This window comes from Silene latifolia, chromosome Y, assembly GCF_048544455.1.
Source record: "Silene latifolia isolate original U9 population chromosome Y, ASM4854445v1, whole genome shotgun sequence".
Classification (NCBI taxonomy): domain Eukaryota; kingdom Viridiplantae; phylum Streptophyta; class Magnoliopsida; order Caryophyllales; family Caryophyllaceae; genus Silene; species Silene latifolia.
The window spans coordinates 433,412,967-433,485,055 of record NC_133538.1 but is presented as its reverse complement, the minus strand read 5'-3'; the positions used below and the strand labels follow the sequence as shown (position 1 = coordinate 433,485,055).

Here is a 72,089-nt window from a genome sequence, read left to right as displayed (position 1 = left end):
ATTCCGATACTTTTATTTTTCACCGTTCTCTTTCAGTGTTAATGTCTACTACGTGCCCTACAATTCTTTGGATTCTATTCACAACTGGTTGCAAGTGCGGCCTTGGTGCACCTAGAGGTAACCATACTATTTTTTGCCACTGAACTAGGTTTAGAAAACGATTGGGATACACTGTTGCTTGGTACCGGTTGAGTCAGACTAAAATGCGCTCGTTTTTCTTGCTCGGGCTATAATAATCTGTTTGCGTTGCTATACTTTCAGGTGTCCTTTGTTGTGGTGGTTTCACACGCATACGCGGTACCAATGCTGGCCTGTGGTTAGACAGTAAGCTTACACAAATGCCCAATTCCAGCTTACTCTAACTCGTTTGCTCACGTTACCCTTATGTTCAGTTGTCTTTGATTCCGTATACAGCTGATGAACATTACCATTCCGGCGCTGCAAGGGAGGATGTCTATTTTTAAGTAGCAACACGTTCAGGGGTGATAATCAGTTCGGTGGTGCCAGCACTTAGGTGACAACTTTGCTTAGTGGGTATATGCTGATCCTGGCCATGTTAAATTTGACTGACTTTAGTTGCTCCATGTCAGGGTATTTCTTTTGCTGCGGTCGTGCCCCTTGCATGAATGGTTGTTGCCGGTAAGAGGCCTTCTCCAGTAGGTGATGATGAGAGTAGGTTTGTGGGATCATTTAACTTAGATATCTTATTGTTATTGTTGGTGATGATGATGATGATGAGAGTAGTTGAATGCTAAATGGGGATATGATACTCGCTAGATACTTATAACATGTGGACTGTGGGAGTGAGTTACTTTTCTCAATTTCTGTATTCATGTAGTATCATCTGCTTTCTTTGTGAGTTGGAAAGCATTCTTGTCATGGTTCAAGGAGTAGCATCATCGACATCCGATGTTTCAATTGGAGTCGACCACTCATTTTAGGAAGCTCTTGTCTATTGGTATATTTGAGCACACAATTCTTTCGACTCACTTTTGTGGCTTTTGAGTACTTACATTTCTCACAGTTGATTGATTCTGTGCTTAGGACGTTGTCCTACAATTGATGAGGTCTGTAGAATGCTTGGACAGACATGATCTACCACAGCTTCAGGTATGCGATTCCTGTCATGTCAATATGTGATTCTATTGTGGTTTAGATCAGCTACTTATTAGCAGATAATTCATTTCACGATCACTATGCAGCTTGAGGTTGCATGTGCGCTGATCAATGTGGCATCTAGGAGTTTAGAGCACACAAGGGTAGTGATTGACCATGGTACTGTCCCACTTTCCTCTATGAGGTGATTCGTGGCAGTGAACCTCAATGTTCAAAGTTCACATGGCGAATGACCTCAAACTTGGAGGCACATTGTAAATGTGTGGCCATGTGTATGTGTTTTCTCGTTGCTTTAATCATATTTTTCTTTTTCCCTTTTCAAAACCCTAATTACTGGTTGTCTTTAATCTTTTAACGTCCTGATTTTATTAGTTAGGCTTCTCGTTTTGCAATCAATTGTTGTGGAGTATTTAACACTCTTCTATTTCGGTCTATTTTGAGAGTTTTATGGTTTTACAATTCGTGGGAGTTGTGATTTGAGGTTACCGCGGTGTTTTGTTCATGAGCTCTTTTATTCTATTTTTTTTCCATTTACTTGCTCAATAGGTTGGATTACTTGTTAGATATGTGTTAGATTCTTAGCAAATATAATGTATACAATAATTTTGGATTATTTCCAGGCTTCAATGCTGATTTGCGAGACTATAAGTAATTTTAACTTTTTCTACCCTGACATCGTATTTTATCGTGGTTTACGGTGGTTTAACTGCTATTTTAGCTGGGTTTTACTAAACTATACATATACAGTTACATGCTCCGCATCAACTTCCTTTAAAACATGATTGAACATGTTGGTTTGGACATAGTGAGAATTATTGTTTAAATTGTAGTTACACAGATGGCGAGTGCAAACCGCTGTCTGGAATCGTGTCCGAACTTAATTAAGGCAGAGGGGAATCGTCTCTAGCTGAAACCTTAGATCCTCTGTAGGTGAGCTTGATTGCTTAAGGTTATTTGCTTGAACAAGTACCAAGAGGACCTCACACTGATGAGTTCATTAGTTTTGTTCATTTTTAGATACAATTGTAGGTTTGGTAATGGTAGGATTCGAGGCAAACCTTGGGCTGCTCTCAGTTAGCACATCCCTTAACCCGTTTAGCTAAACTAATTACGATTCTAAGCTTTATCAAGCCTTGAGCATTATTATTAGATTAGCTAAGACATGCTAGATCATGTCTAGGAAAGCTCAATTAATTATAGAAGCTGATATCTGTGACCGTTGTGAGCATAGTTAATTAAGATTATATACCAGCTGGTTGAGATTTATTTTATCCTTTTCTTCTCTGTGTATATAATCTATTACGTGACAAGATAGTTCATCATCTTCATATGTGATGAGTTACTTGTATAGCACATAACTTACCTGAAAACAAGACGTAACTGATCGTTGGAACGGCCCAAGATGGCGTGCATAAACAAATGGATGAGATAAATTAAGTGATTGAATTACATCCCTTCTCCATACATATTCGTGGTCATTAAGTTATCTTCTAACCGCCTAATAGGCCTCTCACAGAGTCCCATATCAAAGCTATGGTTCATTAAGCTTTTAATGGTTGTTTTATAAAAGGAAAAGGCACTTTTTGTTTGAAAAACTGGCAGCCTGTCACACATATCCTATTCTGTTAATAAGTCAATCAAGTCTCCTTCTCCATATTCCTTTAATTGTTTATGTACTTGTCAAGCATGCTTCCTTTTATTCCTCATTCTCTGTTCACCATCTTCACATGTACATGACAGTTTTTGTGTAATAGGAGTTATTTATTTTTCATTATGTTGTATGACATATCTCGTATATGTACATGTAAATCGTGTGATACTAGCTTATACGTAAGATGAAGCATATGATTGTGGTTCTGTTCAGATAGGGAGGCAAGGGGAGAGGGTGGGAGGAAAAGAATGAGAGGGACTGTTGCTTTTTTATTTTTCCAGGCTGAGAGGGAGGGCGATAGTGGTTTGTTTAGATTGACAGGGAGGGATGGATAGTGGTTTAGTTCAGATTGTAAGGGAAGGAAGGGAAGAGGGGAAAAGGGTGGGAGGTAGGGAATGCATCTGATCTAGGTTTTATTGAGCATAAGGGTACAAGGACATGTATATGCGGCTGAGATTTAGAGATTTAAGAAATGAGAATGCATTGTGATGATCAATTGAGTGATGTCTTTGTTTTTTGGTGAATATTTAGAGATTTTAGGAGGGATAATAACATTAAGGGTTGGTCTTGAAGTGGCTTGTCGAAGGTGGTCTCGGCTCGTAGGGATACCCTCCACTTGGGGGACAGTGATGAAAATGAAGGTAAAGAAGAGAGAAGAGTGGTTGTTGTAGAAGCCAACTTAAGAGCAATTTTATGTGGGAGACTAAGGAATGTGCGATGATGTTTATGAGCAAGTTCATTGGCTAATTCAAGGAATGATTTCGGGCGTACCATTGCAAGCCATGGGTACCTTGCCTTTTTCGTCCCCATGATAACAACAAAACTGACGTGAATTATGTCAATATAGGTTAATTAATACTCCGTATTTTTTTTTATCATGTCTTTGCTGTATTTTGTGATTTTAGGAGTGTTTGATTTTTGTGGTGATCTGAAGTCTTCAGGTATTACAGAAATTTGCCCACATAAATGGTTATGACTTCTTTTTTTGTTTGTTCAAATCCGACCAATTGAGCTTTCTACTCCTTCGTGTTTACGCTTTTAGAGTTTTGGGCTAATGAGTTTGATTGATTGAGAATTGGTATATCTATCTGAGTATTCAATAATTGATTTTGTAACCTTTTATGGATTTGTTTTCTTGCACTGTTCGTTTGTACTGGATGATGGCTGCTATTGTCATGATAAATGATAATAGTTGATCAAAATATCCACACCATCTTTGCACCTGAAACTTTAATGCATTATAACCTTGATGCTCAAGGTGTAAATTTGGTTTGGTATTGTGTCATGAGTATATAGTTTAATTGAAACTGTTTTCGATGACTTGTTGAGGGTGTGTGCTATTTTCTCCTCCCCAGGTACACTATTGTTACACTATTGTTGCATGTCTTAGGATATGGTATTGTCAACAATCCTTGGCTTCTACTTGTATGGTTAGTAATCATTTTTTTGAGAGTTTGTTGTAGATTTGTGGTACTGATGTTCACTGGCATGTGACCTTTTAATGTTTAAATTGTTGTGCTTCTTCATTGATTAAAGGGTGTGTTTTTCCATTTCAGTTTGAAAAAGTAATTTATCTTGGAAAAGGAAAAGGTTCACATCAGTCTTCTTGTTAGCAGGCACAACGGCTCTGGTAAGTTCACCACTAGGTCCACTACTGGTCTTTCAGATTGTTAAGATTGTGAGGAGGAAGGGAAAGGCGACTAAAAAACAAAACCTTATATTTTACTGGCAAACTTTTGTGGTACTGATGCTGATGAGGGATATGACTGACAGTTATCTTTAATGCTTTCAAACTGTAATGAGTAAAATAAATGTTTGATTAAGTGTTTTTATTTTGAAATCTATGGTTGAATTTGTACGAGATTTGGAGATATTTACCAATAATTAATTTATTTCTGTAAATGTTTTGGAAGGAGCGGGGATTAAACGTAGTTCAGTAGTTGGTCGACAATAATAGTGTGGTTGGTGATTTATATATTAGGAATCTCCAGATGTACAGTTTTTAAAAACTTTTAAAGGCTCACCAGATCCGAAAGTCACAATTTTTATCTTTTCGAGTTTCTCTCAAACTATTACCTGTTCCTCTTCGCTGAGATTTTTCGCCCCCGGTTCAATTCTTGGCTCCGACACTAATGGGATGAGTGATCTTTACACACTTATCAAGATAGTTTGGAATTCCTTGTTTTTTTGTTACAGCGCTTATCGTGCAACAATTCACGTCTTATTTATCTAAGTGGCGTAGAAGGTGCGTTTATCTACGATGCTAGATATCTAGACAGAAAAAAAATAGATTACTTACAACATATAGCTTTGGCATGATTGGAATTTTTTGTACCTGGCATAGGATAACTATGAGTGGCGGGGGACGATATATATATTGGATTTTAGCCTAGACAGATGTTCATTCCATCTCATTTTCTATACTGTCCTTGTATCTTTGAGAACACACATTTTTTGCTATTATTTTCCTCAATATAGGGTGCTTGCAGATATTCTAGAGGAATGGAAGGGGTATATTTTAAAGAGTGGAAGGAAGGGGAAGGGATAGAGGAGAGGGAAAGGAGCGGGGGGAGGAGGAAAAGGGAAGGTCTTTTCTTTTATGGAAATTGAAGATGCCTTCAGATGATCAAACGATGATCAGTTTGAGCAGGTGAGAGTGGAAGAGGCTATGAGGGACATGGGTTAAGGAGTGTCGGGACTTCACGGTGGGGTGTTAGGATATTTGGGAAAGGAGAAACAAGGCGATTTTCACTCAAGGCAAGTGGAGGGTTATGGTAATTAGCAGAACCCTGGAGTTATGGGAGATGAGGGACATGGGTCGTGAGCCGAAGGGAGGTACGACTAATGGACATATGGTTTTGAGTATTATGTTTTATTGAGCCGAACCAAACAGTAGGTTTCGTATGTTGTGACTCGTGTGAGTTATGACTTCATGTAAATATTGATCTGAACTCTAAGCAAACAAATAAATCTCTTAGTGATGGAGTTTTGTGCTTTGGGTTTTATTGTGACGACGCAACTACGTCTTGCTTTACCTTTGAACATTGTTCCCTGTTTTGTAAATAGAAACAACTTCTACAGGTACTTCGAGAGCCTTTTAGGTGGTAGCCCGACTTTCTTTTGTTTATTTAATTTTTTTTCCCTCCAGATAATGAGCAGTACATGTTTTTATTATTTGTGTTCCATACATTTTGATCCTGTAACTTTGATATGGTGTGTTTTTCCTTGTGTCAAGGTATGGTTGGATGATTTATTGTTTTGAGGGACTTGGTTTGTGCACACCTTAATCTTATCAATTTTGGGCTAACTAGGGATTTCTGTAAGGTGGTGTTGGATGAGTTATCATTTGAAGAATGTTGAAGTTGTCTTAAGGAATATTTATTATACTTTAGTTTGTTAGTATCTTAGGCATCGCACTGTGTAAGATTCAAAGTATACTGTCGTAGTGTTCTAGCATGTGAAACTCTTTATCTGATGTGTGATTAGGTTTTGTTTTATTAGCATAGAGAGAGGAGCTTGTTTTCAATTACTCAGAAGACTCCTTTCCCAAAGCATAGAAGAAAAAAAGGCGAAGATGAAGGGAAAAACTGTCCTATTGCCCGTGACTTTAAATTTATTTTTAACCTGTGTTGTCCTATAAGTATTTTACAATACTATTTATTTCTTTGTTTGCGCCCATGTCCTGTATGAAGTATAGTACTTATTGTGTTCTATGCAATTTTTTTTGGCAAAATGAAAGGCAATATCCATTTCTATTGTGATGTTTTCTAATGAAGTTACCTACATGATTAGTCAAATTGGGGCACCGCGCCCGGTAGGGCGCGGAGCAACAACTAGTACAGATAAAAAGTGAAAAGAAAAAAAGTGAAAAGAAGTACGTACTACCTCTTTGCATATATATGGTCGTACGTGAAATACCATGGCAAGTAGCTGGATATTATGTGCATTATTATGCATATAATCAAATTTAAAAGAGATAACAAACAATGTAGAAAAAAAATATACAAAACATCCATAATGATATGGAAAGTGCCTTAATTTTGTTTCCGAAGGGGTAAATTTGGTCAAACAGGGTTTACATACGGAGAAGGAAGCGATCTTGATTACATGGTGAAGAATGGTATAAACCATATGGAGTATTTCATACAATTTAGCTTTGGGTTCTAACCATATTTATAATTATATTATAAATCATTTAAATAGATTATTTATCTTAGGTAGTTCGTCAAAGATACTACGTGCATGAATACCAGGGTAACAAAAATGAATTCTGAAAGATTGCGATTTAGAAATAGTTGTAAAGTAAAAACAATATAAAATTGAAAGAATTTAGGAAAAAAACATGCATTGCACCACTATTACTTACCGTATACACAAAGAGCGTGAATAAAATTGACGAGGAATCCTATTATGGGTTTCTTAACAATAAGAGACATCATATACACAAATGGAGGGATGAAAGGCATGATTACAATTACATACGCTGTAATAATTGATAAATCTCGAAGAATAAAAAGTCGAAATAATAACAGTCGATATTAAAACTAAAAATAAATTAAATTAAAATTTCATAAACTAAGCACGAAATCTCTTGTAGCTTACCATTTCAGAGAGTATGAGCAAACCCATAATGAACCGTGATCGTCAATCTTCATATGCTATGCTCCGAGATTATCTTCAAAAACACCTCAGAAAAACAAAATAATTTGACTCATCAAATATGAAGTATGAAAATTTATCAATAAAAATTCTCTAAAGTATAATTTTACGTATTGAACAATCATATGCTTATACAAAAATCCGTAAAAAAGGTAGATTCACAATAAAAAAACTACGAACATGTCCCAAGTAGACTTCTATAACTATTTGGAGAGTATTTTGCATTGAGAATTTAATCTTAAATAAAGTTCAATAACATGTCGAATATGTATAAAAAAAGGAAGGCATTAATGCAAAATTTATTTTTAATTATTATTAAATAAACATCGGCAGACTAAGCATGTTGAATTAAAAATACCAATGTTATAAATTACAAAATCATTAGCCTAATAGAATTGTTAGAATACATCTTATTATCTATGTCAAAATTATTACAATAACTACCAACCAATCTACTACTGATGGGTAGCTTTCAAAAATTATTACAATAACTTATGTCCTAATTAATATTAGTAATAAGATTAGAACCATAAAACTACATAGATGTGCGGAGAAAACCCAAGTTTAAGGAGCGAGCATATGTAGCTTTACCCAATAGTCGTCATAACACCATGATCAGTTGTAGTCATACTGCAAAACAAATGATCAATCAAACAAAACGTTAATAAGAGAGGGAAATTATTGGGAAAGCAAAGACCTTATATGCTAAATAATTAACCAATCAAAATCAAAACTAAATAAAAAAGTTCAGCATATAACAAACGTAAATTAGAAGATAAATGGGAGTCTTAAGTCATGCTATTATAATAATTAAATGAAAAACACGTAAAAAACCTACAAACTAATATATTAGAAATAGCTAAACTAAACGTAATTGATTACCCTAATAAAGATCCACATAGCATGAGGAAGTGATGCCATATTTATTAGAGTTTGCTATGAGACTCCTACATTAATCTAATCTTTTTTCCGTAATCTTTATCGTGTATGGAATAGTAGTGAAATTAGACTTCTATAAAATTTAAGACTCAAATAATATATTTTTTGGTAGTATCTCAACATTGGACTCTCTATAATCGCTCGAAAAAAGCTTCCTTTATTAATATAGATAGATAGATAGATAAATAGATAGATATTAATTGATAGAAAGAGTGACTTGGTGAACAACAAAATATCAAATTAAGATAATGCATAAATTGAGGGGAGAATCAATGTAAACTACATAAATGAACAGAGCACTAAAAAATGGATTACAATTTAAGACTCCCCAAAAAATACCATAATAATGAAGGTCTAAATCATTTTGGTAATTTACTAAAACGTAGTTTCACAATACTTAATGTCATTTATAATAGAGTTTCAGGAAATTAAAATAAGCTTACCAGTGACGGGATTGCAATGTTTATAAGCAATTAAGAACTAACCTTTCTGGCAAACCAAGCGCGGTCATTAGATTGGCTTGTAGACGCGTTAATAGTTAGCTTGTTTTGATTTGACATGAACAATTAACGCCATACAAAATAATATTCGCTCCAATTCATTAGAATGTTACTCTTTGTTTTGGCACGATACTTAAGGAATACTATTAAAAATGAATAAAGGATATTAGTGGGGTTGGTGTTGAGAGAGAGATGAATTATTAGGAGTTAAATAAGGAGTTGCGGGGCCAAAACATTAAAAAAAAAAGTAATAAAATAGGAGTAAATGAGTTATGTGGGGTTTGATGATAGAAGAGATAGATGAATAAAATAAGAGTAAAAGTTACCAAAAAAGGAAAGGGGAACATTACTTGAATAATCCGTTTCGGGAAAGAGGGAACATTATAGCGAATAAGAGGGAGTACATCGCTATTTCTTTTTTTTAAAAAAAAAATACTTTCTTTCCCGTAATTCCATGCTTAACACTCAAAAAATAAATAAATAAACCAATTGATTCAATAACACAAATTCTTTTTTGTGACGGCACATATCCGTCACTCTTGAGTGACGGATACCATTTTACCTCACAAAGTACCCACTTTTTCTCTCTCTGCAACACTATTCATGTGGTCCCCTTTCTCCACTAACCCATTTTGTTACCATTTTAACTCACAAAATATTCGCCACAAATGGTATAACCCGTCACAAGGGAGACCAATTGATTCAATAATATATGTGAGAACTATAACTACAGTAAAAAGTTGTATAGAATGCTTAACACTTTTTACTTTCTCAATTTTCTTTTATGGACTTATTACCCTACTTTATATTTGAGAAATAATATTAAATTAAGTTAACTTAATTTAACTTAATAAAAAGTATTTTCTCTAAGCTAAAAATAAATCTTCTTTCCCATAAAAAATATTTCTATATATACATAAAAAATTAAATATTAAACTTTATATCCCAAATTTACCCAGACATAACATTTAATGTAACACCCCGTATTTTTACTAATTTTTTATTTTTATTTTTTTTTACGTTGTTTTGTGATGAATTTAAAAACTATCATATCCCCTTTCACAGGCTTGACGGATTTTCACTTTTTTTTATAAATCATTCGATTTTAACTATACTCTCTAAAATTTCATTATTATTTGTTGATTTTATTAGCGGTTTCCTCTCACCTTACTCTAGAACAAATCCTGCCATTTCTTGACGCTTTTTAGGGATATTACTGACGCTTAAAAGCGTCGCCAAATTATCTCGACGCTTTGGGAAAGCGTCACCATTTTTGGCGCCAGGAATTTTCGATATTTTTTCTGTCAACCCTGGCGTCGCCTTTAGGTGTCACAAGTAGCGACGCTTTTTAGCGTCGAGCTCTTCTGCACTTTTTTGGGTCGATAATTTAGAAACTTCTCGACGCTTTTTTTCGTCACTAATGGTTTTCAGTGCTATTATTTTTGCTTGTCACTACCAAACGATGATGTCCGCTGCGTGCTATTGTTTTGCTTGTCAGTACTAGACGATGACATCATAAGAAATTTATAGAGAAAACAATAATTTGTCCATAATATATTCAAAACAATAATATTTAATAACATAAAATTGCATAATCAAATTAAATAGATACATTAACCCTTCAAACGAAGTATCGTAAGTAATTCATCCAAACTACAATAGAAAAAAATATCGCAACTAATGTCCACGTAAAAAAAAAAAGAAAGTTCTCAAAAAGATTAAATCCTAGCCAAAAGGTGTGACCATCTTAATCTGCTCCAAAAGTGAATTCGGGAATTGCTCCTTTCATCTAGATGCACGACCAAAAGTAGAGCATCTACCTTATATTCCCTACGTACCCTGAGATCAGACAACAATACATCAATAATTAAAAATACACTATCATAATTCTTAAACACCCAATGTTGCTACTCACAGTTACCAAAGTCTAATTCAAAGTGCGTTTTTCGAAATCGCTAATACTCCATGAACGGAAAGAGTGTTCAAGCAGGAGTTATTCCAACAAAACATGCATGATGAATAATATCACGTATTGTTGTGAGTTATTCATAATTCACAACTCTAGTGCACTATTAGTACTCACTGGTCACTTCTACAAAGCATCAGTGTAACTATTAATTTTAGCTATTTGTTAGTGATTTTTAAGTCGGACAACCCACAACATATAGTAGTATTCAATTGTTACTGTTAAAACATGGAATCTCTGGCATGAAATCGCCATTAATGAAAGCTTTAAGCTCTTGAAAATGAAAGAAAATTGATTAGGATGTATTGTAACTGTATTGAACACAAGAGTAAATAGAATTGTGTATTCTGTATTTGTTAACTTAGAAATGAAATGATACATCCTATTTATATACAAATGATCTACTAGAAGTTTCTAAAAATATCTACTAACAACTTTCCTAACCGATTCCTGAAATCACGGAAGTTCTAACAACCTTCCAACAAACTTATTAACAAACTCCCTTCTTCAATATCAGCTTCATCCTGCGGAATCAGTCATGCTCTGTTTTCGTTGGGCTTTTGCCTTGTGTCTGGGTTTATGCTTTGAGTTCAAGGCCTCTATCTCAGGTGAATCATGAATAGGAGAATCAACCTTCTCATAGCCACCCCTCAAGTTGGCATTGCAGGAAGATGGAAGGAAGTGCAATCCCAACTTGGAAGCAAGGAAAAAATGTTGTTGTTGACCCAACGGTTTAGTCATAAGATCAGCTAATTGCATGCTTGAAGACACATGTGCTGTGGAAATAAAACCTTCCTGAACTTTTTCCCGAACATAATGACAATCCATAGTGAGGTGCTTGGTTCGTTCATGGAAGACAGGATTAGCTGCGATGTGCTTTGCAGCTTTGTTGTCGCAGTTGAGCTGAATGGGGAGAGGAGAATCAACTCGAAAATCATGAAGCAATTAGTGTAACCAGACAAGTTCACTGGCAGTGTATGACATAGATCTATACTCGGATTCAGCAAAAGATTTAGACACCGTCTTTTGTTTCTTGGTTTTCCAAGAAACAAGAGATTGTCCAAGAAAAACGCAATAGCCTGTGAGAGACCTGGCACTGAACTGACAAGTGCCCCAGTCTGCGTCACAGTAAGCTCTCAGACTGAGATCATTATCAACGGGATAGAATAAGGCTGCATCAATTGTTCCTTTGAGATAGCGTACTACATGGAGAGCAGCCTGCAAATGTGGAAGTCTAGGAGCACTGAGAAATTGGCTGAGATGTTGAACACAATAGGATAGATCAGGGCGAGTGAGGTTGAGATATAATAACTTCCCCACCAGACGTCTGTAAATCTCTGGTTCAGTGATTAGCTCACCTTCATCAGTAGAAAGGTGAAGGCCACGAGGGAGAGGGAATGAAGCAGGCTTGCAATTGTCCATACATGTATCTTTAAGAATATCAAGAACATACTTGCGTTGGTTGACAAGCAATCTAGCAGATGATCTGATAATTTCTAATCCCAACAAATAACGAATCAACCCAAGGTCCTTGATTGTAAAGGCTTTATCAAGAGAGTGATTGAGGTCTTGAATAAGGTAAGGATTATTGCCTGTGATCAGAAGATCATCAACATAGGCAAGAACAATGACAAGAGAAGAATCCATTTCCTTGATGAAGAGAGAATAATCATTTTTGGACTGTGTAAAACCCTTGTAAATAAGCAACTTTGTGAGCTCAATGTTCCATTGACGAGAGGCTTGCTTTAAGCCATAGAGAGAACGTTTTAATTTGCAAAACTCGCCAGGATTGCCTTTGTGGTAACCAGCAGGAGGATGCATATATATTTCTTCATCTAGATAACCATGAAGGAACGCATTATTTATATCCAACTGGTGAATGGGCCAATCCCTGGATGCTGCAACAGAAAGAAGTACCCTAACAGTGCTAAACTTAGCAACAGGTGAGAAAGTGGATTTATAATCCTTCCCTTCAACCTGAGTGTAACCCTTGGCAACCAAACGGGCCTTATATCTTTCAACAGAACCATTAGGATTAAATTTAATCTTGAAAATCCATTTTGATCCAATGGGTTTAAAACCAGGTGGTAAGGGAGCCATTTCTCAAGTACCATTTGCTTCTAATGCATGAAGCTCCTTATCCATGGCTGCCACCCATTTTGGATCAGTTTGTGCTTGAGAATAGGAAGTAGGCTCAATAGTACTGAGAACAACATTAAGTGAAGCTTGATAAGAAGAAGGATAGGTATCGATATGGAACACATTGAAGGAGTCAGAATGAGAAACTGACTGGTTAGAATGAGAAGAAATAGTGGGACAAACAAAGTCTTGTAAATGTGAAGGAACTTGTCTGGACCTGGTGGACCTTCGTGCAGGGATGTCTGGAATAGAAGTAGAATCAGGAATTTCAGTAGTTGTATCAGTCATGGGTACTGCAGTTTCTGCAGTAGAACTGGGAATGAGAGAACCTGTGGGTGCTGATATATCTTGACCCACAGTCGCAGGTGAAGACTGAGGCATAAGAGAATCATCAAAAATAGAAGGATGAGGAATAGAAACAAGATGTTGTGGATTATGAGCAGGAACTGTGGTCTTGAATGGAAGATTATTCTCATAAAAGATAACATTTCTGCTGACAAACACCTTGTGTGTGGCTAAATCATAAACTTTATAAGCCTTCTGACCATAAGGATAACCAAGGAAAACGCATTTGATTCCCTTGGCAGCAAACTTATCTTTATGAGGAGTGGGATCCAGTGCATAGCATAAACATCCCAAAACCTTCAATTCATCATAGCTTGGTGGTTTTCCTAATAGAACTTCATAGGGAGTCTTCCAATGTAGAACAACAGAGGGCATTTTAATGATCAAATAAGTAGCTGTTAGAAGGCATTCTCCCCAAAACTTCTTAGGAAACCCAGCATACAACATTAATGCTCGAGCTGTCTCAATCAAATGCCTGTGCTTCCTTTCCACTCGGCCATTCTGCTGAGGGGTGTAAGGGGCACTTCTTTGATGACAGATACCTCGAGCTAAGAATAATTGTGAACAAGTAGCTTGCAAGATCTCTGAACCATTGTCACTGCGGATGGTCTTGACTAATTTGCCAAATTGAGTGTGAATTTGTTGCAAGAAATTTTGAATAACAGTACTAACTTCAGTTTTGAAATTAAGAAGAAAAGTCCATGTAATACGAGAGTAATCATCAACAATGGTGAGGAAATAATGTGCCCCAGTGAGAGAAGGAGTCTTATAATGACCCCATAAATCAATATGAAGGAGAACAAAAGAGTTTGATGCCCTGGAAGTACTGCGAGGAAAAGGAAGAACATGCATTTTGGCTAAATCGCAAACTTCACATTGATAAGATTTCAAACCATTACAACTGAGATCCTTTATATGTTGCATTTTAGCTAAAGAAGTATGTCCAAGACGAGCATGAAACAAATCAAGTTGTGCATAGGACTTATTTGTACAATTATTACATTGAACAGAATTAAAAGAAAGAGACTGCTGATGACTAATCTTCAATTTATAGAGACCAGCTTCCCTTTGACCCACTGCAATCGTTCCCTTAGAAGCAGGGTCCTGAATAATGCAGTGATCAATATAGAAATGAATTAGAATACGAGAAGAAGACAATAATTTCCCCACTGATAGCAAATTATGCCTAAAATCAGGTATGAGCAGCACATCATGAAGAATTAATAAAGGATGCAGTTGAATATCACCAGAATAACGAACTAACTTGGTGGTACCATCCGGTAAACCAACAATAATAGGCTTAGGAAGCAATTTTAGACAAGAAAAATATGACTTGTGTGCTGTCATGTGGTCACTGGCACCAGAATCCACAATCCAATCACTATTATCAATTTTGCAGGCGGTAGTAATAGCGTTAGTGACTAAGGCATTACCTGCAAAATTGACAGAAGCATTGGCATATTCTGCAGGACCAGTGTTTCCACCCTGCTGACACTACTACAGAAATCATGAAGGACATCGGACTTCTAGACACATGGACATCGGATTATAGGCCGATGTAGAGTTCAGTCCCGTCCATATGGGGTGTAATGGACATGGGACTTTAAACCGATGTCCATTAATATATGCACATCGGATTTTTAAATATATCCGATGTCCATATGAGTAATGAACATCAGATTTTAACATTAATCCGATGTCCATATGTGTAATGTACATCAGATTTTTATAGAAAGCCCATGTCCTTTGAAGCTAGAATTACATCGAACTTTCATAAATCCGCTGTCCTTTATATTGTTTTTTTTTTTTGAAAATTTGAAAAGAGCAGGCCAATTCATATTGCATTACACCAATTTGAATGCCAAAACATTAATACAAAACATGCCAACTGCCATTCAACCAAAATGATCGATTTCAATTAATAAAAACCGATCCCAATCAACATACAACGCAACCGTCTCCGTCATCCGAATTCAACAACTAACGAACAACAACAAAGGGCATAACAAATCCCAGCCAACATAACATATGGTCTTGCAGATCATGTAATCAGTTTTTCAAAATGTAACTACCTAATACATTACTACGCTAGCTAGCTATCTACGGCTAGATATTGAGAAAATAGTTCACCCACAAGTCCCGAACCTCATCTAATTCTTCTTGTGAATATGGCGTGGTGTCTTGAAAAACCTGTAATGTATATTAATAACAATGGGGCAGTCAGACATGGCCTCACAAGGGCAGCTTCATATAAGCTAAAAATTAAGGGAAGAGGGTGCAGCAGCTAGCTCATTGAATTGGCAGCAGGTTCGCCCACAATGCGTATAGGCAGCAGGTCAAAGTAGGATAATTACTTGAAAAAATACCGAGTTTTGCTATAATGTCGAAACTGACCTCATTGATAGCTTTTGTTGGATTAGAACGCGTGACGATTTCCACTGTACCTCATGACGTAGTACCCGCATTCTACAACACCTTGTTGACGAGCACACTAAAACAACAACTCGACAAGAATTAAACCAATAACATGACTTTGTCAATTAAAAGTGATTGATGATCAGACATTAAATTTGTCGTCATAATAAGCAACAACTTACATTATGTTGCAGCCATTGCGGTGCTTGAGAACGCATTCTTTCCCCACCATTGTAGCCGTATACTCTTACCGATCTAAATATAAACATGGTTTCAAATAAATGATTGTCAGCCAATAATAGTTGCCATTTTTAATGTTCTAATCAGTTGAACATTTATTATGTGCATATCAATAAATGAACTATTAATATGAACTTACGCATTAATTAAAGATCTCAACTTTGACTCAAGACCGACTTTCTTAGTGAGTCGAACCAATGCACTTGATTATGATCAAGAACGTCGGTCAACGAGCATCCAATGATCACTTTGTAAATAATTTGTAACTTATTTACATGATAATCAATAATAAATGGTGACAGTTTTGTTTATTTAAAAGGCAAGGTTGATCAAAGACTTACTCATCGTAATATGGATAATGGGGAGTTAGCAAGGGCGCTCGTCCTCATTTGAACAATGAAAACCGCGAAAGTTTTAGATAAAAATAAATAAAATCCCTCAACCGAGAACGGCAAGAATACCTTAATAGTGTTATCTATTCCACTAGTAGCTAGAACAGAGTCACATGGATGGGAATGGACACAATGAACCACTGAAAACAAGGCGAACAGAATACCAAAGATGTAAATAAGTAAATCAGATAAGACATCTTAGACTTAATTTTTTTTTGTTACTTTGTGATGGTGTCATCTATTCAATATAACTACAGTAAATAAATAAGAATAAGTTGGCCAGAAAAGGTTTTTGAGAGCCTTACCAGCTTCATCACTCATTGGCATCTTTATCAATCTACCCGTTTTCTTTTTGCCAAATGAACCATCTACCATCATCACTTCCAGTAGCCACATAGTTACTTACAATTCAGAGCAAACAAAATCAAAGCGGCTATCAAGTAAAGTATTGGAACACCGATGTTGAGTTCCACATACGAACAAAATTTAATCAAAGCTTTTAAAATGGCATTGACAGAAAAAAAAATACCAGTCTGGCCTAAAAAGCTAGCTTGTTTTATGTCCGTTCCAATATTACAGTGGCCAATATATCACCGCTTTATATCAATTATCGTTTTCGTCGCAGCAACATAATTCTTTTAATCAAGGATAAGTCGAGATGAATAGACAGGTTATTAAAATGATAACTGAGACATAATCAACCTATCAAGGAGATAAGAATCATAAGATGTGATCAACCTAACAAGACCAAGAGAACAGTATGCTGCACAAGTGCACAGTTTTCAATATTACAGGATTAACAATATTAATAAACTTCTACGAACCTTGTGAAGCATCACTATTTCCTTATGAGCGATAAATTATGTCACTTAATGATATCAATCTGCCAGCTCGTAATTCAAACTTATGCCCCCTATCATTTGGCTTGTTCTTTTCATCTTCAGCTACAAAATTATGGCAAATGCAATCATATCAGACATGATGCAACAGCAGCATCAGGAAGAAGAGTACTTATCCATAAGATTATTTAAGGTCGCCGTCTTTAGATTGTACTGGACTTGTACATATATACATGTTAGATTGGACTGGTATTGTACTAATATACATTCCTCAAATTTGAAAGTCCTACTTTATTGTATTCAAAACTGCAAATTTCATGGAACGACCCATCAAAACGGCAGTAACTAAATTATGAAATAACGATTAACCATGAAATTCGCTAATGGTTTAGCTGAATGAACCTTCATAGAGCTAGAACGAGGGCTGTAAACAACAATACGAGTATAATACGAACTGAAATATAATACACAACCGCAAGAGTTTTATTGTATTCATAAATTGGACCAGTGTTTCCACCCTGCTGATGATGCTGCAACATCTGCATTACTTGCTGAAACACTGCCTGAGCAATATCAGTCTGGCTTATATGATTACCCTGAGGATTGGATTGAGAAGGACCTGCTTGAGATGAACCAGTATCCATCATCTGTGTGTCAGAAAATCCAAGAGGATGATCAACATCTCCTTGCACATTTGCATTACCAGAAAAACGTGCAAGATACTTTGCCTTTAATTCTGGATGCAACACGAAACATGTATCTCTAGTATGTCCTGATTTGGTGCACTGAGGACACCAACGCTTGTCAGTCTTTGGCTTCTTAAAATCCTTTTTCTGACCACCTTGTTGAGGAGCATGTGAATTGGATGCACTACTTTGATTGAATGCAGGAACACCTTGTTTGCCAGAGAACAAGGCACTCATTTCATGAGTAGCATTCATCATACTTGAAATCTTCTTTTGAGATTCAACTTGTTGAACAAGAGAGTAAACTTTGTTGATAGACGGCATAGGCTCCATAGAGAGAATCTGTGACTTTAGGTTATCATAGGAATCACTTAATCCCGTTAAGAAAGTAAGAACTTTCTCAGTGGAAGCTCTTTCGAGCATTTTCTTCAGAAGATTGCAGGTGCACTTGACAAGGACACCACAAGTGCAATCAAGAAAACCTTCAATTTCATCAATCTGATCCCAATTTCTCTTGAGTTTGTTGAAGTACTCAGCAACAGAACTTTTGTCTTGCTCAACATTCCTTAGATCTTTCTTGAGCTGAAACAGCAATGGACAATTCATCTGGCCATATCGCTCAAGAACTTCACCCCATAACTGTTTTGCAGTCTTGCAGGAGACAAAACCTTCTCTGAATTCTGGTTCCATGCCATTAACAAGCCAGCACCTGACCATAGAATCACAGCGCCACCATAGATTGTACTTTGAAGAGGTTATTTCAGGTATAGCAGTAAGACTTGTGAGAAAGCCTTCCTTGTTCTTTGTCGACATAGCAAGGAACATGCTCTTGCTCCAATGGCGATAATTGCGGCCATTGAAGAGAGTATTGACGAAATTCAGGCCAGCATGATCTGAATTCGCCAAAAATAGAGGATCTTCAAAAGGATTATGAACTTCGTTGCTATCAGTAGAAGAAATCGTCATTTTGTTGAGAAATTTTCACAAATTTGAAAGAAAAATGAATATTTTTGTGATTTTGATCTGAAAACAAACAAATGAACAACAAAATTAAGATGTTTAGTTGTGATTATGTGGAAGAGTGATGGATAAACAGAGTCAGGTCGAAAGCCTGCTCTGATACCATGTTAAAACATGGAATCTCTGGCATGAAATCGCCATTAATGGAAGCTTTAAGCTCTTGAAAATGAAAGAAAATTGATTAGGATGTATTGTAACTGTATTGAACACAAGAGTAAATAGAATTGTGTATTCTGTATTTGTTAACTTAGAAATGAAATGATACATCCTATTTATATACAAATGATCTACTAGAAGTTTCTAAAAATATCTACTAACAACTTTCCTAACCGATTCCTGAAATCACGGAAGTTCTAACAACCTTCCAACAAACTTATTAACAAACTCCCTTCTTCAATATCAGCTTCATCCTGCGGAATCAGTCATGCTCTGTTTTCGTTGGGCTTTTGCCTTGTGTCTGGGTTTATGCTTTGAGTTCAAGGCCTCTATCTCAGATGAATCATGAATAGGAGAATCAACCTTCTCATAGTTACGAATAGGCAACTGTGTCAATTTGGTTGTAGAGCAGTACAAGGGAAAGACACCACTACAAAACTCTTTGAAATTTGACTTATTTCTGTCATCGCTTCAAAGGAGTAAGATAGTTAGGGAAGTGTCGAATTTGGCGTAAATAGGCGCGCGCGCGCACACACACATCAATTGAATTTTTTTAGTATCAATTCAAGCAGTACTTGTCAAATTAAGATCAGTGAACTCATAGATTTATCAAAAAAATTAGCTTACATAGTTAATGGTTTTCCTAAAATCCCTACTCGCTTAATTTTATGGTTGTAAGGAACGGAGACACAGAAACAGACGCAAGTCAATACAATCAAAATAACAAAAAAAAATTACGTTTAAAGGTTCAATACCTGTTCTAGATAACGGAAGCCTACGACATATATTTCAACAGCTCCACTTAAATTAACTTACCATTTCCTCGTGGGCAGAATCTACAGTATTATTTTTACACTCCTAATCCTAGAAATAAAAGAACATCCACACAAGTAATATGAATGAATTTCAACATACTAAGCATCTTATTAAAGAGAACATAAAAATAAGAGAACATAAAAATACCTAGGAGTTCAAGGTTGATTTTGCAAGCTGAGCTATCTCGGGCGACGACATTCCAGAACTCATACCTTTCAAGATTTTATACAAGATGATATTGGTCTCATTCAACTTGGTTTGTAGCTCTTTTTTGTCCCTAGTCAAATTTACAATAGCCTTTTCCATATTTTGCATCTTTTCCCTATTTTGCATCTTTTCCATATTCTGCAAAGTTAAAGAACTACTATCTCCCGATTTAAAAGCCTCTTTCCTTAAGATACCGTGGACCCCAAATACATCACCTCCTTTCACACCGAACCCATAGCCTAAAGGGCGTTTAGGAATATCTTCCCCATACATTAGTTTGTTGAATGTTTCATTATGAATTTGTACTTTGGGCTTGGTAGGATTAGTCGCAAGTTTAGATTGAATATAAGTATCAGCATCCAACTGTACACATAAAAAAAATTCTCAGAAAATCATATTATGTGTCAATTTACAATTAAATTTAGAGTACATCAAACTTCTTTTATAAATGTGTACCACAAATTCTTCCATTACTGTATCTATCACATAGGAGCCATCTTTCATCTTATGAGTTTGCTTGAAAACCTCCAATTTAGTTGGTTCTCTTTTATTATTTTCTTCCTGTTAGTCATCACCACACAATTACTTAGCTTCTACCTAAGCTTGTATTTCATTCTAATCCATTAAGAGTAAATGTAAAAATTGTAGTATAATCATCGATAAAACATAGAATTTTTACAAAGTCCCCCGTATATTAGCATAACTTGTTGACCTGGTGTGAGCATGATTTTGTGATGCACGTGCCTCTTTTCCATATTCAGGAAGTTTCTGCATTAAATAAAATAAAACAGACCGGATGCATGAAAGCAGTAAACATATCATGTTCTATAATGGCTAGAGATAGATCTGAGAAAAAAGCCAATACCCACAAAAGTAAGATTAAGGGAGGATTACGAGCATATTCTAGTTCAGATCAGCCAGAGCGAGGGCTTGAGGATCGTTGTTAGCAGGGTAATCAAAAGTCAAAATAGAGGAAATGTGGAGTTAGTGGTTGGTAATGGAAGGGAGTACGGAAGGAAAAGAAGACGATAATTACCACAAACGGTAACACATTACTTCCCCGTATTCCTCCCTTCACCACCATCACTTCCTCATTTTTCATTTATTTTTGTCTTAATCTTGTTAATTACCCTCATGTAATTTAAGTGAGCCCTTAATGGTAAAAACATCAGAAAATGCAAATGTCTATTATCTTGACATATTTGGCAATGATCATACCACTACTGTTACATTCAATATATAAGCATGTTGACATAGCATAAATGAACTGTAGAAAAAGATGAGAGGCGCCTACTTAACTAGTAAGCATAGTTCCAAAAATATAAATGCAAATAGGTGATCAAATCACATGGCTATAAATACCGAAGTGTGGGATGGGTAAAACCTGGTAACAACGATCCTCAAGAAGATGAATGGTGCCTGGGGAATCAGGCTACTAGTCATTTATATGAGGTTTTCTGTCTTAAGGGATCTTGTATCTAGCTTAATTAAAAGAGAAGTAGTCATTGTGAGTAGATGCACTCTATGTCAAAAGGCTGGAGAAACTGGCCAATAGTTGTGGGTCGAGTGCTTTTGTTGGTACTAAGCGGTAAATCTTTTCTTTGAATGCACTTTTGCACGGTGTGTTACGCAAACATATTGAAAGTGGCAATGACATAATGAAAATGAGTGAATATAATGAAAGCAACTATTTAAGATTTGGACAAATACCTTTCCCTTGTCATAATACCAATAATCCACTAAATGAATCCAACTATCAAGAGGGACTCCATCTGGTATAGATTGATAGATTTCTTCTTTAGTTTTTGTCGTGGGTTAAGACTTCTTCAAGTCATGTCTATATTGTCTCACACTCTTGCCTATACGCTTCAGAATACCTTTGTCATAGCCATCGCCCTCAGGAAGAACAAAATGCTCCTCAAAGAAAAAAAAAATGTTAATCTAAACAATAAATCATCATGATACGGTCGTTATGTACCAAAAATAAATACTTAAATATAACTAACAGAAGCTAGCGATAAGTAGGGTCGATCTCCACAGGGAGGCGGTTTACTATCTACTTGTCTACTCGGTCTGTCTAATGTCACAAGTTGGGGGTTTGAAATGTTTTGACTAGACTAAAGAGATTAAAGCAAGAGGGAAATGAATAAGAGGAAATAATGGGGTAAGGCGCTGTTTGGTAAATGACATATTGGCCAATTTTTAGCATATTCAAGGGTTTTAGCATGTTTGACCAATCAATATGCTAATTTTAGTGTTTGGTAAACAGCATATTGAAACAGCATATTTGGGGTCAATATGCTGTTTTACAATATGCTGCTTACCCCAGCATATTGGTTAGCATATTGTAAAATAGGAAAAAAAATTCCATTTTACAAAGAAAACTAACAATCTACTAATCGTAATCTGCCAATTACCAAACACTTAAATTAATTCTGCTAATTATAATATGCTAGTCAAACCTTCTGATAAAATCTGTCATTTATAATCTGCTTTTACAATCTGCTTATGCTGAAATTAATCCGTTGTTTACCAAACAGGGCCTAAATCAGATAAAAGAGAGAGGTATGCTAGGAATCGGTCTACCGTGGCAGCTACACTATCGGGTCAACTGAGTCGATTAAATTATTGATAAGAAGAGCGAGGTCGTCACCTTTCGGTCCTTAAACCTACGATTATACCCTTTCGGTCTCTAATTGCCCTAGGATCTCCCTAACTTAGCTTTCGCCCTAATTAGGTATCACCTATTGTAATTAAGCAAGTCTTCCCTTCCAATCTTTCGATCCAGGTCGGGGGTAACTAAATAAATCGGTCTCTTGCATGCATTCATTCAACCTAATCACAATTATATTTCTTAATACAATTCTTATCGCAAACTAATCTAATCATGTCAATCCTAACATATTGCTACCACGGCTTCCCTAGTCCTAACATACTAGGGGAATTAGCTAAACATAATTAAATAAAGAACATAAATAATAGGGTTAATTCACCACAATAATCCAACCTATTGTTCACCTTCTCATAATAATCCAAACTACGTTTTAATTCACAATAAACCCATATTTAACTATTATCTTCTTAAATTAGACCAGGTGACTGGCTACCTGTTAATAAGGTTAAAACTTTTTTTTTTTTCAATTTCATCATAAGACAAAAGAACAAACTTTTTTAATATTTTTATTTTTAACTATCATCTTAGTAACTGACCTCCTTCAACCACTGCCCTAACCTGACCACCACCACCATTGCCATCCAACTACGCCTCCTCCACCATCGAACCACCGCACTCAGCCCCCTATTTCGCGCTGTCATCATCGAATGACCACGCTCCGCCTGCACACGTGTTACGCGCGTTATTGTCGCCGACGAAGGCGACGAAGAAAGCTGGGTTAAGGATGAAGGAGAGGGAAGTTAGGGTGGTGGGGCAAATATGAGGGAGAGAGTTGGGATGATTATGGCAGGTAATTGCAAGATCTAACGCCACAAGTCGTCACTCTACTTGTACGATTGCAAGATTTGTGGGGGACAAAGGTAGTTGTTTTTCTCAAAACTGAAGATGTAATTGCTAGATCTAACAAAATCCAAGTAAAATTACACAAAAGTAATGGTGTCGGCGTCGTAATCGGGATAAATGTAGCTGTTTCATGGTCTACGTCGGCGTTTAACGACATTATAGGTATCGCCATCGACAGAGGGAAGTTACGACATACAGATTTAGGATGGTTGTTCGCCGGAGTGGTCTGAAATGTCGACGAATGAATGGGTTGAGAGTGGCAGCTCCGACGGGTGTTGGTGGTGGTAGTTGTGTAAATTATGGGAGATGGAAATGAAACACCGGGGGAGGAGTGTGAGCATTGTGGGGGAAGTAGTTTAGGTTATTATTATTATTAATTTATTATTATTATTATTACTGCCACATCACCAACAAGTCATCAATGACCTCCTAGAACAGGTCAACACTAAGCGAGTCTATTTTGAGAGAAGGTATATCGAAGTTGGGTTTATTTTAAGTTAAAATGTAGTTCGAATTATTATGAAAAGGTGAGCAATAGGTTGGATTATTGCTGTGAAATAACCCTAAATAATAAAGAGAGAAGAAGTAAGCATTAAATAAGAGTAAAGGAAAAGATTAAATTACTGAATTAATGATCCGGAAATAAGGAAGAACAAAAGTAACAGTGTATTCGAAATAATCAGAGAGGAGAAGCCCCCTTAAACTGACGTCCTAACTCTCCTATTTATAAGAAAATAGGATTTATTTAACCTAATCGACGGAAATAAACTAAAAAGCCCAGCCCGTAAGAGAATCCACACGATCGAGTGGTTTTAAACCACTCGATCGAGCAAACTAAGGCTCAGACCACTCGATCGACTAAAAGAAGTGCTCGATCGACTAAACACAAATAAGCAACTGGTCGATCGACCATACAAAGTGCTCGATCGACTAAACACTAATACGGAACTAGTCGATCGACCATAAAATCTACTCGATCGACCAGTTAAGTACTCGATTGTGTGAATCTTGACTTCAGCAGCTACAAAATCTCGTTAGTTTGACTTTGACTTGTCCTTTTAGCTCCCGAAATAGCTTCACGCATCCCAAAACAACAATAATTCCGCTCCAAATTCACTCTTCCTCCAAATGCATGCAAAACGGACGATAAATGGCTCGATTTCATTACTTTTGGGTTCATTCCTGCAAATAAGACAAAATAACCCAAAGTAGCAGATTCGGGGCATTTCGTAGCATAAAATAAGATAAAAGCATAGAAATACGTGCATGAAATAGGCTAAAAAGACTATATAAAATGCACGTATCACATCACTTGATCAAGCTATCAAAAGTGTCTACATTAGTTTCAAAAATTCATTTAACTTATCAACAACATACCCGAATACACTTAACGATATCAACTTTGAACTTCTCAGGCACACGGTGCCAATTTGGATCTCTAATTCGACAAAATCTTTCCTTCCGAGCCATATCACCAATGAATCTAACAAGGATGTGTCCTCCCTTCTTGAGTGGCTGATGAAATTCATTAACAGTGACACAATACCTCACTTTAGCACACCATACATCATGTGGTTGAATTAAATCGTTGACCTTTTTGATATTTCCTTCTCCATCTGCGGAAACACATGTAGTTAAGTGAATAATAATAATTAAAAAACAAGCTTCTTTTACGTTGTGCTGAACCATAAAATCAAAAGATACAAAAACAAAGCAATGAAGGCGCGACTTAGCTCAGACCGGGTTTGATACATGGTTTGATAAAGAAAACTCCACTGTAATTGAACGACACACAAAAACTACAAAGACAACATTAAATAAAGAAGCAAGACCCAGTATAAGGATTGTAACTAAGCAAGGTTGATGTGCGAATTTGAACTTACCCAAATAACAAATACTAATTAGTGTCAAATTTGAAACCATGGTTTACAATTACTAAAGGTATCCCAAATATAATGTAAAGGAACCAGACTAGCAAAAATTATTTGTAAATAAAAAACAAGGAATAATTAATAACAATAATCTAAACTATTTGTGATCTTCTTATAATAATCCGAACTACATTTCATTTCGGAATAAACCGTACAATTGATCATCTCTTCCTAAACTAGACTCGTCCAAAATTTAAACCATTATCATAGGTTAAAGATGATGTGGCGTTTAAAGAAGGCGTTTGATGATGTTTAAGATGAAGATGAAGGAAGTATTGAACTGGGTTAATGAGCTATAAAAAAATTAAATTGAAAAAGGTAAGTAAGATGAAGATGTTGTTGGAAACTCAGTTAAGTTAATTTTAAATTAAGTAGGGAAGAAATGGAGTTTAAGGTAGGGGATGAAGACAAAAGAAGTAAGTGATAATGATGGAAAAAAAACTGAAAAAGGCAATGACCTGTTAATCAGGTATCAGGTTACCCAAGTTTATTTTGAGAAGATGGTAGCTAAAGTACGGTATCAAGTCATAAAACATATCAAACATAATAGAAAACTTACCATACTTAGAACCTCCTCACTTTTGTCAAATTCTACATTATTAGGCCAATCAGGTACCACACTACGACGTTTTGGTTTGAAAGTTTTAAAACCAGTTTGATTAGCATCTTGCTGATTCAAAACTTCTTCTTCACGCTCCACGACTCAATAGTATTAGACCCATTATTGGTTATGCCAACAAGTTCAGATGGTAGCAGACGACAAGCAGGTTGAGAAAGTGACAATGCAGGCTTTACACTACTAGTGGATTTCAGAGTAAAAAATCGGGACGAGTTAGTAGGAGGATTTTTCCACAAGACATCAGATGGTCCTTGTTGTGCTTGTTCCCCCAATTTTTGAGATGCATCGGGCTGTTTGGCAGAAACTTGAGGGGCTTTTTCATTAGCAGATTCATGCAAATTTGGGGTGACGTGGGTCTTTGAATGTAAGTGGTTTGTAGTAAAAGACGAGCCAGGTTTCGCAGTAGAAGTTTTCCATAACGAATCGGGTAGTTTAACTCCTCCTACTTGTGCTTCTTGGGCTTTTCTAGCAGCAAACTCATAAGAATTTCCGGGGGCATGGGTCTTTTAAAGTAGTGGGTTTGTAGTAAAAGATTTGTCAGGTTTCTTAGTAAAATTTTTGCACAATATACCAGATGGTTTAAATCCTACTTGTGCTTGTTCCCCCCTTTTTTAGATGCATCGGGCTGTTTGGCAGAAAGTTCTGGGGCTTTTCTAGCAGCAAGGTCATGAGAATTTACAGTGGCGTGGATCTTTGAAAGTAGGGGGTTTGTAGTAAAAGATCGGTCAGGTTTGGTAGTAGAATTTTTCCACAACGTACCAGATGGTTTAACTCCTCCTACTTGTGCTTGCTCCCCTGTTTTTTTAGATGCATCAAGTTGTTTGGCAGAAAAATCTCGGGCTTTTCTAGCAGCAAGATCATGAGAATTTGTGGTGTTGTGGGTCTTTGAAAGTAAGGGGTTTGTAGTAAAAGCTCGGTCAGGTTGATCATATTTGGCATATTTGGGTGAATGTTCTTGAAAAGTGTGAGATATTTGGATTCTAGAACCTAGGCCATTTGGAGGGTTTTTCAAAAGTGGGATTGACATGGGTCTTCGAAAAAGGAGCCTTTGCAACAAAGAGCTCATCAATGTTTGCATCGGGACGACACTCTTTTGGCAATGGTTGTTGTTGTGGTGCCTCAACAACATCAGGTACTTTGGTTTTTTGAGGGCAAAATGGCCCCCATCTGTCATTTGTAGCACCTGATTGCGTAGTAAGAGATGCTGATGTGGTCACATGTGGCACTGGCCCATCAGCTTCCCTCATTTGAGCCATGGTCCTTTTGCTTCGGTAACTCATCCTTGAACGTGATACTCGTTAATAAACCCTAAAATAAACATGAAAGCCATTAGTTTTATATAATAGTAAAGGGAAAGAGCATATAATAATATAGTAAGATTTATTCACAACATTTGCACAACCAAAACCAAAAACATTATTTAGAATAATAATTAAAATCGCCCGATATCAAAAGTATACAAAAACTAAGTTCTACAAAATCTCGCCAGTCTCAATAAGATCCCTAGGTTTGGTATTAATTACATAAGACCATCCTATTTGCACCTCATCTTCGACATGAAAAACTTGTTTTGTTTGACACGAGAAAACAAAAGGATCTTCCGCTAAATTTCGGCTAGTGTGCATTAACTTAGAAAAGTTGGCACACACACTTCCATCTTCAAACTTCTTAACACCTCTGTATATGTCAACCCAAGCACAATTGAACATTACAACTTTGCACTGGCCAAAATAATCTAACTCATAAATATCCTTTAGTTTTCCATAATATGTTTGACCCTCAGCTTCGACCATAACTCCAGAATTTTGAGTTCTTCACTTTTCCTCACGATCAACCATGTCGAATTTATATCCATTGATCATAAATCCTGTCATCCTTTTACCATGCTTATTTAAACCACCTGCTAAAGCTTTCCTAAGTTGTCCTTCTGGGGTACTTGTATCTAGGTTTTTCACCTATGACAAGAGACAATTGTATCAATATGAATCATATTAAACTGAGAAGCCACATTTTGAAGTTTTAAATAAGGGGTGGACCAGTGCTTGCAACCATTTTGCAAATTCTTTGATAATCCACTCATTTTCGTTACTTTGGGTAACACTAAGATGGACCATCTCTCGCCGCTTGTAATTAAGAAATTCACTTTAAAAGATTTGCGAAAAAAAATCATTACCGGATTATATTATGGATGGGTGATAAATGATAAAAATTGACAGTCGTTAATACTTACACAAGAACCTCTTTCATCTCATCAGAATGAAGCTGATACGTGTCGTTTGCGCATACAATTAATTATTTATTCACCTTACCTTTATCACAATTATTCTTTAAATTAATTTATTCTATAACAAGTAAGGGTCGATCCCACAGAGAGATTAGCTATTCAAAGTTAAAGTCAACTATTAGTTAGTAAGAACAATTACATATTTACGCATGTAAGTTAACTGCTAACTTATTTACTGATATGTACGATCAAGGGGGGGTTTGTTTTGAAGTTTTGAACTATTAAACTACTGGGAATTAAACTAATTACTAAGAAGCTAATATTTAGACGTGAACAAATACCACACTCATACTTCCAGTATAGTAATTCTAGTCCTATAAACAATTGATATCGTTTATAATTATGACATAACTAATAGGTTAACTGCGGAATTTAAGATAACAAAAATTCCCTATATTCTCTTAGATTACAACCGACCTGAACTAAGCCTAGACCGATTCTTAAATAACCGACCGATGTAAGTTTGTCACACCCTACTAAAGACCGGATTAGTAGCCTTACTGAACTAAAAATACATCATTAACCCTATTAGTCTCTAAGTGACGTCACCACCCATAAACTAATAGATTCAGTTCTTACTCCTAATCTTACCTAAGACCGTTCGCAGACAATTAAGTAAAATTAGTTGTCACTCGTATTACGTAGATTGAACTACGCCGAACTTACGCAATTAGCATCTGAGACAATCAAAAATCACAATAAGATAACAAATTATGAGTAAAGATTGGACTTTGACATTAAAACGAGTTAAACTGAAATACCAATAATTCAATTCAGACGGATAACAATCAGTTTCAGGTACTAAAATTTTAGAACGAAAATCAACAATAAACTAGGTACAAGATTAGTAAAAAGAGAACTTATTTTGTAGCCCGGAATCCGTCGCACAACCTTCGGATGTTGCACCTCCAATTGAACTAGAATCCGCCCTTACACCGCCGTTTACTAAGACTACGCCGGAGTATTGCCTCCTTTTAGCTCTCGCCTCCTAGTTTAGGTAGAAGACCGTCTCACTATACCGCTCAATTTCTGGGAAATATGTGGGTAATTGTTTCCTTTTAGGGTTAAGGAATCGGGTATTTATACTTGATCAAAGTTGGTCTTCGTGACAGATTTGGGAACAAATTTTTGCAGCAATAGGATAGAGTTTGTGATTGAATTAAGGTAAGAGATAGAGATTGAATTTGAGATGGAGACGGAGTTTCCATGGATAATGTTTCGCTCAGCAGCTTCTGACCTTCGTCTGCTTCTTTCCCAAATTCTACTCTTTAATCTAACATTTGCTGACTTGTTTGATCTTTGACTCCAAGTCCACGTGAAATCTACCTCTTCATTTCATGGGCTGCGAATCGCGTGATTAATTAATAATTACGTACGTGCCTGCTTGCGTGCTTCTTTATTTTCTATGCTTTGCTTTCTATTTTGCTCCTTGGTCCATTTTGCACATCCTCGCGTCATACTTTTGATCCATTAAGCGCGTCATTCGGCCCCTTCTCTTCCGTCTTGTAATCTGCTATACCAAAACACACCAAATAAGCCCATTTGCATTTAAAATAATAAAAACAATAATTAAATCTTGAAATTAACGAATATATAATAATTTAGCTTAAATAATGCGAAAAACGACACTAACAATATACGAATATGGGATAAAAACATATATAATTATGGGCTTATCAAATTCGCCCATACTGGGCTTATTGTCGCCCTCGACAATGGCAAAACATGAGCTAAAAACAAGTATTAACCTCAAAGATTCTAGACATAAGATAGAATAGGGATAAATGGCATGGTATATAACTCATAGCTATCCATACTATTGACTCACTTAAATAGCATTTATGCAACAAATCAACACCAATGCTAAGAAAACAAATTCCAGAGCGGAAAAAAAAAACACGAACTCAGATGCAAACGAATAGGACAATGACACTACTATTGAACCGTCGACCTTGCCAGACTTATACATGCTGGACTCTCGTGGTTCGCTCATCACTCGTTATAAGAATAGGTGAGTATAATGTGAAAGAGAGAGAGAATATAAGTCACTCACCTAACTCAACTTATAAAAACATACATGCAATCTAACATGAAACCAATCTCTACAACCATACATACGCATTCCAACCAAACAAGGACCAAGACACATGCCGAGGACTTACAAGAGGTGTGAGATAAGGTAATTGGGTGAAAAGGGGCAAATATTTTTGGATATGTGGAGGTAAAAGTCAAGCTAGTACCGACCGTAACCAAGATTACATGTATTCCGCTTAGAAACCCAACTTACAAAGTGATAAACGATGCCATACATGACATAAACTCGCGCACAACAAAGATAACTCCTCATATTTAGAATATACTGTCAAGAATAGGAGTTTAATTATAAGAGATGTTTTTTCTTCTGTCAACAATTCTCATTTTCTCCTTTTTTTTTCACATTGATTTTTCTTATTTTTCTTCTTTCACTCTTTTTTTCATTCAGTTTTTTTTTTTTCCTTTTTCTTTTCCCTTCCATTTTTTGTCCAACTCCCTTTTCAATATAATAGCACGATACCAAAAATGACCATAAAGAGCATGCCAAAACATATCAATTAGACTAGCTTGACTAGGGTAGGCTATTTAGGAATGTAGTTGATCGAATGGGTCAAAACAAGTCAATTTGGCTAAGTGAAGTTCAATGGTAAAACAAAAAGGAAAGGTTGCCTCTCCACATGTGTCACCGCCACAAACCAGAATGCATACAGGTAAAGAGACAAATTTCATGCTTATGCAATTTGATGTTACATGCCTCATAAGGAGTACTACTCTCATCCTATAAATGGAAACCGATCATATATGTCATCGGTTTTGAAGGCTCTAAATCTTAGAAATTTTTGTAGTTTGCCAACATTTTAGTCAAGTCTATTCGTTCAGTAGTATCGGTCACACACTCGTAGATATGCAAATGAGTATACAAAAGACAAGTGCTGATAATGCAAGGCTAAGGTGAGAATACAAAAGCATAAAAGCAGTTTTATCATCGTTGTACCACCATTCCGACTCCCTTATCCTAGTTAGTCTTATAAAAGTAGAGGTTATTTTTTAATTCTAAAAATTTTAAACCTGTAAAGGCAACAAAAATTTATATGGCAATCCGCCAGACTCCAATTTCAGCACACAAAACCACAAGTTTCAGCACAATTTACCTCTCCCCCACACTTATACTCGACATCGTCCTCGATGTTCAGCATATATAAATTTAGCACATAATAAAAATAAGAGGGAAGAAGGAACTTAGCGGATTCATGAGAAGCATTCATAGTAAGATGCTCCAGATTTGGTGATGATAATGTTCTGTCCTGGCTAACTAAGCTCTCAGTAGCAGCAGCAGCAGTACAAACTGGTAAGGAAGATGCCTCGTAGTTTGTGTCAGCCTCCAGCCTCCAAGTAGGGCTGATCAACTTCTATCCATGGCGTTTAGCAAGGCAGCAATGCCTGCTTTATCTCATTAACAACTCGCAGCGTCCCAATAGCCATATATGTATCCCGATTCCTGCAAAATAAAGCACTTGACCAAGACAAGTGAAACAGAAAACAAGCAAATTACCCAGAAAATCCAACAGCAGTAATAATATCTCTTTTTGTATTTTTATATTTTCTATTTTTTTTGTTGCTACCGACACTATTAATATCCCCCTACAAAGGTAGCAAAACTCGGGGAAAGCATATAAAATAAACACACATGAAAACAATAAATAAGTAAACTTGGGTTGCCTCCCATGAACTTGGCTCGACATAGTTTGAACTTAGTATTCAGGAACTTCCAGAATAATATCCTTTATGCCCATGAGCTCAACGTTCTCATAAAATGGTTTCAATCTGTGCCATTGACTTTGAAAGCTTTATCAGAATGAAAATCTTTTATTTCTATAGCACCATAAGGAGAAATGTTAGTCACAATAGAAGGACCAAGCCACCTAGTTTGCAGCTTACCTGGAAACAACTTGAAACGAGAATTAAACAACAATACTTTCTGACCAATATGAAAACATTTACATGAACTATGCTTATCATGAAAAGCTTTGGTCTTTTCTTTATATATTCTAGCATTGCCAAAAGATTCCAGTCTGAGTTCCTCTAACTCTAGCAACTCCAATTTACGCTCTGTTCCAGCTTTCTCATAGTCTAAATTACACTGTTTAACAGCCTAAAAAGACTTGTGTTTAATTTCCACAGGTAAGTGACACGCTTTACCAAAAACTAGTCTACAAGGAGACATTCCAATCGGTGTTTTATAAGCAGTTCTATAGGCCCAGACTGCATCATCAATCCTTAAACTCCAGTCTTTCATATCAGGTTTAACCATATTCTCTAATATTGATTTTATCTCGCGATTGGAGACTTCAGCCTGACCATTCGTCTGAGGGTGGTATGCTGTGGCTACCCTATAAATAACATGATACTTGCTTAGTAAAGCACCTAAAGTCTTATTGCAGAAGTGGGTACCACGGTCACTGATCAGAGCCTTAGGCATTCCAAATCGATTAAAGATACGACTCTTAACAAATTCAACAACAATTTTACTATCATCTTTCTTAGTAGCTTTAACCTCAACCCACTTCGAAACATAATCCACCGCAAGTAATATGTACTGATATCCATAAGAAGGTGGAAAAGGACCCATAAAATCAATACCCCAAATGTCAAAAATCTCACAGATCAGAATACTAACCTGAGGCATTTCAGCTCGTTTAGACAAATTACCAGTTTTCTGACACCGCTCACAGGATTTGCAGAACTCGTACGCGTCTTTATGCAAGGTTGGCCAGTACAAACCACACTCCAACACCTTGTGAACTGTGCACTATGGACCAAAGTGCCCTCCTGTTTCTAAGTTATGACAGAATGTTAAAATAGAAGGCACTTCAGATTCACTCACACAACGCCTAATAATATTATCGCTGCAGCATTTCCATAGGTATGGATCATCCCAAATATAATGTTTTGATTTATTCCTTATTTTATCTCTCTATGCTCTAGACAATGTAGAAGGAAAAGAAGTAGTTACCAAGTAATTTACCATATCAGCATACCATGGAATTGCTTCATGACGCAAGGAATATAATTGTTCATCAGGGAAGAACTCAGTCACCATAGGCCAGTCTTCCTTAGGGACTATTCTACTTAAATGATCAGCAACTAGGTTTTCAGCTCCCTTTTTATCTCTAATTTCTAGGTCAAATTCTTGTAATAAAAGCATCCAGCGTAGCAATCGTGGTTTATAATCTTTCTTTTTTAAGAGATATTTTAATGCCGAATGGTCAGAATAGACTATCACGTGAGTGCCTAGCAAATATGGTCTAAACTTTTCAAGCGCATAAATTACAGCATACATTTCTTTCTCAGTAACTGTATAGTTACATTGGGCAGGGTCAGGTAATTTTGAAGCATAGTGAATAGCATATGACTCTTTATCAGCTTTTTGACCAAGGACAGAGCTTACTGCTTTATCGCTAGCGTCACACATAATTTCAAAAAGTAAGTTCCAGTTAGGTAGGCGCATAACAGGGGCAGAAGTCAGTTTGTCTTTTAGAGTGTCAAAGGCTTCTTTAAATGCATCATCAAACACAAAGGCAACATCTTTAGCAAGTAAAGAACACAACGGGGATGAAATTTTTGAAAAATCTTCAATGAAACGTCTGTATAACCCCGCGTGACCTAATAAAGATCTAATCTCTCGTACACAAGTCGGGTATGGCAGAGAACTTATGACATCAATTTTTGCTTTGTCTACTTCTAAACCTTTAGAACTCACAATATGACCCAAGACGACTCCTTGTTGGACCATAAAATGACACTTTTCAAAGTTTAAAACAAGGTTCGTTTCAATGCATCTTTTCAGCACAAGCGATAAATTATGTATAATAAAACAAAAGAGTCACCAAAATCAGTAAAGTCATCCATAAATACTTCTAAACAGTTATCAAGTAAGTCAGAAAAAATACTCATCATACACCCCTGAAAGGTTCCAGGTGCATTGCACAGGCCAAAGGGCATTCTTCTAAAGGCATAAGTACCAAAGGGGCATGTGAAAGTGGTCTTTTCTTGGTCTTCGGGTGCTATGGGTACCTGGGTATAACCTGAATAACCATCTAGAAAACAAAAATAAGAGTTTCCCGCCAATTTTTCTAGCATCTGATCAATGAAAGGTAATGGGAAATGGTCCTTTCTAGTGGCCTTATTAAGTTTCCTATAATCTATACACACCCTCCACCCATTAGATACTCTTGTAGGTACGAGTTCACCCTTATCATTTTCAACTACAGTTATACCTGACTGCTTCGGGATGACATGAATAGGGCTGACCCACTCGGAATCAAAAATAGGGTATATAACTCCAGCATCCCTCCATTTTACCATTTCCTTCTTAACAACTTCTAACATTGAAGGATTTAATCTACGTTGTGGTTCTTGAGAAGGTTTAGCATCCTTCTCTAAAAATATTCTATGCATACAAAGAGTGGGACTGATTCCTTTTATGTCAGCTAAAGTCCATCCTATAGCTTTTTTATATTTTCTAAGCACATTTAACAATTTTTCTTCCTGCTGCTCTGATAATGAACTAGAAATAATCACAGGGAATGTTTCATTTTCACCAAGAAAAGCATATTTTAAATTAGCAGGAAGAGGTTTAAGTTCAACTTCAGGTGCTTTAATAATAGATGGGACGAATTTTTGACTCGATGGGGTAGGGAGAGTTTAGTAGAATCCTTACCAGAGTCAACGAAGCTAAGGTTCATTATATCAGAAGTGGGTACAAGAGTTCCTGTCATATCAGACATATTAGTAGTATGGTCATCGTCAAAAACTTGTTGTGCAATCCAATCAATAACGTCAATGTAATCAACAACACACACGCTGCCAATTGTGTCAGAATACTTCATAGCATCAAAGATATTAAATGTGATAACTTCACCATCAAATTCCATTGTTAAAATACCATTATGCACATCAATTTTAGCTCACGAAGTTTTAAGAAAAGTTCTATCTAGCAGCAGTGGTACATTAGTCGAATCACGAGAATCACCCATATCAAGAATATAAAAATCAGCAGGAAAAATTAAGTTACCCACTTGAACAAGAACATCTTCTAAAACACCTAATGGGTATGCGTATGATCTATCAGCACCAATTTTCCACCATGCAAAGACTCATACACAAATTTAGGCATGACATTAATGGAAGCCCCTAAGTCTAGCATGTATCTTTCAAATTTAGACGAACCAATAGTGCAGGGAATGGAGAACATCCCTGGATCATTACATTTCGGAGGAACTTTTCTTTGAATGAGAGCAGACACATTTTCCCCATACTTACTTTTTCAGCATTCTTATTTTTAATATTCCTCTTATTAGTACAAAGCTCCTTTAAAAATTTTGCATACTTAGGAATTTGTTTAATGGCATCAAGCAAGGGTATATTCAGTTCCACTTTTCTAAAAGTTTCCAGGATTTCATTTTCAAGTTCAATTTTCTTTGTTTTAGCAAACCTTGTCGGGAAAGGGGGAGGATCTTTAAAGTTAGGAACATTCAAATCAGATTTTTGTCTCTTATCCTTGTGAGCTCCATGACCTTTTTCTACCCCTAGTTTTTCTAACGGTTGAACCTCAAGTTCTTTCTCAATTTCATTTTTATTTATTCCAGGTTCACTTATGACCTTACCACTCCTGAGTGTTACAACTTGAGCACTTTCCTTAGGATTAGGAATTGGTTGAGCAGGTAGTTTACCCCCAAGGTGGTTTGGATATTACTCAGAGTAGTGCAGATTTGACCCATTTGTGTGTCTATTTGCTGTAGGTGAGCATCAGTTTTCTGTTGGTAGGACACACACTGATTATTAACTTGACTCACAGTAGAGGTTAACTGTTTCATCATCTCTTCTAGTGACGGTGGTTGGGGTGCCTGTTGCCTAAAATTATTCTGAAAGTTTTGTTGTTGTCTAGGTCCAGATCCATATCTTAAATTGGGGTGATCCTTCCAACCCTCATTATAAGTGTTTGAGAGAGGGTCATATTTTCTTTGTTGATTATTAAACCCACCCAGAGCATTATCCTGTTCAGGATTAGCAATAACAAACGGCTGACCAGCAGTGTCAGCGTACACAATATCAGAATTCATAGAACAAACAGTTGGTTTAGACTGATCAAATACAAATTTCGAAACTAATGTAGTAAGAGTAGCAATTTGATGGGCATTTTCTTGCATTTGATTCTTAATAGATGTAATGTCAACATTATTTACCCCACTAGCTTCTCCTACATCTCTCCTAATACTAAACTGTTGGGTGTTTAATGCCATATTATTTATCAAATTTCTAGCTTCTGTGGGTGTTTTTTCAACTAAAGACCCACCACTAGCAGCATCAGTGTAACCGCGATCTTTAGTTAAAAGACCTTCATAGAAATAAAACAAGAGGAGCTGTTCACTGAATTGGTGTTGGGGACAAGACGCACATAAACGATTAAATCGTTCCCAATATTTGCATAAGGACTCATCCCGACCCTGTTGTATACCACTTATCTCTTTTCTTACTGACGCGACTCTACTAGCTGGTTGAAATTTTTCTAGAAAAGCAATTTTAAGTTTATCCCAGCTAGTGATTGAACCAGGTGGCAAGTAAAACAACCATTCTTTAGCAGACTCCTCTAATGAGAATGAAAAAGAACGTAATTTAATATCCTCAGGTTTTACCCCCTCACTTTCCATAGATGAACATGCCAGGTCAAATGCAACTAAATGCATGTTAGGTAACTCATTCCACCGACCATAAAACTTAGGGAGTAAATTAAGAAAACTGGAATTTAACTTTAAAGGCTTTTGAAGAGTAGGAAATACGATACTCAGTGGAGTTGTGGTCACATCAGGCGTGGCCAGCTGCTTCAATGTCTTCTCAGCCATTTGATTTTCTTCTTCGGAAAAGAACTTGTCCAAGAATAAGGCTTCTTCCGCTTTCTTTTCCAAGAACTCTTTCCTCAGCCTCCTTGCTGTTCGCTCGATCTCTGGATCAAAAGTCACTGGTCCCTTTTAGCGACGAGTGTTGTGCATACACCTATAAGAGTGAATATAAGATAATGTCAGCAATTGGTTCATCCGTGGCAGTCTGGACAGGTTCAAATGTAGATTAGATAAAGCACAATTATTCCCAAGTTTCAATTTCACATAATCTATTATTCCTGATGCACTCCCATTCTAAACATGTGAGATATGTAAACGGATCATAAGTTCATTCCAATTCAAGCTTGAAGCAAAATTAAGTGACTGGCAACACATACGTTAAACATAGGCAGCAATAAAGCAATAATTACTAAGCATAGTAAATCAGGACGCCATGCTAACATGATTTAACTTAAAAGACCAGTCGTGTATAGCAAAACCTAATTCTAAATAAAAGCAAAAAGGTTACAGCACTTTTTTTTTATCACTGCACTATCCTTAAGTGTATCCTTAAGTGTAGATAGTTCAGGGGCAAGTATAGCAATTTAAGCTTCTTAACAAGTAGGCCTTCTCAGCAGCATAAGATTTTATTAGCTATCTAAAATTTTAATATATTAAAAAGTTTGATCAAAATACAAAGTTAAAGAACAAGAAATTTACGCCTGCGCAGAATTTTATCATACACCAATAATAGTTGACAATATTGAACGAAAAATAATATAATCTCCCCAACAACGGCGCCAAAATTTGATACGTGTCATTTGCGCATACAAATTAATTATTTATTCACCTTATGATAGTGTCAAAATGTGACGAGTCAATAGGTTAATGTTATCACAATAAACATGCTTGATACCGTGTTTTAGTTGGACTTGTTGTAATATACCGGTTTGCACTTTTAGTTGTAATTTTAGAGTCTTAACTTATAACTTACCAAGGTGAAGAAGGAGAGCAAAAGGTAAGCCAAGGGAATAAGTTCAAAGTCAAGAAAAGTAAGCTAATGGAAGATTTGATGCCTTGGCATAGACAAACAAGAGCCAAAATGAAGAATTGAAAACTCGGTTTCACAAGGGTCAACTTCAAATGGATATATCTCGAGTTCTAGAGCTCGTATTGATGCAAAGCCAATTGGAGATGAAAGCTTGTGATCTTAGCTTTCCAACGGTAGGTCACACGCCTCGTTTTTCCAAGAAACGAGGAAGATATGGCCTTCGCAAGTTGCTGCTGTCAGTTTAAAGGCGCAGCCTGCGCAATTGTTTGCGCAGCCTGCGCAAATACGCGCTGCTATCGCAACCCTAGTTCCGTGTTTTGGGCTTTCTTAAGGGACTTAACCTAGATTCTCGTGCCTCCATATATATATCTAGAATTTTGAGATCTAAAGACACTCCTACTCTCATCTAATCATCTAATTATTGAATAATCTCTAGAAACTTGTAGTAGGAAGAACACTTTATTTTGGGTGAAAGTTGTAATCTTTTAGCTTTGGATGTTAATCTTTCTTCATTTATTGGGTTTTTCTAAGAAGATGGAAGGCTAATCTTCCCTTTGCTTGATGTAATTTGATCAAAGTATCCAACTTTGGTAATTGTAAGACTCTTAAACCTCTCTTAATTTATCTAATGCTCTTTTCTTGTGCTTAATTTCTTATGTGGAGTAATTGAATGTTTGGGTTGGCCATCCGTGCATGTTATTCACTTGACTAGTGCAAATCCTAAGGAAATTGTCTAATTTAGTTGGGATTGTTGAAGCAAGTTTGTTGTTTGTTGAATTGGTTTAAATGATTCTTACAACAAATAGAAAAGTCCATGTCTTTTGCTCATTTGTATGGTTTAATCTTATGAGGAATTGATCCTAGCTTCATCTTTTGGTAAATTCTTAATGCTAATGCTTAGTCTCTTTTCATGGTTTAATGATTTGTTGCTTCAGCTTGAAGGGTATGTGTAGATGGTTTAATTTACATGTATCAACTTCTTGAGGTGATAGTATTGGGTAGATAATTGTGAGAGAGTAAAAAGAGTCAAGCTTTACCATTGTTGGGTTACTAAGAGAGAATTACATCAAGTATTCCCCTTAATATTGAATCTTGCATACTAGTTGTTTGTGGAATTGTCTCAATAGGAAGATCTCCAATCTTTACTCATATTTCCATGTTTATTTCCCAAAACCAATCCTTTTTCATCTATGTTTCCTACTAGTTGACCTTTGTTAATACCCATTGGTTGTGATTAGTGCCTTTTATTAAGTTTAAATTGTCATTAGGATCTTAATTAGTAGTAGAGACCTACTTAGTAGTCAATAGTTTACAATTCAAGTTTTTAGTCTTAAATCCCTTCTCTTGGGTTCGACCCTTACTTCTCTTTACTACTATCCTTAATAGCATAGTGTAGAGTGAGTTTGGTTTATAAATTGTTAATTTGATAGGCTAATTCTAGTATATTACGACACCTAGTTTTCTCCCTATCAAATTTTGGCGCCGTTGCCGGGGAAGGGCAATATAGCTAAAGCTTGTTTTTGAACCATTGGTTTTTAATTAGTGTAGTTAGTCTTTGTAAATATAGGAATCCTTTACTTGCCTTAGTTTGTTTACTTCTTTGATTTGATGGCTACTCGTTATTGTCGCCAAACTCATGATGAACCATTTTTCAAGTTTTTTAATAGAACGAAAGAGTTTAACTCTCTACGTGAATACCCTTATGAGATGAGAAAGCTTTGTAATGTGGTATATAATGGGTTGAATGAAGAAACCTTGTTCCTTACCGATAAATTGACTAATCAAGAATTTATTGGCAATGTCTATAACTATGAAGAGAAATGGAAATTTTTCCTTATGTTGGCTATTGCGAGTAAAGAATTGGAGTTCAGAAATTCACTCCCTAGTGTAGCATGTGAGGCTATTCATGGTGAGGAGCCTCAAATTGAGGGATCGTTGATTGAATTAGTTGAGGAAGTAGAACATGAAGAGGTTATTCACACTTTAGACAATGAGTGTTTTGATGATGGTTCCTATGATAAAGAGAATGATCTTGAGTTTGAAAACCCTCCTCCCCTTAATCTTGATACGAGCTACTCTTATAAAGAGTATTGTTTTTGGGATGATGAGAAGGATGCTTATGTTTTCACCACACTTCCATGCCACTCCCCCGTTGTGGTATCTACCGACACCTTATGCACTAGTGATGGTGGTTCCTCGAGTAATAGTCATGTGGATGAGGACAACTCCTCGGTCCTTAGTGGCCTTGGTGAGGAGTTGTCGTGTGAGGAGTCATTGGATCAAATTGTTGACAAAGATGAACATGAGGAAGTAAGGTTGAGGAAGAGGTTGTTTGCACCTCTGACAACTCTTATTTTGAGGGTCTATTTGATGAGGAGGATGATATGTGTGACTTGAAACCTTCTTTGGCCTTGCCATCCATTGAGATCCCTATCCACATTCCTTGTACCGAAGTTGACGCCTCACACCTTGGAAACAACTCTTTGGTTCGTAGTAACTCTTACCCGGAATTGACCTTTAAAGAATTGGGGAGTGAGGTGTTTGAGAAGAATGACCAAGAAGCAATGATTTTTGAGGTGGTTGGGATAGAAAAAGAGAAGGTGGAGGCTCTTGAAGACATGATTTGAGAACCTCCAAAGCCTATGAAACTTGTAAGTGTGGGGGTCAAGGAAGATGCTAAAGAAGAAATGAAAAATGAGTTTGTAGAGGTATACCTCCTCAAGGAGGAACCACCTCAAATTTGTTTTGAAAAGCCATCAAGCTTATCACCCAAAGAAGCTCATGAATCCATTCTTACTTGGTCTTCACCAAGTCCATTCCATCATTCAAAGAGCCTTATCGTGACGAGAAACCGTTCCTTGGGTATGAAAACTTGAGACACTTATCTTGTGTTTACTATTTCCTTACTTATGCTTGCTATGTGGGTGATCTATGCTATGGTCATGCCTCTTGTTTATGGGCTAGTGTGTATGACAAGTTACTAAGGGTGATGCGTTGTTCCGCTCTTGATTCTTGAAGAAGAAAAATGTTGAAAATGCGTCGAGCAAACGACGAAAACCAAAAGCGCTTTACGGGAGGCAACCCGTACTCCTTTCACATTTCTTTACTCTCCTTTGCATTTCTAGTACTCTCCTCCACATTGAGGACAATGTGGAAACTAAGTGTGGGGGAGGAGTTTGATTACAACATATGTAAGTTTTATTTCATGTTTTGATGCATATTTTTGAAAAATAAAAAAAAAATAAAAAAAAAATTGAAAAAAAATTGAAAATTGGAAATTCCGGCTAGGTGAAAACCCACAAGGGTGGGCACCTAGGCAAGATTGGAAAAGGCGGCCGAGGACGGAATGAAAACCCGAAAGGGCATTTCGGGCAAAATGAAGAATCGAGTTGCGAGCCACCGATGAGAGGAAAGGAAAAAGCTAAGGTGAAAACCTGAAAGGGCACCTTAGGCAAAATGAGGGATTTTCAAACAAAAAAAGTCGAAAAATTGAAAATTGTAACACCAAAAAGATGGAGGGATAAGAAGGGAGTGATAAGGAGGGTCTTGGAAGGAGGTTAGGTCTAGAATTTAATTTATTTTGAGTCACAAGAACTTGTCCCAAATTGCTGGATTTTTGATTTGGCTACTTGTGTTGTTGATGCTTAATGGAGTTTGGCCGACCAAGTAGCACAATTTTTATATTTGGAGTGATAAGGGGGTGTTATAAGTAGTGATGAGTTGTGATTGATAGGAGGATTTTGATGGGTCACTTTGCTATTGTCTTGGGATAAGACAAGAGTGACCATTACTACTTCTTTGGTGATATAAGAAGGGTGGAGTTGCGTGATGTGTCGGAGTTGGAGTTGTGTCGTGTCTTGTGTGAGGGATGGTATAAGGAGGGTGAGTGAGTGAAGAGTGTGCAAAAACTTTGAGTCTAGATTTTCTTTTTATCGGTGGTTGTCAATGAGGAAGTTATAAGAAGGTTGTAGTGAGGCAAGAGTGATCGGATTCTCCTACACTCACTTGATGGACTTGTGTACCTTCCTACTTAGTCTTGAGTTTTACTCGGGACGAGTAAAGTCCAAGTGTGGGGGAATTTGATAGTGTCAAATTGTGACGAGTCAATAGGTTAATGTTATCACAATAAACATGCTTGATAACGTGTTTTAGTTGGACTTGTTGTAATATACCGGTTTGCACTTTTAGTTGTAATTTTAGAGTCTTAACTTATAACTTACCAAGGTGAAGAAGGAGAGTAAAAGGTAAGACAAGGGAATAAGTTCAAAGTCAAGGAAAGTAAGCTAATGGAAGATTTGATGCCTTGGCATAGACAAACAAGAGCCAAATTGAAGAATTGAAAACTCGGTTTCACAAGGGTCAACTTCAAATGGATATATCTCGAGTTCTAGAGCTCTTATTGATTCAAAGCCAATTGGAGATGAAATCTTGTGATCTTAGCTTTCCAACGGTAGGTCACACGCCTCGTTTGTCCAAGAAACGAGGGAGATATGGCCTTCGCAAGTTGCTGCTGTCAGTTTGAAAGCGCAGCCTGCGCAATTGTTTGCGCATCCTGCGCAAATACGCGCTGCTATCGCAACTCTAGTTCCGTGTTTTGGGCTTTCTTAAGGGACTTAACCTAGATTCTCGTGCCTCCCTATATATATCTAGAATTTTGAGATCTAAAGACACTCCTACTCTCATCTAACCATCTAATTATTGAATAATCTCTAGAAACTTGTAGTAGGAAGAACACTTTATTTTGGGTGAAAGTTGTAATCTTTTAGCTTTGGATGTTAATCTTTCTTCATTTCTTGGGTTTTTCTAAGAAGATGGAAGGCTAATCTTCCCTTTGCTTGATGTAATTTGATCAAAGTATCCAACTTTGGTAATTGTAAGACTCTTAAACCTCTCTTAATTTATCTAATGCTCTTTTCTTGTGCTTAATTTCTTATATTGAGTAATTGAATGTTTGGGTTGTCCATCCTTGCATGTTATTCACTTGACTAGTGCAAATCCTAAGGAAATTGTCTAATTTAGTTGGGATTGTTGAAGCAAGTTTGTTGTTTGTTGAATTGGTTTAAATGATTCTTACAACAAATAGAAAAGTCCATGTCTTTTGCTCATTTGTATGGTTTAATCTTATGAGGAATTGATCCTAGCTTCATCTTTTGGTAAATTCTTAATGCTCATGCTTAGTCTCTTTTCATGGTTTAATGATTTGTTGCTTCAGCTTGAAGGGTATGTGTAGATTGTTTAATTTACATGTATCAACATCTTGAGGTGATAGTATTGGGTAGATAATTGTGAGAGAGTAAAAAGAGTCAAGCTTTACCATTGTTGGGTTACTAAAAGAGAATTACATCAAGTATTCCCCTTAATATTGAATCTTGCATACTAGTTGTTTGTGGAATTGTCTCAATAGGAAGATCTCCAATCTTTACTCATATTTCCATGTTTATTTCCCAAAACCAATCCTTTTTCATCTATGTTTCCTACTAGTTGACCTTTTTTAATACCCATTATTTGTGATTAGTGCCTTTTATTAAGTTTAAATTGTCATTAGGATATTAATTAGTAGTAGAGACCTACTTAGTAGTCAATAGTTTACAATTCAAGTTTTTAGTCTTAAATCCCTTCTCTTGGGTTCGACCCTTACTTCCCTTTACTACTGTCCTTAATAGCATAGTGTAGAGTGAGTTTGGTTTATAAATTGTTAATTTGATAGGCTAATTCTAGTATATTACGACACCTAGTTTTATCCCTATCACCTTACCTTTATCACAATTATTCTTTAAATTAATTTAGTATAGAATAAGTAAGGGTCGATTCCACGGAGAGATTAGCTATTCAAAGTTTAAGTCAACTATTAGTTAGTAAGAACACTTACATATTTACGCATGTAAGTTAACTGCTAGCTTATTTGATGATATGTACGATCAAGGGGGGGGTTTGTTTTGAAGTTTTGAACTATTAAACTACTGGGAATTAAACTAATGACTAAGAAGCTAATATTTAGACGTGAACAAATACCACACTCATACTTCCAGTATAGTAATTCTAGTCCTATAAACAATTGATATCGTTTATAATCATGACATAATTAATAGGTTAATTGCGGAATTTAAGATAACAAAAATTCCCTATATTCTCTTAGATTACAACCGACCTGAACTAAGCCTAGACCGATTCTTAACTAACCGACCGATGTAAGTTTGTCGCACCCTACTAAAGACCGGATTAGTAGCCTTACTGAACTAAGAATACATCATTAACCCTATTAGTCTCTAAGTAAACTAATAGATTCAGTTCTTACTCCTAATCTTACCTAAGACTGTTCGCAGACCATTAATTAAAATTAGTTGCCACTCGTATTACGCAGATTAAACTAAGCCGAACTTACGCAATTAGCATCCGAGACAATCAAAAATCACAATAAGATAACAAATTATGAGTAAAGATTGGACCTTGACATTAAAACGAGCTAAACTAAAATACCAATAATTCAAGTCAGATGGATAACAATCAGTTTCAGGTACTAAAATTTTAGAACGAAAATCAACCATAAACTAGGTACAAGATTAGTAAAAAGAGAACTTGTTTTGTAGCCCGGAATCCGTCGCACAACCTTCGGATGTCGCACCTCCAATTGAACTAGAATCTGCCCTTACGCCGCTATGTACGAAGACTACGCCGGTGTATTGCCTCCTTTTAGCTCTCGCCTGCTAGTTTAGATAGAAGACCGTCTCACTGTACCGCTCAATTTCTGAGAAATATGTGGGTAATTGCTTCCTTTTAGGGTTAAGGAATCGGGTATTTATACTCGATCAAAGTCGGTCTTCGTGACAGATTTGGGAACAAATTTTTGCAGCAATAGGATAAAGTTTATGATTGAAATAAGGTAAGAGATAGAGATTGAATTTGAGATAGAGTCAGAGTTTCCATGGATAATATTTCGCTCAGCAGCTTCTGACCTTCGTCTGCTTCTTTCCCAAATTCTACTCTTTAGGGCTCGCTTGGAATGGGAGTAATTGTTAAGGGAGTAATAGAGGCTAAAATAAGAAGAAATGAAAAGAGATTGGTGGTTTGTGGTGTTGTGGAGGGTGGAAAGAGGTGGTGAGGGAGGAATTATTATCTCCATATGGAGGTAATGCATTACTTGAGGGGGGAGGTGGGTAATTATTACCCCCTTAATGGATAGACTATCACACTATCTTCCTCCATTTCTATCTCCAACCTCCATCACTTTCCTCCATTTTCTAGTTCATTTAAACTCTATTATTTTCTTAATAATTACTCCCATTCCAAGCGAGCCCTTAATCTAACATTTGCTGACTTGTTTGATCTTTGACTCCAAGTCCACGTGAAATCTACCTCTTCATTTCAGGGGCTGCGAATCTCGTGATTAATTAATAATTACGTACATGCATGCTTGCGTGCTTCTTTATTTCCTATGCTTCGCTTCCTATTTTGCTCCTTGGTCCGTTTTACACATCCTCGCGTCATAGTTTTAATCCATTAAGCGCGTCATTCGGCATGTCTCTTCCGTCTTGTAACCTGCTATACCAAAACACACCAAATAAGCCCATTTTCATTTAAAATAATAATAACAATAATTAAATCTTGAAATTAACGAATATATAATAATTTAGCTCAAATAATGCGAAAGACGACACTAACAATATACGGATATGGGATAAAAACATATATAATTATGGGCTTATCAGAAGCATAACGTAGCGATGAGCTTGTTTTAAACTTCTGTCATCTAGGCGTACTTTTTCTATCATACCCACAACTCGACTACCAGAGTGATACAAATAGTCACTCATTTTAAATGAGCCAAATACCTTTAGAGAGTTCATAAAATCAGTTTAGGAAAACCATTTAAAACATCCACTTAAATAGTTTGTGATAATTACCTTTCAATAGCGTACATCCATTTATACTGGATAGGACCACCCAGTTTTGCCTCCTCGACTAAGTGAATCAATAGGTGAACCATAATTGTGAAAAAGGTTGGAATAAACTCCATTTCCATACGACATAGTATTAGCACAATTTTCGACTGAAAGGAATTTAACTCGTCGTGTTCAAGGGTATGCGAACAAAGAGACTTGAAAAAGCAAGATAATTCCCCAAGTAAGTCAATAACTTTAGTAGCCTTGGATGCCCTCAATGCCACAGAAAGTATATCTTGTATTAAGACATGATTGTCGCGGCTCTTAGGATTAATGAGTTTTCTCTGTTTCATATTCACGCATCTAGAGATGTTTGAGCCATACCCATCAGGAGCTCTAATCTTTTGCAAAACTTTCAGAAATCGCTTTTTCTCCTCGTTAGACATGGTGTATGATGCTGGAGGCATGAATGGTTCTTGATTAGGTCGATCTTGGAGCCAAAGATAATCCTTTATGCCCAACTTTTTTAGACCTTTTCACGCATTCACATCTTCTCTAATCTTATCCATATCTAAAATTGTATCCAATACATTGTCACACACATTTTTCTGAATGTGCATAACATCTAAATTATTTATTGGGTTGTGTTCCCCATAGGGCAATTCAAAAAATATACTCTTATTATTCCACAAATTATGATTATTATCTTAAAAGTTGCTATCATTAACAATGTTAGTTGAGATACCAACTTCCATTGCTCTATTTGGTCTTTTCAATCGTTTTGTAGTCTTCCTATACGTATATTCAATCTTTTCTTATTGTCTTAAGACATCAGAACCACTTATAGATTTTGGAGCGCAGCCATACGCTATCGTTCCATCAAATAAATTGGCTTCAGAACGATAGTGATGATCTGGATCCAACCAATTCATATGCCCCACATAGCAAATCTTGCCACCAAATCTTCCGGAATTAGTTGAATGGGTACAACGTTGACAAGTATCATAACCGGCAATACTCCATCCAGATAACATAGCATATGCCGTAAAATCGTTAATAGTACTATGCAATGCTGCTCGGAGTTTGAAAGTTTTACCCTCAAAGGCATCAAATTCGTCAACACCGTTCCATAACAACTTCAACTCAGAAATTAAAGGTTGCAGATACACATCAATGTAAATTCCCGGACTGGATTTTCCAGGAATAATACAAGACAAAATAAATGAAGAAGGTTTCATGCACAGCCATGGTGGCACGTTATAAGGAATCAAAATAACTGGCCATGTGCTATAAGTGGTATTCATCAAACGATATGGGTTAAACCCGTCACTAGATAAGGCTAACCTAACACTTTAAGGATCAGAGGCAAATAGAGGATACCGAGAATCAAATTGTTCCCACGCTAAAGCGTCTGCTGGATGTATAAGTTTTCCATCTTTTACACGATCTTTATGATACCATCTCATATGTTCTGCTGTTTTAGATGACACGTAGATCCTCTCTAATCTAGGAATGAGGGGAAAATACCTCATAACTTTGGCTGCTTCACCCTTCTTAGCTAGTCCTTTACCTTTTTCACCTATGACTTTTTTCCATCTTGATGTGTGACAAAAATTACACTCCTCTTTGTCATTGTTATCCCCCCAAAATAGCATGCAATTGAATGGGCAAGCGTGAATCTTTTCATACCCGAGTCGTAAATCATTTATTATCTTCTTACCCTCAAAAAAGGTTGATGGAAACTCTCTTACTTGAGGAAATGCTTGAAGTATAAGTTCAAGTAACTTGTTAAATGACTTATTAGACCAATGAAACATACATTTAAAATGGTATAATAAGTATAAAAGGAATAAGAGCTTTGAGAAATACTGACAGCCTTCATAAAGTTCCTCGTTTGCAGCTTCAAACAATCTTTTATAGTTAGTGTCTTATTTATTGTTGAGGTTATGGAGGTTGTTAGAATAGTCATCGGTCCTAGCATCGCGTACGTGCTCAAACTCATTATCAGACTCACTAGAAGAACTAAACCCCATAGACACATCATCAAATTCAGCTTCTTTTTCTATTTCGACCGAGCCAGCAAAAGTATAATCATCATCAATATCTTTAGAATGGTTAGGAATGTTAGTCCCATAAACTGCATTAAGTAAACCTTTCATATCATCATGACCTACTAAGCGTGTAAGACCCCCATACACCAAGGTGCCTTACCAAGGACCACCCCAATGTATAAAGGTGCTACCATCTCGGTTTCCCAAGGTAAGTAGATCAAATAAACAATAGTAGAACATTTATTAAATAGCTTTTATATATTACATCGTAGAACAGTGTGATGAAGATACAACATAACCAACTAGAAGAACTACCAAACATGAATGTCAACGATATCTACTTCGGTAACGTGATGATTCAATTCCCTTCCAAGCCCCACAAGCATCAAGACTAGTTGTACCTGTTAAAACAACTGCTCACCATCCCCGAATGGATCACCACAGTTTTGAAAACACAAATGGGGTTAGTTTAATGAACAATCAAGATCAGCAAGTGCAACAAAGATAAACCAACTGTTCTCCCAAAAACTCCAACTCCCAACCATACCTCATAACTGAGTACACACTAAAGTGTGTAGTCCTGCGAGTGGGGGAACGCAGCCTTGCCCACCTAAGCCCCGCTCATCACACGAGCGATAACCCATGTTCATTAATGCGCACATCTCCTCCTGTGATGGGTTCCATAGAGGGCGAATCAAGGGCGTGAAGCCACTCCCGCAAGTGATTCCACTCAGCCGAGGACGCACCTCGCAAACATCACCAACCATCTCAACTCCAACGCTCTAATCCACTAACAACAATCAATCAACAATATCAATCGTATCAATTAAATCATAACACACATCTTAAATCAATTAAAAAATAAACTGAGTAGGGAAACCCTACCTTATCGCTAATCCACGAAAGTGCATCCAACAATTAGTCAGGCAAGACTCCAAGGTGAACCCTACAAGTAGTAACCATATCCTATTACTAGACTACCCCAAACCTACTGAAAGATAATGACGAAACAAAGACTTACCTTGAGATGCGGACCGAAGTCGGCAACGATGACATCCCGACTCAATGACTCCAAGCATGAACCATTCCCCCTTCTTGGGTTAGTATCTAGGCTACGTGAAGGAGTAGAAAGGTGGGTGATAGGTAGGAGAGAGAGAGGTTAGGGTTAGAAAGATAAAAGAACCGTCGAAAATGAAATAAGGTTTCGATCTCGCATTTTATAATACGCGTTAACAGTTGTGATACTCGGTCGGGTATCCCCATACTCGGCCGAGTAAGCTATACTCGGTCGAGTGTCACCACTACTTGGCCGGGTAGCCTCTACTAGGTCGAGCAAACCGTCACGTAGGTCTCCTATCCTCTCTCATATCCATTGCTACGGGTCTCCTCTAGTCAAACGGTCGGTCAACCGGTCCTTAAACAAGGCGGGTATTACAAAGCGTTCTTCCCTACTTTCTCCATGCAAATGACCAAGAACGTCCCTTTTACCATGCCAAAACCAATCCGTATAATTCTGGTAAAATCCTTTGAATAAAATATGTCCCTCAATTTCACCTAGTGTGAAGTAATAACGTAACTTACAGCTCTTACATGGGCATTTTTTTACCCTTCTACAAGATTTTCCTTTGCTAACTCAATAAACTTCCTACATCCATTTATGTATTCGGAATGGTCGTTTGGCAGGGTAATCCAGCTAGTATCCATGACTTCAAATCATAAATATTGAATACTCATAAATCTTAGTACATTAAATCATATTATCAGAACATTATTAAGTATCAATCACATGCCCGAGAACGAAATTATTATGTGATGTCAAAGTAACAACGCTTACTTGTTGTAGCTAAAGTAAAAAAAGACAAGGTATTAATAATAAATGAAAACTAAAATAGGAATTTGCAATACCCACCGTAGAAACTACTGAAGTAGCGTCATTGTCCAAACTTTGGTCCAAATTCCAATTATCCAGATCCTGCCCTGAAAATAAACACAATCAACTGATAAATTAATATTACAAAACATAGAACAGTAAGACCTGACACAGTAACCACTGATAATCATAATTAAGGATTATCAAATACTTTCCTTAAGTATTTAACTATGACTCTTCCAGATGCAATTTTTAACGAATGACTCTTCTTATTGAACTCTTCTTACATAACTGTATCATCAGGTCTATCAGAGATCAGTAACACATAATGCAATGCTTTGAGACCGAATAACAGCAATTTAATGTGACATCACCAAGGTTCTGAACTATTGTATTCATAATGTCACAGAAGATAGGGATACATGTATTGTATACGACTACACGCAGCCGTAAAGGCATTAGTAAGATCAGGGAAGAGGAATTGACAGGAATAGCAATAGAAAGATTCATTTTCATTCTACTAGCATAATTAAAATCTTTCCAAAGACAGGAAAGCTTTGGAGGGAGAACGTCACTGCTGTATCCATTTTTATTCATTTTAATTTTCTTTCTTTCTCCATTACTTTCCCCTTTCCTCTTACTTATGTATCCAAAAAAATGAATTAAAGGTAGCAATACAACCAAAAAGTGAATTAATGGTAGCAGAAGTGAGTATGAAGAATTAAATGATCAGCTTTCCTGAGTTCAGGTCTTCTACTTGACAGTGACACTGGAAAGCAGGATTGATTCATAAATGCAGGGGGTGTGAAGTGAGTGTGTCAGATATTAAAACATGTCCATAACAGCTGGAAAATTGGGACAGATATCCCCCAACTGTAGGCACATGTTGTAAAGGGAGATGCAACGCGGTGTAGGAGTATCAGACACAACGCGGTATAGAAGTATCATAAGCATTTACTCTCACTCACTACCCTGGACCCTTCTTGTTCTGGTTAATTCCTCAAAATAACACTCTAACACCTGATACATATTCATCCTTTTTACATTTGAAAGATAAATTATCATAAAATACAAGGCCCTAAAACATACGAAGTAATTTATAATAGTGTACGACAACGGACAAACATCAGCATAAATGTATCACATCACAAAAGATGAAAACTTTATACTCTACAGAATCAAACTAACTATAATGGAGATTCAATTCAATAAGGGAGTGTTTGAGAACCTTGATTTCATTTGAAATGCTAGATTTAAAAATTTTATTTTGAAATATGAAATCCAAATTCAATTTATTACATTGTTTGGCAAAAGAAAAAATTTCAAATTTCCAATTTAATCCCTTTTTTGGGGATGTGATTTTTGGATAATCCAAATTTATATTTATGTAGATAAATAAAATATAAATACTTAATATTCAAGTTACACAATTATAAAAAAAATCATGAAATCAAACCAATCAAATCTATACCGGCAATTATATTTTATGCAGTAAGTTACAATGTCATCGAAAATTCAATCTTCAAAGCTAAATTGTTGCAGCAAAACCGACAAATAACTCAGTTGTAAGCACAAACACCATCAAATCATTCAATCTTTGAGTAGAATCCAACAATTTGTTCTTCGAGCAGTAATTTGGTGCGAGCAAAACCGTAAGCAACGAGTTACGATTGATCAAAATCTTAGGAGTATGAGCTTTTAAAACTCTAATCTTAAATTAATGACATCATTATTTGATTGTTTCATACTTTTAAGGTAGGGAATTTGGGTTAGCAATAGCAGTTAGGGAGAGGAGATAATGTACAGAGATATGTAATTGGAAATGAAGAGGGTTGGAGGCCGTATTTCATATGGGCTAAAATTGAATGGGTGGGGATTTGTATCAAATCCAAAATATTCTCAAATACAAATCTTTTGATTTGTCAAACAACTTATTTGATTGAAATCCAGTTTTCTAAATGAAATCTAGGTCGCCAAACAGACAATAGAGTTTCCTCAAATTATTAAACTATACTCGGAAAGTTTGCCTAATTTTCATCAACTTCAGCTCGCATATTTTATCCCAGAACTAATCTTAGCTTTAGTGCATAACAATTCCGAAGATCAAGCCTTTATACCCTTACCACCAAATGAGGATGTTTGACATACAGAAACATAATTAAATTGAACAGACTACATAACAAAGACGAAAACGTAACCTTATGCATTTCGAATGCTAAAATTCATAAGCCTCTCAACGGAAGAGAAAAAGACTCAAGTATTCAACAATAACGCTCCAAACTTTATTGATTTTCCAACCGTTTTAACCTATAATCAAATTAAAGATTCAATCTTTACCGAAAAACCGTGAAAAAGTAATTAATTTTTCATCTGATGGATATGGATGGGTATTTGGGTGAAGTAGTGAACGTCAACTAGGGCTTCTCTATGGTACTGGAAGTCTATACTATCGTGATCTGAGTTTCAATTATAAACACAACTAACCGTGTTCGACATCATCGTTCTTAATATGAAACAGTGATGAACAGTACACAAAGCAAACAACGATGAGCAATAGACAAAGACCTGCCATGATGATAAAACAACAATTGAAAGCAATAATAAATTGATTAGTTATGAAACACCTAACCAAGTGGTGTTAGTCCATGGGTAGCCGGGTTAAACCTTGAAGCTTGCAGAAGTGCAGGAGTTGAGAGGTCCCGGGTTTGACTACCAGCTGCGGCGATGATCACTTGGCCACTGCAGCCCCCGAAGGGGGTGGCTTACATGGTCCATGTGGTGGTGCAGAAATGCATGGACCCGGGAGGATTCAACCCCTCGTCATAAAAAAAAAATAGTTATGTAACACCCCCATTTATTTAGGAGCCTTTAGCAAGACATTCCTAAATAAATAGGACTGTTACCATCTCGGTTTCCCGAGGTAGTGAATAACAAAGTACAACAAACCAAAGTACTTTAAATAAAACTTAGCGATTACATGTTTATTACAAATTAACCAAACTAAAAACTCAATATAAAATTTAGTTATAACTCGCAGCGGAAATAAGTAAAGTTATTATTAACTATATAATCTAGACTTCTAGGTAGACTGGCCGAATCCTCACGCATCCCCTTAAGCTCCCAAGTCAGCTTACTCAAGTACCTGTCAAATATGCTCCCCATTATGGTTCGTCACAGGTGTTCACGAATACACGGTCAACCACGAGGTTGAGTAGGAAACTAAACAACGAATAAGAATAAAGCAACCTGCAATATCACTGATACACAAAAAATTCTACCACCACAATTCCTTTCAATTCACCCCATGGCACATAGCCACAAGGCACACAACCCCTTCTAGACACACACTTATACTCCACTTCTAGACACACAGTCATACTCTAGGACACACAGTCCCGCCTCAGACACACAGTTTGGATACTCCTTGACACACAGTCCACACCAAGACACACAGTCTTAAGGACACACAGTCCCTCCTCAGGTCCACAGCTCTTCCACATCCTCGTGCCTGGCCTATACAATACCCATCTCACCTCATGACAAATAAAATCTTCCAACTCCAACAATAGCCAATAGTAACAAGATAACCAAATTATCATAAAATAAGAACTTGGCATAAGACAGATTATCCAGCAAGACAGATTATCTAGCAATTAAACTCAGCAAGGCATTAATAAAGATCGTCTTAAGACAACATAATTCATCTTATCACCAATTCAACTCAACATATAATCCGTCTCACAACAATAATAAAATAGCATAAGATTGAGTAGTTTCCTACCTTTTAGCAAATCCGAGGGCGCAAGCCGATTAATAATGATCCTTTACAAAGTCGGATCCTACAATTATAACATATTTTAATTAATTAATAAATTACTAAATAATTAACTAACTAATGCACTACTAATTATCCACATAATTTTAGTTTAACTAATTACTAGGTCGTCCTAAACTATCATGTGTGCATGTGCATGTGCATGTTATGCTCACCAAGCCAAACAAATTAACGTGTTCAACGTACTACTCTTAAATTAATTTAACGTGTTTAACTAAAGACCGTTGCTTACCACGACGACAAAACCATAACCAACAAAAACCAGCCAAGCTAACTTCGCACAACCACCATACACCATTGCCACCACCTAACCCACGTGTTGTAACGGAGGTGTCCCGTTACCCAAACAGTTAATTGATAAGGCGATACGAACAATAAATAACGAATGTAAATAAAGTTGACACAAAGATTTACGTGGTTCACCAGTAAAATAACTGGCTACGTCCACCCTACGAGGAGATCAAATTTCACTATAGTGGAGAAAATAGTACAGCAGTAAACCGGTACACACGCGCTCAATATGAGCCAAAAGTATACCCTATTCTACCAACAAATATAGGAGTCTCAAAAGAACAAAAGAGACTACCTCAATAAGACGAAGGACAAATAATCTTGAGGCCTACCAAGATCTGAACAAATTCCTCCGATCTTCAAAGACAGACGAACACCAATAATAGAGCCCGGAACAAACTGAATTTTCTTCTTCAGAAGGAACCTCACAAATCGACCCTCTTTATTATGCTCTCAAATCTCTCTCTTAATTAACCTAGAATAAAACTTGGGTCTTTATATATTTATTCCACCCACGATAAAATATTTAGTCTAATTAAGAAATAAACTAATAGGAAATTAATCACTAATTTCCTAATACAAAGCTCATACCGACTACGGTCAACTACTTACCATACTAAATCCAAAGACGTAGAATACAAGCCCAAGGACTAAATAAGGCTAAAAAAGTGCATGGGACCCACTAGCTTTTTAAGTGGCATCCAAAGACATGACACTCATGCACAACCTCGCCATACATCAGTAACTTCCGCGACTCGCAAGAAAACAGTGCGAAACTCGTCTTCTTTTTTATTCTTGTCTTTGCTTAGTCCGTCTTCGACACAAATTCAAGGCATAAATTCCTAACAATTCTCCACCTTGACTTGAATTACCCAAAAACGAATCAAATCCAAATCAGCTTCAATAGAATCGATCCTCAAGTCACTATCTGTCGCAATAGTCTCCACTTTGACTTGAACACAACTCTCAAAACGGACAAATGAACCAAGTGTGCAACAAATGTGACCAATATACGAAGTACCCAATGTAGCAAGCCGAAACTACCAATTGTACTAAGTACCAAACATATCTTCATACCAATAGGAAGGCCAAACGTAGCAAACTCCGAAGAAGACAAAAGCTACCAAATGCCAACACAAATATATGAGATATCAAATGTCACTATAATGGAACGGTGTACCAAAACAACACACACAAGACTCCAAACAAAATCTTCTCCAAACTACATGGCTAAATGTACCGTCGTACCAAACTGTCCCAAAAGAAACACAAACGCCATGAACAAAACAAATGTCTCACTTGAGTATACTAGGTGTCATGACCACCACAAAAATGCCTACACCAAGGCAACAAAACTCAAGTCGAAACCAAAACAAAAACAATATTCTAAGCGAGCACAAATTACCTCCATCAAAGGTACAAATTGTTAGACAAGACAGTCCAACCCAAAAGCTCCAAAGAATAAACTCCCGTCGAAGTTCCAAATGACCCCTTATGAGGTCCCAAACGACTCTCTTTCAAGAGCCACAACAGCTCCACCTGGAGCCCCAAACCGCCCCACCTCTTGGGGCGCAGACCGCCTCATTGAGGCGCAGAGACAAAAGTAGATAACTTGTCTTGAGAACCCTGCAGCTTGACCTGTACCAGAATAGACTCCACCTTACTGTCAACACTACCATCCTCACTCAAGCTAACCACACCCAAATTATCCAGATGATCACCAAGTGACCCAAGTGATCCAAACTGGATGTGCTTCAAAGTATCGTTCACATATCGAAGTTGCATATGCCCCAACTTAGACTCGAGAGAGACAGAAGAACGATTACCTGATGCTCCAACAGTCAACACAGTGCCTTGAAGGACATAAATAGTTCCTTCCTTAACACCCCTCCAAGTAACAGAAGAACCCTTACCAATACACAACGATCCACCATCACCTTGAAAACTGTAGCGCTGATCAACTAAAATCCCAAGTGATACAAGATTTCTCTTCAAACGTGGAACATGCCTAACACCTTCTAGGAAGATAAAAACACCATCACATGTCCTAACCTGAACAGTCCCAACTCCAAGCACCTCACAAATAGACCCGTCACCCATGGCAACATTAACCCCATGTGAAGCTTCATAAGAAGTAAACCATTCTCTAAAAGAACACATATGATAAACGCGTCCCGTATCCAAAATCCAACTATCCGAAGAACGTGGAACAACATCAACAACGAGAGCATAATCTTCCTCAGAATCGTATTTGGCAACCTTTTGTGCAATGTTATAAAACACCGACTTCCTTCAACTTAGGACACTGATTTTTCCAATGACCTGATTCTTTGTAATAATTGCAGACATTCTTACGAGGACCCTTAGACTTGGCTTTACCCTTACTAGAACCCTCCGAATTCACAACAAGCCATACAGGACTACTGTCTACAACACCACCTGACGCTACTCGGCGCAAATCTCTAGTGTGAAGCGCTGACCTCACTTCCTCTAGGGTCAAAGAATCTTTACCAACAACAAAACACTCCACAAAAGTCTCAAACGAATTTGGCAAAGAAACTAACAAAATCAAGGCAGCATCCTCATTATCTACCTTAACATCTAAATTACGTAAATCAAGTAAAATAGAGTTAAGACGGTCTAGATGGTCCTTGAGAGACGTACCTTCTTGCATACGAAAACCAAACAAACGTTGCTTAAGAAGCAACTTGTTGGTTAGAGTCTTTGTCATATACAAAGATTCCAACTTCAACCACAAACCTATAGCAGTTTCCTCATCGGCAACCTTAACCATAACGTGATCAGATAAACATAACAGAATTAAAGAATGAGCCATCTCCTCCAAGACTATCGCATCTGTCTTTCTTTGCCGCATCGACGACTACCCGCGAATTTGCCTTTGAGATAACGGACTGACGCCTTCTTTGTCTAAGCAAAACTCTCATCTTTAATCGCCACATGACCCAAAACTATTTCTCCCGGTGAACTTTTCAACATTCAAAACATTCGTTCCCGACATCTTTTCACCTGAAAATCAAGAAACCCAAATAACGCCTAAAAGACAACTAACGCGAAAGCAGATCCCAAATCAGAACCTTAGCTCTGATACCAATTGTTGTAACGGAGGCGTCCCATTACCCAAACAGTTAATTGATAAGGCGATAAGAACAATAAATAACGAATGTAAATAAAGTTGACACAAAGATTTACGTGGTTCACCAATAAAATAATCGCTACGTCCACCCTACGAGGAGATCAAATTTCACTATAGTGGAGAAAATAGTACAAAGAAAAGAGACCAGACACACGCGCTCAATATGAGCCAAAAGTATACCCTATTCTACCAACAAATATATTAGTCTCAAAAGAACAAATGAGACTACCCCAATAAGACGAAGGACAAATAATCTTGAGGCCTACCAAGATCTGAACAAACTCCTCCGATCTTCAAAGACAGACGAACACCAATAATAGAGCGGAACAAACCGAGTTTTCTTCTTCGGAAGGAACCTCACAAATCGACCCTCTTTATTGTCTTCAAATCAAATCTCTCTTAATTAAGAATAAAACTTGGGTCTTTATATATTTATTCCACCCAAGATAAAATATCTAGTCTAATTAAGAAATAAACTAATAGGAAATTAATCACTAATTTCTTAATACAAAGCTCATACCGACTACGGTCAACTACTTACCATACTAAATCCAAAGACGTAGAATACAAGCCCAAGGACTAAATAAGGCTAAAAAAGTGCATGGGACCCACTAGCTTTTCAAGTGGCATCCAAAGACATGACACTCATGCACAACCTCGCCATACATCAGTAACTTCCGCGACTCGCAAGAAAACAGTGCGAAACTCGTCTTCTTTTTTATTCTTGTCTTTGCTTAGTCCGTCTTCGACACAAATTCAAGGCATAAATTCCTAACACCACGCATAACTAACATACCTGACTCCGACCCGACTCAAAACAGGGACGCATCAGATGACTGAAAACAGGGCAACCTGCATGATACGAAGCAGGGGTGATGATGTCAACCGACACAACAGCGAAACAACCCTAAATCGCCTCCGACTAGTTCCCCATAATCAAACTAGGCCATAGTATTAGTTTCGTGCTATAACTCTAACTATCTATGAGAGACACACGAACTCACGAATCAGCGCCGAAAACGCCTAAAATTGAGGACTACGGCGTCACCGCAACGACAACGAAACAGCCTGACCCAAACTACAATTAGATGACCAGACGACACCGTGACTTGATGCATTATTGTATTATCCTAAACTGACTTGAAGCAATTCTTTATTCATCTTAACTACTCATAAGATTAGATGCTACCATAAATTTCAAATTACGATTTTAACGACTTACTACACTATATAAAAACGTAAAGGTGATACCTTTGACAGGAGGATGAAGAATGGTGAATGACGATGAAGACTCGGTGACAGCGACACTATTGACGACTCCTCTTATTTTCTCACTATTGCGTTTTGAAGGTCTTATTTTTCTTTTCTTTTTTTTTGTGATTATGAGGGAAAATGGGAAGGGAAGGCTACGGGAAGCAAGGTATAGGAAACCTACTTCTATTTATAGTGTTTCACCATTATTATATTAGTTCTTATTCTTATTATTATAGTATTATTATAATAGTATTACCTAGTTAGTAATTACTATCCCATATTTGTATAGTATTATATTTTTACTATTACTACCATCATTATTAATATTAGTAGTATTACTCGGGAATTCCGAGCACAAGCCCCAAGGTATACACGGTCCATCACCACTTTCCCGACCCACTTATTATTTTATTATTAATTATCGTATTATTTGCAATTATTAATATAAATGTATACTATTACTACCATCATTATTAATATTAGTAGTATTACTCGGGAATTCCGAGCACAAGACCCAAGGTATACACGGTCCATCACCACTTTCCCGACCCACTTATTATTTTATTATTAATTATCGTCTTATTTGCAATTATTAATATAAATGCCTTTTAATTAATCATTCGAATTATATAAATTATTCTTATAAATACTTATCAAATTACGGGGTATCACAATCTTCCCCCTTAAAATGAACTTTGTCCCGAAGTTCACCCAGAAATACTAAAGAAACCTCTATAAACATCCATACAATTGAGTACCATTCCAACTTATGATAACACAATTATCCATTTACGATTATCAACCACACCAATCTTATCACAAGATAACTAAAAACATTTGTAGTATTACATTCCTTCCCCCTAAAAATAAACTTCGTCCTCGAAGTTCGAGATAACAACCAACATAAATAATTAGACCATTTATCACCAGAACATATAATACATATTGTAACATAAGACAACTATTATTCTCAGCAGAACATCGATTGATGGCATAATTAATTTTAAATAGCAAAACCACATTGTATAGTATATTCAAACCAATCTTTATTTAAACTCAACTACTTTACTTAACTACCAACGAATACATTGCCAGAATAAATAATAATCTATAACAAAATACGTATAATTGTGTTGTTAATTTTTTCTTAATAATGATATCTAACTTAAACATGGATGTAATTAATGTGAACATATATATAGGCTTAGGGAACACATTCCGCATATCACTAGACATATTATGCTACTTTACAACATTAAAACATCAAGGTGAAAGAGATGCGAAAACAATTTCTGTAAAATTTTGACATAAACTTATATTTCAAGGATAAGGAAACATGTTACAACTTTCAAGAATCATTAATAAACAATAACATAATTACTTCTTGAGAACTTATACTTTTTAGAAAATATAGAGAGTTAAAAATTTATGAAGAAAGAATCAAGTCAAAAACTCATAAGATCAATTTATAATGCATTTTACAAATTATTTGGTCGAAACAGAAATTTTTACAGCAACTTGTCAGAAACTTAGGTTAACTTGTAAAAATTACTATAAAATGTCTAAATATTTTATTACAACGTGGCTTATTAATTTGAAAACATATATGAGTCTATTAAATAGTGGAGTTGGAATTATACTAAAACAATAAGTAAGTTTTAAATGGCAATTTTTACAAAATCATGGGACAAAAACATAACTGCACAGGAAAATTCTGACCACTGTCCACTAAAATATTAATTTATCCTAAACTGTATGTTATTTAAGCATTAAGCAAGCGGCATATGAAAGTTAACTCATAAGGCTATCACACATAAAAATTTTGTGCAAGGATATTAAACAGACAATAAATGGCAGCCAAAAGAATTGAGGATAAAATTACGAGAAATCAACCAAGTCACATTCTTCACAATTTCACGTAACTTTCGTAATACTACCCATGTTAATCATAATTACGCCTCCCAAATACATTCTAACATACTTTTATCATAACCACATGCTTATATAAATCAACCAATGCTTAAAATATCACATTTCACTCTCCTTAAAAGCAAGGTTACCGTCATCGTAACCGCAATCATCAATGAAACAATATTCAAACAAGGCAATCAAAACTTCCAAGACAAATAAATGATATTCATTTTAAATTACCCCACACTGTAATATCTCTCAAGGTAATCGGTTCAAAACTGGAAGGGCCAAGGTATGAATTAAGGGATCCTTCTTAACCGCACTAAGAGGGGCTCCTAACAGTTTCTACCCGGGGTTCATTTTATTTAGACACATCCTAAATTCATTATTGTTCATTGGTTAGGCCTGAGGATCGTTTTGCTCTGATACCATGTTGTAACACCCCCATTTATTTAGGAGCCTTTAGCAAGATATTCCTAAATAAATAGGACTGTTAACATCTCGCTTTCCTGAGGTAGTGAATAACAAAGTACAACAAACCAAAGTACTTTAAATAAAACTTAGCGATTACATGTTTATTACAAATTAGCCAAACTAAAAACTCAATATAAAATTTTGTTACAACTCGCAACGGAAATAAATAAAGTGATTATTAACTATATGATCTAGACTTCTAGGTAGACTCGCCGAATCCTCACGCATCCCCTCAAGCTCCCAAGTCAGCTAGCTCAAGTACCTGTCAAATCTGCTCCCCATTATGGTTCATCACAGGTGTTACGAATACACGGTCAACCACGAGGTTGAGTAGGAAACTAAACAATGAATAAGTATAAAGCAACCTGCAATATCACTGATACACAAATAAATTATACCACCACAATGTCGTTCACTTAACCCTATGGCACATAGCCACAAGGCACACAGCCCCTTCTAGACACATAGTCATACTCCACTTCTAGACATACAGTCATATGCCAGGACACACATTCCAATGGACACACATTCCCGCCTCAGACACACAGTCTGGATACTCCTGGACACACAGTCCACACCAAGACACACAGTCTTAAGGACACATAGTCCGGACACACAGTCCCTCCTCAGGTCCACGACCCTTCAACATCCCCGTGCCTAGCCTATACAATACTTATCTCACCTCATGACAAATAAAATCTTTCAACTCCAACAATAGCCAATAGTAACAAGATAACCAAATTATCATAAAATAAGAACTTGGCATAAGACAGATTATCCAGCAATTAAACTCAGCAAGGCATTAATAAAGATCGTCTAAAGACAACATAAATCATCTTATCACCAATTCCACTCAACATGTAATCCGTCTTACAAAAATAATAAAATAGCATAAGATTGAGTAGTTTCCTACCTTTTAGCAAATCCGAGGGCGCAAGCCGATTAATAATGATCTTTTACAAAATCGTATCCTACAATTATAACATATTTTAATTAATAACTAAATTACTAAATAATTAACTAACTAATGCACTACTAATTATCCACCTAATTTTATTTTAACTAATTACTAGGTCATCCTAAACTATCATGTGTGCATGTGCATGTTATGCTCACCTAGCCAAACAAATTTAACGTGTCGAACGTACTACTCTTAAATTAATTTAACGTGTTTAACTAAAGACCGTTGCTTACCACGACAACAAAACCACAACCAATAGATACCAGCCAAGCTAACTTCGCACAACCATCATACACCATTGCCACCACCTAACCCACGCATAACTAACATACCTGACTCCGACCCGACTCAAAACAGGGCAACCTACATGATATGAAACAGGGGTGACGACGTCAACCGAAACAACCCTAAATCACCTCCGACTGGTTACCCATAATCGAACTAGCCCATAGTATTAGTTTCGTGCTATAAATCTAACTATCTATGAGAGACACACGAACTCACGAATCACCGCCGAAAATGCCTAAAATCGAGGACTACGGCGTCACTGCAACGACAACGAAACAGCCTGACCCAAACTTCAATTAGATGACCAGACGACATCGTGACTTGATGCATTATTATATTATCCTAAACTGACTTGAAGCAATTCTTTATTCATCTTAACTACTCATAAGATTAGATGCTACCATAGACTTCAAATTACGATTTTAATGACTTACTACACTATATAAAAACGTAAAGGTGATACCTTAGACAGGAGGATGAAGAATGGTGAATGACGATGAAGACTCGGTGACAGCGCTTTGAAGGTCTTATTTTTCTTTTCTTTTTTTTTTGTGATTATGAGGGAAAATAGGAAGGGAAGGCTACGGGAAGCAAGGTATAGGAAACCTACTTCTATTTATAGTGTTTCACCATTATTATATTAATATTATTATATTAGTTCTTATTATTATTATAGTATTATTATAATAGTATTACCTAGTTAGTAATTACTACTCCATATTAGTATATGTTTTAGTAGGGATTTTACTGAATAGGAACGTCCTGCCAGGGTAATTAAGGAGGGGTGATCTAACTCAAATAACTTGCCTGACTAGTATTAGTAATTAAATAAGCAAGTAAAAAGTAAAGACACGAAGATTTTATACGTGGAAAAACCCTAGGAATAAGGGAAAAAACCACGGGCACCAAGCCAGGAGTGATTGTTACTATGATTTTAGATAGACTGACAGAGTATTTATGTATCAGGTGTGACAGGCAAAGATATTGCTTAAGAATACAAGAATGAGAGTGATAGTGAGTGTATCTCAATGTCCCTTCTGTTTTTATCTTCTCTTTAATTTATATTAGCTTCCAAAGTCACCTCTTTCCTTTCTTTTAGGGTTTCCTGGTAAATAGGGCTCATACCCGGAGGTAGTTGATTAACCTCAACAGCATTCCAGCCGTTGTCTTTGACTCTTTCCTCTATCTTCTCCTTTTGAATTAGTCTTCCTTGTTTGTAGGGACTATACTTAAATGGCCTGATTGTTGCCTGCTTAGCTTGTACAACGTTTTTCTTGTGCCTGATGTGGTCACCTTTCAGGCTAGGGTTAGTAATTGTCTGTCTTGTATTTTTCCCCTGCTTGGTGCCTGTCCATATGCTCTTAATGCCTGATTTTAGGTATTCTTTGCTTGAGTCTTGGCTTTGATCATTGCATGGCCTTTGTCAGGCCAGGCAGGATAATTCTGGGCCTAACAATTGCCCCTTATCTGCTTATTCCATCGTTGGGTCTGGCCAGGAATAAGGAGATAAAAATTCGGGCCAGGTAAAAAACTGTGTAGGAATCTCTAACGGGTTAGAAGTTGTGTTTGGTTCAGCTTCTTGCAACGGCTATATTGCCATAAATAGGGTAGATTCACAAAACCCTAGGAGAGTCATGATTAGCCTCAACCACTTGTCTTCTTGCCCGTTTGATTTTGCGGCTATAAATACCTTGCTTTGTTTCATCTTGCTTTCACATTCCAATATCAAAATTTCTCCTTTCTCTTTCTAGAATTCTCTTCTTGCAAAAAATCAATTTTCAGCAAAAATAAAGTATGGCTGGTGGTAGAAGAAAGACGGCTGCTTCTAAGGCTCCTGCTGAAGTTGAGAAGGTTCCTGCTGAAGTTGAGAAGGTCCCTGCTGTTGTTGATGTCCTAGATATCATCCCCGAGGATGAGGCGGTGGAGGTGGTTGCTCCTCCAGAAATTTTATCCATGTCATATCAGGGGGTTGAATATACTCCTGTTAAGGCTTTGGCTACTTCCTTCCACGAGGCTAACCAGTTGAAGCCAACCTTTGAGCACTATCTGAAAGGCAAGGGTCTCTTACCTGCCGGGGCTGAGGTTTGGATCCCTGAAAGTGGTCCAGTCAGGGCTAATTGGGGTAGTTCAGGCTGGTTCTGTATTTTGAGTGGGCATTTAAGGGTGGATGTCAGCTTCCCCTTTCTCCTTTTATGGCTGAGGTGATTAGGGCTATTAGGGTTCCTCTATTCCAACTCATGCCAATGGTTTAGAAAATTGTTCATTCAGTTGAGCAGTTATGTTCCAACCATAAGCTGGTTATCACCCTGGAAGATTTCAAGAATGTCTATCACTTGAAAAGTCATTCCACTGGCCGGTTCAACCTTCGAGTGAGATAAAAAATGGCTCATCTGATTACTAACTTTGATTCAGGGGATGACAAAGGATGGGCTCAGACTTACATGTTCATCAAGGCTGATTCTATTGCCACTAACTTGGATTACCTTAATTATTCGGCTGTTGAAGGAGGTAGTTTTCTTTTTTGCATTATATTTTGATTGGAGATGCCATGTTTTGGGAAGTATGCTTACTTGCTTTTATCTTTGTAGTAAATGCCTGGGTAAATAATCCTGATGCTGAGGGATTGGCTGATCGGATTGCAGCTTTTATGGTGTTGCCTGAGGAGGAGAGGACATGGCCTGCCTGTCTGGGGCAGGCACCTATGCCTCATTTCAAGAAGGCTAAATTGAGTACTTATAAACCAGTGAAGAGTACTAAAGCTTCAGGGGCGTCAGGGAGTAAGTTTTTGTTTGTTTTTATTTTGAAGATTTTTGTTTTGGACATGTGTTTATATTGCTGATGTAGAACCTCATCGTGCAGCCCCTGAGGCTTCTTCTAGGATAGCTAGTTTTGGTCTGTCCTTGGTGAAGGTAGGGGTTTCCCAAATCACAGGGGAGAAGTCTAAGAGCAGTGAGGCCACAGGAAGTGATAGTGCTGTATAAATTCAGGAGCCTGTGCAGGAAGTACAGTTGGGATCCCCTGAGAAAGTTGTGGATGAGGGTGGTCGTCCTGAGAAGAGGAAAAGAGTATATGAATCATCAGGAGGGGTTCATAAGGTCAGGGGGTTAGGGCTCGGTTGGATGAGGTTCAATTTGCTAAGGAACGAATCCAGGCCCATGCTTTTATGGTTGATGATCCTTATTACCAGTATCAGGCAGAGAATTCTTCTGCCTATGCCCTGGCTGCTATGTATCGTACCAGGGATTATGCTGCCAACCTAATCACCATGCTTCAGGAGGTATTTTCTTTTTCTCTGATTTTGTGTGGGTATTTGTGTGTGTTTATTTGTTTCTTTGTTTTGTGGCTTAAATTGGTATGTTTTATTTGCCAGAATGTCAATGATATGCTGAGGGGTCCCTGTCAACTGGATTATGTCCACAGCCTTAAAGAGACCCTGGATTGGGAGGTGCAGATTTTGAAGAAAGATACTGCAAAGTTTAAGGCTGAATTGGAAGCGTGAAAAGCTGAGAATCATTCATTAAAGGAGGATAATGAGGCAGGGAAGGCTCGGTTGGTGGTGGAGTATTCTAAGCTAAAATCTGCTCAGGATGCCCTGAAAGCTCTTCATGCCAAGTTTGATACTGTTCAGGAAGATTTGAAGGCTGAGAAGCAGGCTATGCAGGTGCAGTTGAAGTTGAATGAATAATTGGCTGTTGAGAGGGATCTGGTACAGGCCAGGTATAAGAATGCTGCAACTTACTTCTTTGGCAGAGGTCGTGTGGATGCCATGAAGGAGCCTGTTGAAGTCAGGCCTTTTTGGAATCCTGGCCAGGAATTGGCTAATCTCAACACTACTTATCCGGAGCTTTGCAAGCTGCATGCTGATGAGGAAGTGGACTCTCCACCGTCCAAGGAAAAAAGTGGTGATGTTGAAGAGGAAGGGGGTGAGGATGAAGAGGAAGAGGGAGATGAGGCTGCTGATGAGGGAATTAGTTCTCGCTACTGCCTTCCAAGGCGGTGATCTTTTTGTTGTTTCTGTGATATTTTGGTTTGTGTGATTTTGGCCTATCCAGGGGGGGATGTTCCCTGGACAAACGGTTAGTTTTTGGATTTGTTTTTTGAAGTTTGCTTTGTCTTGCCCCAGGAGGGATGTTTCCCTGGGTAAACATTTTGTTTTGGTATGAATATATCGTCTTCCTTTCCCTTGATTTCCTTGATTGACTTGATTTGTACCTGTAAATAATACATTTGACGTTTTTTGTTACAAAAATGCCTGTCAGGAGGGCTTATGGCCCTCATTCCATTTTTGGGGAATGATGGCTCTGTTTCCTGTCAGGAGGGCTTTTTCTGAGAGGAGGGTGGTTGCCAGTCAGGGGGTCTTATGGCCCTCAGTGTGTTAGGAGGGCTTATTTGGACAAGTAGTCTGGTCTATTTTACCATTGTACTTGTCTTTTATGTACTGAGCTCAGTTTAGTTTTTAGGTCGGGCAGGCAAGTGCCAAATTTATTGTAGAGCATTTCAGGAATGCTTTTCAGGTTGGGTGGAGTGGCCCTAAATCCTGAATATTTGTTTAAGCCTAAGTATAGTAAGTAACTAATGAAAAGAAGGCGTGAAACAAGTTTTCAGGATTTGATATAATATGATTTAACTAAGCAGACTAGGCAGAGCTTAAAAATAACAGGCATGTTTTCAGGCAAATTGACAAATAGCAGGAAGGCATATTTTGTAGGGGATTTGCTATAAGATTCTGTTGAAACATATAAGGAGTTGATAGTTTTACCTGTTTTTGGTTTAAACATGAAATAACTTTAAGTGGGAAATGTTCCAGGATCTGGGGATCATTTCTCCTTCCAAAGTTTGCAACCTGTAAGCTCCTTGTCCTACTATTCAATCAATTAGGTATGGTCCTTCCCATGTGGGAGCTAGCTTGCCTGCATTTTTCTCCCTGGTGTTAGGGAAGACTTTTCTTAGGACCAGGTCTCCTTCCTTGAATACTCTGATGTTGACATTCTTGTTGTAACTTCTGGCTACTGTTTGTTGGTAGGAGGCTATCCTGACCTTGGTTGCATCCCTTAGTTCTTCGGTTAGGATTAGATTATCTTGCAATAGTGGTCTGTTTTCCTCTATGGTATTCAGGCTGCTTCTGGTGGTTGGTACATGAATTTCAGCTGGGATTACTGCTTCACAGCCATAGATCAGGGAGTAGGGGGTCTGGCCTGTGGCTGTTTTTGGTGTAGTTATGTCAGCCCATAGTACTAAGGGGAGTTCTTCAGCCCATCGACCTTTTATCCTCTTTAAATTTTTATTCTGGCAGCTAATTACTACTTTATTACTAGATTCTGCCTGATTGTTGGCTTTTGGGTAGCCTGGTGTGGATGTGACCAGGTTAATATTCCATTGTGCATAGAAATTTGCTGTCCTCCTGCCCACAAACTGCGTACCATTATCACAGACTATTTCTGAAGGAATTCCATATCTACATATGATATTTCGTTTGATGAATGATATGACATCCTTCTCTTTGACTTGCCTGTATGAATCTACCTCTATCCATTTGGAAAAGTAATCAGTCATTGCCAGCATGAAAACTTTCTGTCTTGGTGCTTGAGGTAGTTTGCCTACTATGTCCATGCCCCATTTCTTGAATGGCCAGGGGGCTGAGATAAAATGTAGTAGCTCTGATGGTTGGTGGATATAAGGGGAGTGAGTTTGGCAGGCTTCACATGTAGAACTGTATGCTATGCAGTCACCTCTTAGCGTTGGCAAAAAATAACCTGTTCTGAGAACTTTACTTGCCAGGCTTCTGCCACCTTTGTGATTTCCACAGTATCCATCATGTATATCTTCTATAACCTGTTTAGCTTCGTGTGGTTCTAGGCAACGCAGGTAAGGTCCAGCTTGTGACTTTTTAAACAACATGTTATTGATAATGGTGTAGGTAGAGGCTTTGATTCTTAGGGCCCTTGCTTCGTTCTTATCACTAGGACTATCCACTATAAGAACCAATCATAGTATGGCTTGGTTCAAGAAGTTGTGTCGTTATGAATGGGACAAGTTTGATCAGGTTTTTCTATGGTTGGTTCCAACAGGTGGACAATGGGTATTTTATCAAATACAGCAGGGCTGAAGTTTGATCCCAGGCTGGCCAGGGCATCAGCCTGGGTATTTAGGACCCTTGGTATTTGGCCAATGTCAAAGGATTTGAATTTTTTGCAAAGGTTTTTGACATATTCTAAATAAAATACCATTTTTGAATCGTTTGCTGCATATATTCCTTTGACTTGATTGGAAATTAAGAGAGAGTCAGTTTTTACCTTGAGGTTTGCTACACCAAGTTCTATGCATACCTTAAGTCCAGCTATCATTGCTTCATACTCAGCTTCATTGTTTGTGGCTTTGAATTCACAACTAATAGCCTGTGCAATTAGGTCTCCCTGTGGTGATTTCAATACTAGTCTTAGGCCAGTTCCTTTCATATTTGTTGCTCCATCTACATGTAGGGTCCATTCCTGGTCTGACTTATGGGTGTCAAGGTGATTGACTTCTTTTATGAGGTCTGGTTCTAGGGTATGACTGAATTCAGCTATGAAGTCTGCTAATGCTTGAGACTTAATTGTTGTCCTGGGTTCAAAGGTTATGTCATAGATGCTGTTTTGTATTAACCATTTTTCCATTCTGCCTGACAACTCTGGTTTTCTCAGGACAGATTTGATAGTCAGGTTGGTTCTGACAATGATTGGGTGAGTTTCAAAATAAGGTCTAAGTTTGGTGCAGGATATGACTAAAGCAAGTGCATACTTTTCAAGTAAGCCATACCTGGTTTCTGCATCTAGGAGACTCTTACTTACATAATAGACTGGATGCTGTTGGCCGTCAATTTCCTTAGTTAGGACTCCACTTACTACTGTCTCTGTGACAGATAGGTAGACCGTCAGGGGTTCTCCTTTGTCTGGTTTTGCAAGTAGTGGAGGTGTAGTTAGGTATGCTTTTAGATCTTGGAAGGCTGCTTCATGTTCAGGCAACCATTTGAATGACTTGTTTTTCCTGAGGAGGTCATCGAAAGACCTGCATCTTTCTGATGATCTGGATATGAATCTGTTCAGGGCCGCAACTTGTCCTGTCAGCTTTGGAATGTCTTTGACTGACTTGGGAGATTCTAATTCCAGTATAGCTTTTATTTGTTATGGGCTGGCTTCTATTCCTCTTTTGGTCACCATGTATCCTAAAAATTTGCCTGAAGAAACTACAAAATGGAATTTAGAAAGATTGAGCTTCATGTTGAATTCTTCCAGGATCTTGAAAGCTATTTCCAGATCCCTGACATGGTCTTCAGCCTTTTTTGATTTGACCACCATGTCATCAATATAAACTTCCATTGTATCCCCTATTTGATCTTTGAACATCATATTGACCAGGCGTTGGTATGTTGCCCCTGCATTCTTCAGACTAAACGGCAATGTTGTGTAGCAGTATATGCCTCTTTCCGTGATGAATACAGTGTGTTCCTAGTCAGATGGGTGCATCTTAATCTGGTTGAATCCACTTGAGGCATCCATAAATGTTAGGAGTTCATGTCCTGCTGTAGCATCTACCATTACGTCTATGTGAGGGAGTGGAAATGGGTCTTTTGGGCAGGCCTTGTTGAGGCATGTGTAGTCTATACAGACTCTCCATTTACCATTCTTTTTTTGTACTACTACCACATTGGCTAGCCAGTCAGGGTACATGACTTCTCTTATCATTCCCATATCCAGTAGTTTGTCCACTTCTTCATTAATAATAACATTTCGTTCAGAGGCAAACTTTTTTTTTTTTTTTTTTCTGTTGTACAGGCTTATAAGATTTGTCAATATTTAGTTTATGTGTAATGATATTTGCGTCTATACCAGTCATATCAAAATGTGACCAGGCAAAACATGAAGATTTATTTTTAAGAAAGCTTACTAATTCTGATCTGATGTTGTCAGTGTAATACTCTGTATTTATAAGTCTTTGGGTACTCTATCGAGTAGGCCTTACTCTGTCGAGTAAGAGTGAGTTGCGTTTTAAAATAGTTTCTGACCTTTTGGGTACTCGATCGAGTAACGTGGGTACTCGATCGAGTAAGGGGGTACTCGATCGAGTATCTCGGGTACTCGATCGAGTGTCCGGTTTTACGGGGAGTTTTCTCGGGTTTTGTTAATTACGCGATTAAGGTATATAAGCTTTATCGTCATTATTCTAAATCACTTTTGCAAAACCTAAATTACTGTTTAAGAGAGGAAGCAAGCAAGTTCTTCATCCTAATCGCATAATTAGCAATCCCCGGAGTTTGGAAGGTCAGTTCGCGTCGTTGGTTATACCGTTGAGTTCCTTGCGTCGAGGGTAAGATCTATGTACCCTTTTTATTGTCTTTCCTTTGATTTGGTTAAACCCTAATTTATAGATTTGGGGGTTTATGTGTAGTATGTGATTTGGTAGCCTCTATATGTTGTATGATAGGAGGAGGGTTCATAGAGGAAGCTTTTTGACTCAAAGAAAGAGAGACCGTCGATTGTGTGCTTACCAGGTAGGATTTCCTACTCAAAGTATTAGTCCCATAATGGGATGATTGTTGATGTGTTGAGATTGATTGTTTGTTATAGTAATTGTATTATGACTACTGTGATTGTGATTGTACATTGTTGATAGATTCGAGACGGTTGTTGATATTGTGATTGTGGATTTGGTTGCCTATGGTTCTCGAGATGCGTTCTCGGCCGAGTGGAGTCACTTGCGGGAGTGGCTTCACGCCCTGGTTTCGCCCTTCGTGGAACCCGCCACGGAAGGGGATGTGCACATTAATGAACATGGGTTTATCGCTCGGTATGAAGAGCGGGGATTTGGTGGGTACGGCTGCGGTCCCCCCATGGCGTGGTGGTCCAAAGTGGGATCGGTGATTGAGATTGTTGGGATTGGTATGATTGTATGTGTGACGGTGTGAGCCGTCTGCTTTTATCGGATTGTTGATATGTATATAAATTGTGTGATTAGTCGACCCCGTTTAAATGTTTTAAAATCGTGGTGATCCATTCGGGGTGGTGAGCGATTGTTTAAGGGTATATCTTGGATACGCGTGGGATCTAGCGAGGATGGAGTCATCACATATCGTAGTCTTTAGTCTTCCGCCTGTGTTTGTTAGGACAGTTCCTTTCTGTTGGCTTATAGTTTGAGAGCAGTTGTATTTTGCTTACAGTTGGTTTTGTTATGTAATCACTTAACTTGTTTAATAAAGTATGTTTCTTCATTGTCTTATGATTATCATGCCTCGGGTAACCGAGATGGTAGCATCTTTATACCTGAGTGGTCCTGGTAAGGCACTTGGAGTATGGGGGTGTTACAGTCAGGGACATCAGATCCTATCAGTACATGCCTGTCAGGATACTCAGGGTCTAAAATTACTTGATCTGTCTCCATTTTGGTTTTTGCCACATAAGTTGTCCTGACAGGGTACTGTAATTGCTAGGCGAGAGACTTACCTGCCTTGGAGGGTTTCAATGACTCAGTATAACATTCCTGGGCAGATTTTTGTTCACCTTTTATGGTTGCTACTCCCTATTCTGTTGGTATCTTGATGCATTGGTGGTAGGTGGAGGGTATGGCCCTCACATTGTGGATCCATGGTCTTCCTAGGATGGCATTATAGGATGACAGGCAGTCCAGGACTCCAAATCTTTCGTATGAGGAGACTCCTTCCACATATGTGGGCAGGTGTATTTCTCC

The 72,089-nt window shown here is 37.2% G+C and overlaps 2 protein-coding genes and 2 long non-coding RNA genes across 8 annotated transcripts in view; 2 read left to right on the top strand and 2 right to left on the bottom strand.

Annotated features, from left to right (window-relative positions):
* LOC141633255 (uncharacterized) overlaps window positions 1-111 on the top strand; it is a 1,836-nt gene extending 1,725 nt beyond the window's left edge. Inside the window, exon 4 of the long non-coding RNA XR_012538050.1 lies at window positions 1-111. This exon is cut by the window's left edge and continues 89 nt beyond it. This is a non-coding gene — a long non-coding RNA (uncharacterized LOC141633255).
* A 93-nt stretch (window positions 112-204) lies between these two features.
* Window positions 205-6,545, top strand: LOC141633254 (importin subunit alpha-like). 4 transcript variants are annotated; one of them, XR_012538048.1, is made up of 7 exons: window positions 205-514; window positions 591-639; window positions 861-958; window positions 1,045-1,110; window positions 1,203-1,275; window positions 4,123-4,397; window positions 6,254-6,545. XR_012538048.1 is itself a non-coding variant. In XM_074445699.1 (6 exons), the coding sequence occupies exons 2-6, from the start codon at window positions 627-629 to the stop codon at window positions 4,155-4,157; spliced, it is 285 nt and encodes a 94-aa protein (XP_074301800.1). In that variant the 5' UTR covers window positions 205-514; window positions 591-626; the 3' UTR covers window positions 4,158-4,586. The 4 variants fall into 4 exon arrangements, 1 of the variants encoding a protein (XP_074301800.1); XR_012538047.1 differs by having other exon boundaries at window positions 6,269-6,542; XR_012538049.1 differs by having other exon boundaries at window positions 206-514; window positions 1,203-1,388; window positions 6,269-6,536.
* A 9,209-nt stretch (window positions 6,546-15,754) lies between these two features.
* Window positions 15,755-16,136, bottom strand: LOC141626750 (uncharacterized). The gene is made up of 3 exons (XR_012536335.1): window positions 16,110-16,136; window positions 15,913-15,985; window positions 15,755-15,806 (listed from the first exon to the last, which is right to left on the bottom strand). It is a non-coding gene; the product is annotated as an uncharacterized LOC141626750 (long non-coding RNA).
* Window positions 16,137-35,876: 19,740 nt separating this feature from the next.
* On the bottom strand, window positions 35,877-45,839 carry LOC141626749 (uncharacterized). Of its 2 annotated transcripts, XM_074440414.1 has the most exons (4): window positions 45,694-45,717; window positions 44,151-45,382; window positions 37,739-38,199; window positions 35,877-37,575 (listed from the first exon to the last, which is right to left on the bottom strand). In XM_074440414.1, the coding sequence occupies exon 4, from the start codon at window positions 37,371-37,373 to the stop codon at window positions 36,150-36,152; it is 1,224 nt and encodes a 407-aa protein (XP_074296515.1). In that variant the 5' UTR covers window positions 37,374-37,575; window positions 37,739-38,199; window positions 44,151-45,382; window positions 45,694-45,717; the 3' UTR covers window positions 35,877-36,149. The 2 variants fall into 2 exon arrangements, with proteins under 2 accessions (XP_074296515.1, XP_074296516.1); XM_074440415.1 differs by lacking the exon at window positions 37,739-38,199 and having other exon boundaries at window positions 35,877-37,524; window positions 44,977-45,382; window positions 45,694-45,839.
* Window positions 45,840-72,089: the final 26,250 nt, after the last annotated feature.

Coding starts and splice junctions, on each gene's coding strand:
- LOC141633254 (XM_074445699.1), top strand. Junction 1,111..1,202: donor ATGATCTACCACAGCTTCAG/GTATGCGATTCC, acceptor ATCACTATGCAG/CTTGAGGTTGCATGTGCGCT. Junction 1,276..4,122: donor AAGGGTAGTGATTGACCATG/GTACTGTCCCAC, acceptor TCTCCTCCCCAG/GTACACTATTGTTACACTAT.
- LOC141626749 (XM_074440415.1), bottom strand. CDS start 37,373: ATGGCTGAGAAGACATTGAAGCAGCTGGCCACGCCTGATGTGACCACA.